Source organism: Nelumbo nucifera, chromosome 3, assembly GCF_055504915.1.
Source record: "Nelumbo nucifera cultivar China Antique chromosome 3, China Antique-T2T, whole genome shotgun sequence".
NCBI classification, from domain to species: domain Eukaryota; kingdom Viridiplantae; phylum Streptophyta; class Magnoliopsida; order Proteales; family Nelumbonaceae; genus Nelumbo; species Nelumbo nucifera.
Window position 1 is genome coordinate 25,185,421 of NC_142651.1, and position 58,829 is coordinate 25,244,249.

At 38.1% G+C, this 58,829-nt stretch overlaps 2 protein-coding genes across 3 annotated transcripts; one reads left to right on the plus strand and one right to left on the minus strand.

Annotated features, from left to right (window-relative positions):
- Nucleotides 1-314: 314 nt before the first annotated feature.
- Nucleotides 315-2,530, minus strand: LOC104592688 (T-complex protein 1 subunit delta). The gene has a single exon (XM_010252171.3). It carries the CDS (start codon nucleotides 2,167-2,169, stop codon nucleotides 562-564), a length of 1,608 nt encoding a protein of 535 aa, XP_010250473.1. The 5' UTR covers nucleotides 2,170-2,530; the 3' UTR covers nucleotides 315-561.
- Nucleotides 2,531-2,932: 402 nt separating this feature from the next.
- On the plus strand, nucleotides 2,933-56,128 carry LOC104592769 (DExH-box ATP-dependent RNA helicase DExH3-like). 2 transcript variants are annotated; one of them, XR_734484.3, is made up of 20 exons: nucleotides 2,934-3,570; nucleotides 11,465-11,616; nucleotides 11,705-11,792; nucleotides 19,048-19,293; nucleotides 23,884-23,979; nucleotides 31,635-31,823; nucleotides 31,942-32,101; nucleotides 32,180-32,310; nucleotides 34,751-34,918; nucleotides 35,020-35,292; nucleotides 40,983-41,177; nucleotides 43,102-43,305; nucleotides 43,480-43,549; nucleotides 43,683-43,831; nucleotides 45,904-46,212; nucleotides 53,508-53,567; nucleotides 53,835-53,987; nucleotides 54,134-54,244; nucleotides 54,571-55,322; nucleotides 55,668-56,128. XR_734484.3 is itself a non-coding variant. In XM_010252288.3 (19 exons), the coding sequence occupies exons 1-19, from the start codon at nucleotides 3,304-3,306 to the stop codon at nucleotides 55,039-55,041; spliced, it is 3,492 nt and encodes a 1,163-aa protein (XP_010250590.2). In that variant the 5' UTR covers nucleotides 2,933-3,303; the 3' UTR covers nucleotides 55,042-55,570. The 2 variants fall into 2 exon arrangements, 1 of the variants encoding a protein (XP_010250590.2); XM_010252288.3 differs by lacking the exon at nucleotides 55,668-56,128 and having other exon boundaries at nucleotides 2,933-3,570; nucleotides 54,571-55,570.
- The last annotated feature ends 2,701 nt before the right edge of the window (nucleotides 56,129-58,829 follow it).

A 58,829-nucleotide genomic window follows, 5' to 3' on the forward strand; every position in this document is an offset into this window, starting at 1 on the left:
GGTTCAAAATCCCAAAAGGGAAGGGAATACATAAAATGGAAAAACAACCCAACTAGGGATACCTTGTATCGTTTCTTAATCTAGCCTCTCTTCAGTCAAACAGTCATATTTACTGTAACTTTCTATCCAGTTGCTACTACCTAACAGTCATATGTAAAATGTTGCATTGAAAGTTAACAGAGGGCAAGATAATTCACAAGTCACATCAACAAAACAGTTAAACTCTTTCACAAATAAGTTAAGCTAAAATCTATGAAGCTAATTCTTAGTTAACATAAAGATAGCCTGATGCTGAATTAACAATAATGACATGATTAACCACATAGAAAAACATAGAAAATATTGATTAAATCACCAAGCACCAGGCAAAAAATTGAAGAACCCAGATAAAATGAGTGTGTGGTAACAAGTTAACAACAAGGGTAAAGCTGTTTTAGCATACTCGCTTTCAAAAGAGACACAAAAAGACCACTAAATTCTTAAGCACACAAACTAAAAGACAGCAAGATCAAAACATTTTTTGCTGTCTGTTGTCCTGTTGACCTCATATTGTAATCTTATCTACCTCACAGTGATTATGTCATCTATCTTCAAAATCATCCGCACACACTCTGTTGCCAATGTGATGGCACTAGTGCTGACAAGCAAAGGCTGTACCACATTCTCCTCCAATATGTTCGTGATCTGTCCCTTCCTCACATTGATACCCGCATTGATCTCTCCCTGGGCGTGGCGATTCCGGAGCTCGGTAACAATGGCTATCGGGTTCAAGCCTGCATTTTCTGCCAAAGTATATGGAATAACTTCCAGAGCCTCCGCAAACGAGCGGATACAGTGACTCTCCATCCCATGCAAGACCTTTGCCCATGCACCAAGCTGCCTCGACAGCTCTATCTCTGGTGCACCACCACCTGCAATCAAGAACCTCTTATTCACCAGACATCTGACAACACATAGGGCATCGTGTAAGCTCCGTTCAGCTTCATCAATAACCAGCAGATTTGAACCACGAACAAGCACTGTTGTCGTCCTCCCCATATCCTTAATACCTGTAATCTTCACAATTTTCCCATCCCCAAGTGAAACCTCCTCGACACAATCAGCATGCCCCAACTTCTCTTCACGGAAATGCTCTATATTGGCAATTGGTAGACAATTCAAAGTCTTCGTAATGAACTCAATCTCGTCACGCTCAACATCCTTAACCACCAAAATCTTCGCTTTAGCAAGATAATGCAACGAAAGATCTGTCACTGCATCCCTCAAAATACTCTTTTGAATCAGCAAAACATTACACCCAGTAGCTTTAATTTTCTTAATCATACCCAGGATATAATTACGCTCCTCCTTCAAAATCCTGTCCATCTGAGTGTAATCCGAAACAACGATACTCTGCTCGATGTCGGTCTTTGGTGGCGAAATCTGGAACTGGATAACAGCAATCTTTGCATTCTCGACACGCGTAGGACCACCAGCAGAATGACTAACCTTCTTATCGAACACCAGACCCTTAACAAGCTCAGTGTCATCGACAGTGCCGCCAAGCTTCTTAACAATCTTGACATCACGAAGATCGACAAGATCAGGCTTGGCGGGGTCTACAACAGAGAGAACAGCATCCACGGCGAGAGGTGCAAGAAGCGTGGAGTACTGACTGACTACTTTGCTGTTAAGCGAAGTGCTGGCAGACTTGATAAGCGACTCCCGATCAGAGAGCTCGACAGGAACGGCCATGGCCGTGAGCACATCAACGGCTTTCAGAGAGGCCTTGTGGAGAGCATCGGATATGACAGTGGGATGGATGCCATTGTTGAGGAGAGAAAGGCACTGCTTTAAGAGGGCACCGGCTATAACCACAACAGTAGTAGTTCCGTCACCAGCGACGACGTCCTGAGATTTGGAGAGCTCGACGAGCATTTTGGCAGCGGGCTGGAGGACTTCCATCTTATTGAGAATGGTGGCACCGTCATTGGTGATGATAACTTCGCCAGAGGCAGTGGAGATCATCTTGTCCATGCCTTTGGGGCCGAGACTGGTGCGGACGGCATCGGCGACTGCCCGGGCGGCGACGATGTTGGCTCGGCGGATGTCTTCTTTGCGCTTGTTGTCGACGTAGCTCTCAGTCTTGGATGAGGCAGAGCGAGGCTGTTGAACTGCAGGGGACGCCATTGGAAGCAAACTCTGAAGCTCGAAACCCTAACCCTAGACACAAAAATGCTGTTTCTGTGATCAAGGATGAAGAGAAGATGGTGGAATGTGGAAGTGTCTTAAGCTTAAAACCCTAGACCTCAAGCCCGTGCCTGAGGAAGCGTGGTCTGTGAGTCGGAACTGCTATTTGCTCAAATGAAAATGGAAACCTGAACTAACGTTGGAGCTTGAAGGGTGAGAGAGAGAGAGAGAGAGAGAGGATTCTGGAATGACTTAGGCTTGGCTTAACTCGATGGTCAGACCAGATGGACCGCAAGCAAGTTATACGGTTTGATCTGATACCGGACGACCAGAATGATCCCGAAGTAAGATCGATCGTCTGACTCTCAAAATCTCCGTGATAGACCATTAGCTGATTAGTATGAGTATCACGACTGAAAATGTAAATAGACGAAACGAGGGAAAAGTCGAAACAAAAATAAATCAGATTTTGCATTCAAATTTATTTGCATTTTTATACTTTTGCACCAGTACAAATAAAATTGTAGTGAGGACCTTTCAGGTAAATCCTAAGTTGGCAAACATAAGCCTAGCTTGAGGTAAACCCTAAAACAATTCAGCCCAAGCTCATGTTAGTTAGATTTTAGTTGGGCTTGGCGGGGTTTACGTACCCAACCGGTCACACTAGGCCTTTACCTGGGCTTTGTCAGGCCCGAATAATTAATTCGGCCCGTCAAAATAGCCCACCGTACAGCTCTCAAAAGATCCAACTTTCTTCCCACTACGGAGGAAGAAGCTCTCGTGCTTCTCCACCTCCGCCACCACCGCACCACCACCACCACCACCACCGCACCACCACCACAACAGAAGGACAACTTCTTTTCATTTCCCATCTCTCTCTTAACCCAATTCAAAATTCCTAAAAGAAAAACGAAAGAAGAGGGAAAGAAAAGCGGAAAATGTCGCTTGGAGAACTCTACGTTTTACCAAACATCTGAAATCACAGTCATAACATGCCCTGCTTCGCTTTTATGCGAGGCTGCCTCAGGAACGATCTTTACTTGACCATGCATACTGAGACCAACGGTTCTGTAATTCGCAGTCCGTTCATACCCCAGAAACCCTACAGCCTTCAGAACTATACTCTTTACCGCCATGAAAGACCGAGCCCTAGCTTTCGGTACTGTTTGCGCTCCCCAGCGCTTGAGGTCCGTGATAACTTCTTCGGCTTCTTCTGGAGTCTCCACTCATTCTCTGGACTTCGATTGGCGGGAGAATCAAGGTCTCCTTTTGAGCCCTAGGAGCACTAATTTTCCCTACTTGCAACCACAACGGCAGAATATGCAGTATGGCCGGTATGCATATGATGATTACTCGGAAGATGACTCTGATCAGGACTTCCAGTCAGCTTCTTCGCAAAAGGTAATTTATTTTTTTTTTGAGTAATTTAGGGTGCATTTTCGGTTGAATTTCCCTCATTTTTGTAGCGTTGTGGAACCTGGGTTGAGAACGCCGGAGATGAACCGCAACCAATAATTAGCATGAGTTGTGCAATAGCCTAAAATACAAAATTGCCAGCGCCAGGCAAATTGTTTTAATTCTTATTGTGGTCGTGACATACTTGGTTCATGTCAGAAGCCCCCTTCCCCCTCCAATTGGGGGTATACCATACTCACTTCCTGCTCATTGTTTCTTCTGGAGATTGGAAAGGGGTAATTCTGCGACGCCAAAATTTTCCAATGATGAGAAGGCAAGAGCTGAGGTCGAAAGGGCTTATATTTTGATTTTGCACAGCGTTGGCATAAGTGCTTCGTAAGAAGTTCATGATCTTATTGATTGGAGTGGAGGAGATGATGGCTTGTTATAATGATAGTACCAGAGGATTTTGATGGGTTTCTTGGGTTTCAATCTTTCCGTTTTTGTGCTCTCATATTTTGATGTGAGAGATGTTGGTTTGGATAAGGTCGGTTGAATAGAAATCCTGCAAGTTATATCGGGTGGGCTGGACTTTTTAGGGTTACAGCAGTTTGTGACCAAACTTAAGACAAGGCAACAGTAGATGTTCCACTTACTGTCCTTGTTTTTAACTGTAACAACAATTAATTCTCAAAGTGGCTTCAAAAAAAAAAAAAAAAAAGAAAAGAAAAAGGTCATTGTCAACACCTGAAACTTCCAATTGGCATAGAAATAGAACAGTGAAAATTTTCTAGAGAAAGCAGCTGGAATTGGGTCTGATCAAATGGTTAAGGGGAAATGGTAAGTAGTTAGAATATCAGTTCAATTCCGCATTATGAAAAGGGAGTTAGAATGATACAATCCAATGGCCATCTAGAAGGACTAAAGAGCGTTTCAGAATATTCAGTAGAAGAATCTAGCCTCTCTTTTTAAGCTTGGAAGCCTTGGATCAATTCTAACCAACTGCAGCACAAGGCTTTAATGACTTCTCAACATCAAGATTGTGCTTACACATGTAACCATACTACAAAAAATAGTATAAGCTTAACTTTAAACTAATGCGGAATTGAACTTCAGCAGCATCTGTAGGGAATATGAAGAACCATTTGTAGACAAAGAAAGTATGATCTGTAGAAGGAAGAAATAAGATGAAGTGGGGTATTGATTTAAGAATTTAAGAATCAAACAATTCTAAATTCTAAGAAGAAAATAAGATGAAGTAGGGTATTAGTTTAATAATTTAAGAACCAGATAATTCTAAATTCAAGAAAGAAAATGCATAATAGAGAAAGCAAGGAATCATTGGCTCAAGTTTTGCAGGCACCAACCTATGGAGGATCTTGTATGAATCAATGTCTACCAGAGTTTTGAAGGAATAAACCTTAAAGTATCTTGAAGGTTGAAACTATTGCCAAAGAGGGGAAAAGGACTGGAGTTGGGATGTGAAAAGCTAAGGAAATGGAATCACAAGGTTGATAATAAATAGAAGGGGACTTAAAAGTAGTCATTGGCTGGCTGAAAAAAAGAAAAGGGGTATTATGACACTTCAGAAATGAATTTAGGTGGTTCAAGATGCTGTCAAGACATGCAAATTCAGTTAAGATGGGTTAGGAGGTCTGCTAATAGTCTGGCGGATGGATTAGCTAAATAAGGAGTGAATAGACAACATTTGTTTTGGGCTTAATGTTAATTGGGTGGTGGGACTCTTTGTTGTAATGGGTATGAGTTACTGATCAAGAAAAAAAAAGGACCAGAGTTTATTACAAATTTGAGATGTTCTTTTATAACTGCCTCATGGTCATTAAAGACTCACCTTCCTAATTTATAATCTCGTTAACACTCTTAACATCATTTAGATATGTGGGAAGAATAAAGTGCTACCAAAAATATGCAAACCATTCAATAAGAAAGCTTCTTTTGCTTTACAGTTTTTAGTAAACCATTAAGTTGAAAATCTTGTCAAAGCAATTGCCAAAACTTGTAAGCTTTAGTTCAGAATCTCAAATAATTAACTTAAAAGTTCGAATTGGTTTTTGTCTTTGTTTGGGTGTAGGTGGACTCCCCCGGCTAATGTTCAGAGTCTGTTTATCTCTACTTTCTTTAGGTAGCCTAAGAAAAGAGGAAGAGTGTTGTGGAGATGTGTAAGAGCTGTTTCCAGAATTTTCTCAGAAAAGGAAAGAAGCAAAGAGGAAATTATTGAGACCATTCTGATTAGAGTGGTTCACTGGGTGAAGACTTTGGAGCTTTTTGCTGACTTCTCTTCGGTTGATATTATGATTAGCTGGAAGGAAGTGGCTAATTCCGATTGTCATAAGACTGATGTAAGCCCTCTTTGGACTCCACCAGATAATGATTTTATCAAGTTAAATGTTGATAGGAGTAGCACAGGTAACCCAGGTCCTTATGGTATTGGTGGTGTGTTTAGGAATAAGGATGGAAAGGTTATCAGGTTGTTCTCAGGTCCAATTGGTTTGGGAGACTGACTAAGGGCTGAGATTCTGGCTGTTATGGAAGGTGTGAAGAGGGCAAATGATATGAATGTGAGCAAGCTGATTATAGAAGGAGATTCAAAACTGGTAATAGATTGGTTGAAAAAGGGAGGAAATGACTTCTGGATGTTCAATAGTGAGAGGAAGAAATTCAAGTGGCTGACACAAAACATGGAAGTAGAATTAAGTTGGGTTAAAAGGACTGCTAATGCTTTTGCTGATGTACTAGAAAAACAAGGGAGGGGAAGAAATCAAATGTTTTATTTACAACTGTATTATGCTTATAATTCTGGTGAAAAGAGGTAAGAAAGGTTACCTCTCTTCTATTATATATTTTTCATCTTTTTTAATGAAATTCTGTTATTGTGTATGTTGTTTATGTATGTATGTTGTTTAACCAAAACTTATAACTAAGGAGAGAATGCAATGTTGTTTAAAATAATTAAATCTTTATTTTAATAATTTGCTACAAAAATGTTATACTAATTTTGTAATTTTGTAATTTGGATTAATTATATTAATACTTTTAACAAAAATAATAGATTATTGCTAATTACTTAATAAAATAATTATTTTTCCATATTATTTGTTAGTGTTCTATTTTATTTAATTTACTTTATTAATGATTAAATGTTTCAATTTTTTTGTAAATATCACTTAAATATTTAAAATGCTTAAAAGAGCAATAAATATATAAAATTAGGCTATAGTCATAATTAAATTAATCTAAGCCCAAACTTAAGGTTTAAGACTTTGGATTAGATTTGGATTGATCCTCATCCTGACCCAACCCACCCAAGTTGCACGCATCTTAACATTCGTAATAGGATTGGACCAAACCGAGTGCAACCCATGCATGCATTATTTTTGGGTTTTTTTAACCATGTTAGGTTGAAGCCAAAGGAGCTATGAAGGATGGGGCGATGGGCTACCCCGATTGGGTAGCCTTATGAAAGTTTTGATAGTGTATTAACAATTTTTAAGGTTGCCTAGCATAGCCCACTAACCCACACCTTAACTGTAATAATATTTGTCTGGGCCTACATATATTCTTGTTTTAGTTATAAAACTATTATTTTTTTACAAATTAAAATTTTTATTTAATTCTAGTCTGGTATAAAAAATATATAACATTTATATATATTTTGTTATCTAAATATTATATATCATATATGCTTATAACTTCCAAATTGAGCTTATTAGGGGTTGCTTAGCTTGGGCCCTATCCGCTAGGGTTGTCATTGGACTCCAAGAGTTCAATACCCAATTAGATTTCAAATCCGATTAATCCAAATCTAATTTGACAGATATATATTATGTGTATACATATATGCATTTATATTTTAAAATTCAAAATCCAACATAATAATAATTAAATGTGGATGCAGATCTAAAAATTTCATAATCAGATGTTGATGTGGATGTAGCTGAATTTGATTTGAACTTGATTCATTTACAACCATACTACCTACATTATGTGTGGGCTTGGTGCATCTTTGAGCTAGACCTAACTCAAAAGAAAATAATTGTTTGAGCATGAGAATTTGTAGATTTAATCAGGTTAGGCTAAGATATAAACAATTTGCTACATTTTATTATTATTACTAGATAAAAGCTGCTAAAATTTAATATTTTTTATTAACTTTGGTATTTTTTTATTAATTTTATAGCCCTACTGGTTGCATTATGTGTGGGCATGGTGTAGATCTGAGCTAGACCTAGCTTAGAAGAAAATATTTGCTTGAGCCCAAGGTTGGGGCCGTTGGGCTAAGTTATAAATGGTCATCCTCAAGTAGGAGTCTTATGACATTATTTTAGTTATTTTTTATAATTTTTATATGGAATGCAAATGTTTATTTTATTATTTTTCATAATTTTTACTTTTTATTATTAAGTTTAATTATCCTATTAATATTAATTATATTTAAATAGAATTAAATTATATTTTAATTTTTTAATTCATGTATTACTAATTTTTATTAATTTTTCATCTTTTAATAGTTGCTAGATAAAAAGTTGCTAAATTTTATTATTTTTTTTAACTTTAGTAATTTTTATTAATTATATAGTTATTAGGTTTCGAATTATATTGGTTATTATTATTATTATTATTATTATTATTATTTATTAGTTTTAAGTTGAAGTTTAATGGATGTTTAAATGGATCATATTTAAAATAATATTTTTATTTTTGTTGTTTTATGTTTGACTACTTAATTTCAATCTATTTATATTATTTGACTTATTAATATTTTACTTTATTCTGTTGTATTATTATTCCCTCTCTCTTTCTTAAATGTATTTTTTAAATGTAATAACAGCATGCATTAAAATAAGAGGCATTGGAAATCCCAAAGCTCTCTCTCTCTCTCTCTCTCTATTCAATAGTGTACAACTTTATTTATCTAATCAAAATAGACATGATTACTTTTTTATATTTAAAAAAATAGGAAAAATGCAAAAAATAGAGAAAATAGGTAAATAGCTTATCTCAAAGGAGAGACATGCTGACATGGACCGTCCAGTTTTATTATATTGGCCATAAATAGCTCATTTCATGTTGAAAATAGTTTGATGCTGGGCATAGGGGCAGTTTGATAGCTGCTTAAGAAGCTGAATTGAATGACTTATTGCTTTGTTTTTCTAGTAAATTATTAAGGATGTTGTGAGCTCTTAATGTCAGAGGCTGAAGTTGGGTTGATAACTATATTATTGTTTAATTATTATTTTTTGATAAATGATTGAATTTTATTCAATAAAATCAATAAGATATTACAATACAGCCTTCCCAAAGGAGGGGCACAAGCTGGTACCTCTCCACAATAGCAACAATGTACTACCTCAGACTAGTAACAAAAAATTTACAAAGCTGCCCAGAATAACTGTTCCCTTGATACCCCTTGTTTAGCTAACCCATCCGCTATGGTGTTAGCTGTTCTACCCACCCACTGAAAAATAACATTCATGTTCCTTGACAACCATTTAGCTTTCCTCATAATACCCCTGTAGAACCAGATCACTGAATCTGGAATTTTTAGCCAACCCACAACAACTTTGGAGTCTCTTTAATAATCAAATTTTGAACTCCTAACTGATCTGCAACCTGAATGCCTTGTACTGCCACTAGGAGATCAGCTCTGATAGAGTCTCCTATACCTGAGAACAAAGCTAAAATGTTATTATCTTTATCTCTCAGCACCCCACCAATCCCTGAAGGCCCGGGATTTCCTTGGCTGCTACCATCAAAATTCAGCTTTGTCCAGTCTTCTGAAGGGGGTACCCACACATCTGGTACCCTGTTCTTTCTGTTATTGCTACTAGCCACAGCCCTCCAGTTCCTCCACATGTTATCAAAGGAATATAATTTGAAGGAATCTAATGATCTCAGCCAGTGGATTGCCCTGGTCAAAATACAATCCTTTACATTCTGAACATTTCTCTCCTTCTCTTGGAATATCCTCGCATTTCTTTCTTCCCAAATTGTCCACAGAGCAGCAGCTCTAATGCTCCTCCACATTGTTTTACCAGTTTTTGTGGGCCACACAAAGAAGGAAGGATCAAAGATCTGATCTATGGCTGTGGTTATATTCCATCTGCAACCAAACAAAGCAAAGATCCAACCCCAAATAGCAACAGAAAAAGGACAGGTTAAAAGTAAGGAGAGCAATCCTCACCATTAGCCCTGCAAAGTACACACCATTTAGGAGACAAATACATAGATGGCCTTCTCTTCTGCAGTAAGTCTGAAGTGTTGATTTTCCTATAGAAAACCACCCAGCAGAACATAATAATTTTAGGAGGTACAGGTTTAACCAAATCTCCTTGGCTGGGAAGCCCACTTGTCCCGAGGGAGAGCAAAGGGACTTAAAAAAGGAAGCACATGTGAAGTAACCTTTTGGGTTTGGAGACCAAAGTCTCACATCAGAACTGGAAAGGTCCAAAAAAACACTTTCAAGCAGTGACAACAGGTCTGAAACATAAGAGAGTTCATGATCCCTCAAACTCCTACGAAACCCAAAGCCCCAACTCAAGGAAGATGGAGAATTAGATGTTGGAAGAAAATGAGAAATTGTTTTACCCTTGTAGCAAGAAATGGAATAGAGAGAAGGGAAACTGTGGTAAAATTGAATTTTGATGGTAGCTGCCAAGGTAACCCAGGGCCATTGGGAATTAGGTGGGATTCTGAGAGACAAAGACAGCAATATGTTGTCTCTATTTTCAGGACCAGTGGGTGAAGGTGATTCAGTAAGGGCAGAGCTACTAGCAGCGGTACAAGGTATATAGATGGCTAGTCAAATTGGAGTGACCAGTCTGCTAGTAGAAGGGGATTCCAAGGTAGTAGTAGGCTGTCTAATCAGTCCAGAAACAGCCTTTTGGGGCTACAGGGATCTGTTAAAGAAAGTTAAATGGATGACGAGGAATATGACTGTCAGGTTTCAGTGGGTCAGAAGATTAGCAAATGCAATGGCTGATTCTTTGGCCAAGCAAGGGGTGTCAAGGGGAGATCTATTTTGGGCTACTTTGTAATTGTGTCTCAGGCCTGGGCAGTTTTGGTTTATACAGTTCAGTCCTAGGGGGGGTAACATCTCGTGCCTCCTCCTAGGCTGATTGTATTATTGATATTTGATTTAATAAAACTACTTTCATTCATAAAAAAAGGGAAACTGTCCTTAAGGGCAGAATTGCCCACCCAGATGTCTTCCCAGAACAAAACAGATGTACCAGAGTTGACATCATACCTGATACAGTTGAGGAAAAGAGGAAGAATATTCTGAATTGCTTTCCAAGGAGTTGCCAGAGTGGCTTGACGCAATACACCAGCATCCCATTCATTGCTCAAACTACCATGTATGCTAGCTATCACCTCATACCATAGTCTCTCCTGTCCATCTCCACAACCATTTTAGATCAGGAGTGATAGAATTGAGACATTTTTTTTCTTATGCTTCAGTTGATATCTTGGTATTTACCTATGTTTTTTAGTGTTATTTACTTTGTATTCCATATCAAGGAATTATTCAAGTCAATAGTAATTCTGGATTGCATTATGCGTGTGAACTTGTATTTATAGGGAAATTGTTGATAAGGTTACTTTCTTTCCTTTTGTTCCTTTAATTGGTAGAAGTGTGATTCAATTAATATAAAAAAGTATTTGGAGGGGGGGGGGGTAAAAGGCGAGGTTGCTTTCTTTGGTTGCAATTGATCTTTTGCAAAAATAGAATTTACTAGGTATTTATTTCAACAACTCAAACTAGGATTGAATTCTTTTTACCTGCAATTTTCTCTTGTCCACCATTTCTTTTGGGGCATTGTTGTTTTATATAAAGATGTATTTGTTAAACCTCTCATTCATTCCCTTACTTTGGTTTCAGAGTTCTACTCTTGATAACATTGATGAGTGGAAGTGGAAGTTAACCATGCTTGTTCGCAATAAAGATGAGCAAGAATTGGTGTCAAGGGAGAAAAAGGACAGACGTGATTTTGAGCAACTTTCAGCATTGGCTACCAGAATGAGTTTGTATTGGTATGCCTTACTGTCTACTTCATGTTACATGTCTTATATTTTTGATGGTATACTGTGTTGGATTTTGAAATAGACGTGATTTTTGCAGTCGCCAGTATGAAAAGGTAGTTGTTTTTAGTAAGGTTCCACTGCCAAACTACAGATCTGATTTGGATGACAAGCGTCCACAGAGGGAGGTATTTTCTATTAACTTGGTTCTTTTAATGCGGGGACATGTTGCGTATTTGTCTGTCTATCTGTCTAGATGACTGTACCTCTTTGCAATATGTTCACAATCAAGTTTTCTAAGTTGGTGATGGTGGCCTTTTGTGGTATTGAATAACATAGTACTCCTTCTGTCTCACAATGACTTTTCTCTTTGAGGATTCTCTTTCCCATAGATTTTGTCCAATGCCAAAATATGATTTCTGACTTTCTTATTGTTACCCTTTGTCATAGATTTTCTTCAACTTTTCCATATTCTTAGGAGTTCCACCTACACTAGTGCCAATAAGAGGGCAAGGCAATAGTGGAAAATAAATTTAAATGAATTAGACAGCAAAGTGTTAATAACTGTCTCCTTAAAATGTTTTTCTTTTTTTTTTTTTTTTCTAGAAGGTTTAGAACTTTGGGGGAAAAAAGACTGATACTTAAGGAAAAAATGGAGTTCGTGTAGGCAGGTCAGTGGAGGAGACCCTTGAAGATAGAAGCAAAAAATTTCCTGTTCGAAGAGATGAGAATCAAGTGGAAGGTAAGCCTGAAGGTAAGGGAAGCGAAAAAGGGTACAGTATTGCTGGAAGGATTAGAAGTGATCGAGTGGCTAAGAGAGTTCATAGCTGGAGCCTGTTCAAAAGGTAAGCAGATAAACTGGCAGGATTTTAGTACATTAGAAGGGAGAAGATATGTTGCTGAATGCAAGAGGAATAGAAAAGGCTTCTTCATAGCTTTGGCTGAATTTTTTGGTAAGGGAGAGGGGCGAAGGCAACTGGTGTGTCTACCAGGAGGAAAACAGAACCAAGGATGGGGGGAAGTTGACTGGTTGTTCAAAGAGTTTTTAGCTCAAAAAGTAGCAAATGATAAAAAAGCCTCCATAAGGGAGGAGAAGGCATATCTCAGCAACAGCAGGGCCAGTGGTCATGGCAAAAACAAAAGGCCAGTGCAGAATGGTGGGAGGTCTAGAGAGAGAAGAGTGGGATAGCAAGTTTGTGATACAAGCCAAGGAAAAGGTTAATGATTGGAGGAGGGTAGCTGACTTACTGGTAACCAGGTTGAAGCTGAAGAGTGTCTTCATAGTAACCCCGTTCTAGATCCAATAGAGAATGAATTGGAAATATCAGCTATCAATGTTCAGGCTGATTTCGGATCATTCACAGTCTTTAAATGGAATCCAACATCCAACTCCAAGGATTTATTTGTCGAAGATGGTGTGGTGGTGCGTGTAATAGGCTTGCCATTTCATCTATGGAAACAAGAAGTAGCAGAGTCTATAGCAGTATTGTGTGGAGGAATCTTGAAAGGAGCTTTCTGGGGCGATCTTTATTCAGTAGCAATCCTGCTAAGTGGTGTGAAGCCAAAAGACATTCCACGAAAGGTAGAGGTACGAATAGAGGGGAGTTTTGTCTCTGTGTGGCTAGCATCCTCCATTGAAGCAGGGCTGTGGAAGGAGGCTCGTATGGTAGGAGGGGAGGAGGAAGAAGAAGCATTACGTGGACTTGTGAGATTGGTTAATTCAAATGGGAAGGAATGTTTCACTAAAAAGGGCCAACAAATTCTGGGAAGCCAAAAAGCTTTGGGGCAGATGGAAGGTCAAACCTGTAGAAAGCAAGAAAAGGCTATGACAAATGGCAGATCTTTTGCGTAGGTGGTGTCAGGGGAAATAGACAAAAATTTACTAGTGTCTAAAGGGAGAGGGCTGAACCAGCAACCTCAGGCAGGGAGTGTTGCTGGTTCGATCATTAAAATAGGGGGGTGTGATTTGTTAAGAGGTCACGTGGGAGGAAAAGACTCAGAAAATGGGTCCAGTCGAGTGGATCCCTTTTCTGGTGGGCCGGAGAAGGCAACTCAAGTAAAGGCTTCAAAGCTGGGTTCTTATATTACAAGTTTTGAGCCCAAGGCCCATTATAAGACAGATGGGCCAAGGGACCCTTTAAGTAAACACGTGACTGGGAGGAAGGATGAGCTAATAGACGAGATTAAGCGTCTATCTTCTTCTACCCCGAATCCCTCCTTTCGATCGAACAGTTCAGGCGCAAAATCTCAAGACTCTCAGTCTCGAGGCTCTCTACAGTGGGTCCCATCCAACCTGGCGAACCGTCTCTCACCAGATAGGCGCAACCCGAGATACTTGAAGCCTAGTATTTGAACAGAATAGGGTTTGAAGATTGGTTGAGTGAACAAAACAGTAGTGACGATTCTGATAGAGACGAAGCTTTAAGTTTGGGAAGTCTGTCTCCGAAAAGCAACAATGATTTACTTGAAATAGAAAGTTTGCATATAGAGCTGTTGTTTTTAGAGGAAGAGATTGAAGAGGCAGGTGGCGGGAAGACTAGAAATGGTGAAGAAAATGGTCCTAAAGCTGTGAAAACTTCTCTTCCCTTCGTCGAGGGAGTTGACTCTGAGTCTAATGAATTACAGGATGTTGGTGGAGAGGGACAAGAATCGGCCATGAGGATGGATGTGGGTATTCTAGTGTCGGAAACACAGAGAAAGGTTTTCCAAGTGGGTAGGTCGTCAGGAAGTGATTCTTTCACTATGTCTACTTCACAACTTTGTCCAAAAAGGGGAAAGGCCTTAAAACCATTTGTCGCCTGTCAGCAAATCAATTCCAGTGATTCTAGTCCTACCCCCGTCCTACCAGGTATGGGTGTCAATTCTTTTTTAGGTACTGACTTGTCTGCTATGCTTGTAACAGATATTCCAGCTTTCCATCCAGGAGGTTCTGATGCAAGAGAGAGGGTGATAGTGGAAGGAGGAGAGAGGGTAATGGAAGGAAGTAGTAAGGGGGAGGTAGACAGAATTTGGGAGTTGATCTGTACAATGATGGAGGAACTTAAAAAAAGGAAGGATTCTTAGAGAGATGTTGTAGCCAAAATAAGTGTGAGCAGGGTAAAATTCTTCCTCAGACATTGGTTGGAAAGGATGGAGAAAAGAAAAAGGATGATTGTTTTATTAGGAGGGGGGGAAGGAACAAAGAAGAAAAAAAGATCTGAAGTGGAAAGGCTAATCTCAGACATTGAGGGGGATTTAGAATTCAGTGGTAGAGGGGATAGGAGGAAGGGCCCTAAAATGAGGAGATTATGGCCTTTTCATGGGTTTTTTTTTGCTATTTTGTCTCGATGAAAATTATTAGCTGGAGTATAAGAGGGTTAGGGAGTGCAAGAAAGAGAAGGGTGATCAAAGACCTCCGAAGGGAAAAACTCGATATTGTGTTGTTACAAGAATCCAAAATGATGGAATTAGATGGGAGATGGGTGAGGAGTTTTTGGAGGTCTAGAGGTTTAGGTTGGAGCTCGTCTCCTTCTTGGAGAGCCTCGGGGGGGATCGTAACACTGTGAAGGGAGGATGTGGTGGAAGTAGTGGAAGAATTGATAGGTAGATTCTCAGTTTTCATTAAGTGTAAGAATGTAAAGAATGGGTGTGTATGGGTCTTAACCAATGTTTATGGCCCTAATTCCTATAGAGAGAGGAATGAGATGTGGGAGGAACTATATGCAATCAAGGGGCTATGGGATGACCCTTGGTGCCTGGGCGGGGATTTTAATGTCATTAGATTCTCTGATGAAACCAGTAATCCCCAACAGGTAATTACAACAAGCATGAGGAAATTTAATGGTTTTATTGAAGAATGTGAACTGAAGGAAATACCTCTGCTGCAAGCCAGTTACACATGGTCCAACCTTCAGGAAACCCCTTTGAGTTCGAAGTTGGACAGGTTCTTATTTAACCTTGCCTAGGAGAATAGTTTGGAAAACTTGGTTGCTAGAGCGTTACCCAGGGTCACCTCCGATCACTGTCCTATCCAGATAGGTACTGAGTTTTTTCCTATAGGACCCAAACCTTTTAGATTCGAAAATATGTGGCTTACCCATCCAGATTTTGTGAAAAAAGTGAAGGAATGGTGGGGTGAGGAGGAGAGGGGGGTAAGATGGAAGGGGATTAAGTTTCATAAGAAATTAAAAAGGTTGAGAGCCAAAATAAAAGAGTGGAATAGAGATCATTTTGGTAGAATTGAGGAGCAAAAATTGTGCCTAATCTCTCGAATAGAAAACTTGGATGTAAAGGAATCTCAAAATGGGTTGATCGAGGAGGACAAAGTGTTAAGGAGACAATTGAAAAAGGATTTGGAAGAGGTGTTACCGAGGGAAGAAATCAGTTGGAGACAAAAAGCTAGACACAAGTGGATTAAGGAAGGCAATGGGAACACTAGATTTTTCCATGATTTGGCAAATGGGAGACGAGGAAAGAATCTTGTGACCAAGCTAGAGATAGGAGAGGAGGTGATTACCAACCTTTGAGTGAGAGAGCAATCGTGGAAGGGGTGGAATGGCCAAGATTTGATGTCGGAGTGGCAAGGTGGCTGGAAAGGGATTTCGAGGAAGAAGAGATTAAGAAAGTTGTCTTTCTAATAGATAGATCCAAGGCTTCAGGTCCAGATGGCTTTACAATGGGTTTTTATCAAGATTGTTGGGAGGTGTTGAAAGAGGATTTAGTTGAAGTCTTTAAGGAATTTGCAAACAATCACATTATAAGCCCTGGAATTAATGCCACCTTTTTGGCCTTGATACCTAAGAAGAATGATGCCAACCACCCAAAAGATTATAGGCCTATTAGTCTGGTGACAAGCATCTATAAAATTCTGGCTAAAGTGCTTTTGTTAAGGCTCAAAACAGTCCTCCCTTCTATCATTAGTGAAACCCAGGGGGCTTTAATTCAAGGGCGACAAATAACATATCAGATCTTAATTGCGAATGAGTGTGTGGAGGAAATGAAAAGGTCTAGTAAGAGTGGTTTCATTTGTAAATTGGATCTTGAAAAGGCCTATGATTTGGTGGACTGGAAGTTTCTATTAGAGGTTATGCGAAACTGTGGATTTGGGGACAAGTGGTGTAGTTGGATTTTTGGGTGTATCAATACTTGTCACTACTCTATTCTGGCAAATGGTATGGTGAGGGACTTTTTTCTAGCTTGCAGGGGTGTTTGGCAAGGGGATCCACTCTCACCCTTCCTTTTTACCTTAGTAGCTGATGTGATTAGTAGGATCATTACTAAGGCTGACAGTGAAGATGCCTTTAGGGGTTGGAGAATAGGGAGACACCAAGTCCCCATCACCCACCTTCAGTTTGCAGATGACCTAATGATCTTTTGTGAAGGACGTTTTAGCGAAAAGGTAGCAAACCTAAAGGAGCTAATCAAAGGTTTTGAAAGTATTTCTAATTTGAGAATAAATTTGGAAAAGAGCTGCATAACGGGTATAAATTTGGAGGTAGGGGAGGTCGAGGCTATTGCGGAGTGTCTTGAGTGTTCCACTTCTGCTTGGCCTATGTCATATTTAGGGCTTCCTTTAGGGGCAAATCCTAGGGAGAGTAGATTTTGGACCCCGATGATAGAAAAGTTTGAGAAGAGATTAGCCTCATGGAAGAGGAATTAAATCTCTTTAGGAGGGAGAATTACCCTAATAAGAGCTACCTTGGCTAACTTACCTACCTATTTTTTGTCTGTTTTTAGGATACCAGTTAGGGAAGCTAGGAAACTGGAGAAGTTGATGAGAGATTTCTTATGGGAGCCGGGACAAGAAAAAAAGGATCACTTGGTTAATTGGGAAATTGTGTGCAGAAGTAAAGAAGAGGGGGGTTTGGGACTTGGGAGGGTAACTAGAAGTTTGTTCTGGCAACACTGTTCATTTTTGGGAGGATATTTGGGTAGGAGACACACCTTTAAAGGATCTGTTCCCTTCGCTATTTTCTGTTTCTTTGTACAAAAAAGAGGTGGTCTCAAAATTTGTCTCACCTTTGGGAACACCCTTAGATCCTACTTGGGATTTTGGGTTTCGTAGAGGACTTAGGGATGATGAAATTGAATCTCTTTCTGTTTTTCTTGGTTGTCTTAATCATGTTTGTTTGGATCCCTCCAAGCCAGATAAGAGGGTATGGACTCCTAGACCCGATGGAACCTTCACTTGTGCTTCTTTCTTCAAGTCCATCTCTCAACTTTCTACTCACCAACCCTTTCTGTCAAAAGAAATTTGGTGCAGGCTAGTTCCCCAAAAAATTATGGCGTTTTGTTGGGAAGTATTCCATGGGAAAGTAAACACTCTAGATAACCTACAAAAGAGAAGACCTTTCCTCTGTATTTCTCCTAATTGGTGTATCCTCTGTAGACCTCACGGTGAGGATTGTTACCACCTATTAATATCTTGTCCCTTTTCTGTAGACCTTTGGGCTTGGCTACTTTCGTTGTTTGGGAGTAGTTGGAGTCTACCAGCAGAAGTTCACATGCTCTTCAACCATTCTACCTTTTATTGGCCTACAACAATAGGGAGAATTATGTGGAGATGTGCTCGTGCTGCCTTGATTTGGACTCTTTGGGAAGAAAGGAATCTCAGAATTTTTCAAGACAAGGAAAGGAACAACCAAAATTTGAAAGACTGTGTGTTAAACAGGGCAATACATTGGCTGAAGACCTTGGAAATCTTCCGACAATTCTCCTTTAATGACCTTTGGAGAAATTGGTCAGCAGTAGCAAGGTGCTCATCTTTAAAGGACAAATCAATTACAAGCTGGTCTCCTCCACCCAAAGGCTCAATAAAGTTGAACTTTGATGGAAGAAGCATGGGTAATCCAGGATTATCCGGAGTGGGAGGTGCTTTGAGAAATGAGAAGGGAGAGATTTTGTTGCTCTACTCAGGTCCCTTGGGAATTGGGAACTCCATCAGGGCAGAACTTTTAGATGTTGTACAAGGGGTGCAATTTGCAAACCAGCTAGGGGTACAACACCTAACAATCGAGGGGGATTCCAAAGTGGTGGTGGGTTGGTTGAAAAATTCTGAAGAGGCTATTTGGCATTACAAGAATGAAATGAAGAAATTTAGTTGGTTGACAAGGAATATGTTGGTCACTGTACAGTGGGTGGGGAGATCAGCAAATACTTTGTCAGATGTGTTAGCTAAGCAAGGGGTAAATAGGGAAGACTTGTTTTGGGCTCAGTTGTGATTCTTGCTTTTCTTTCCTAGTTTACTTGTAAGATTCAAGGAGGGGCTGCAGCTCGCGCCTCTCCCTGGGATGTTGTATGAACTCACTCTAAATCTGCTTCTGAATTAATAAATTTATTATCATTCATAAAAAAAAAATGTTTTTCTTTTTCAAAGGTCATTGTGATTCAAAGTGAGTAAATTTTTCATTGTTCTTTGATTGCACACTGTTTCTATGTTTCTTTGACATTCTCAAGAATTGACAGGTGATCATACCACTTGGTTTGCAAAGAAGAGTGGATACTCATCTTAGAGAATACCTTTATCGGAAACCTATGAACAAAGGAACTTTTCCAGATGCTACATTTTCAAGATCTAGCAGCAGTGGCAGTATTGCTACCGATGAAGGGCTTTTTGAGCAACAGGAACCACTAATACCTACTAGTGTTGTAATGGAGAAAGTTCTTAGGCGGAGAAGTTTGCAACTGCGTAATCAGCAACAAGCTTGGCAGGTTTGCTTTTACCTTAACAAATTTCAAAGTGCATCATCTTGTCAATAAAATTAATGAATCCACAGTTGTCAAGGCGACGCCTAGGCGCCCACCTAGGCGACAAGGCATTCTTGGAGGGCCACCTTGCCCAAACGCCTACATAATATATGTAAGACACCACACTATTTTATATTTTTATTTTATGTTATTAATAGTAGTACGATATATATTATTAGACTAAATTATTCATATTGTGGGTTTATAGTATTAATGTTGTTATTCTTATACTAGTTTCTTTTTGTTATTTTCTTTTTTTTTTGATAAGTAAAGAGTCATATTCCATTAATTCAAAGATCGGTTACATGAAAATCCCCTTAGAGAGGCACGAGGTGCTGCCTCTCCATACAGAAAACACAAAAACTACATCAAAATGTGCATGACTGTTATTTTCTTATTTGTTTGGGTTCAATCAAGACACAAGTCAGTGACATAGTCTTGATCCCTTTAAGACTTAAAACCTGAATTGATAAGTAAAAAGTAACTTGAAAATTTTATCCAATTGACACATAAGAACAAGACACACAAGAACACAAGAACAATCAATAGGACTTCTTCTTCTTCTTCTTCCTAGAACCAAAACAAGGGTTTAACCCTTATGTTTTGTATGTTTCTTTCCTTTCTTATTTTCTACTCATAAATATGTTCACTTTCTATTTATTGCTATGGGGTTTATACTTGTTTCATGAGAACTATGGTGATTATTAGTTAAAGATCACTACTTATTTCTATAAAACCTAGGGATCTACCTAGGTATATATATACATATTTATTTATTTATTTATTTTAAAAAACTCATCTCCTAGGTGACACCTAGGCGCCTGCCTAGGTGACTAGCTTTGCCTTGGCTCTTTGAAAACTATGAATGAACCCTATCCTTACTTTTCTTTATAGTAAGAGAAAAAAATCATTAAAACAGAGAATGGAGGAGGCCTGAAAAATGGAGAGTTTCTTCTCACAAGTGAGGAAATGGAGGAAAAGCTTCATAATCAAGTTGAAAGAACTATTGTTGGAGGAGACTTCACAATAAAGGAAGCTTGTGGTGAAGATACGAGAGGGAAGAAGAGGAACAGTGTTCCTAGCAGATGAGGCAGTTCCATGGTTCCAAACTTTTCTTGAGAGAGCAATGAATGTGGGCTGGAGGTCAAACTGAAAGATGTCTACATGACAGAAGGAAGGAATACTGGGCTGAAACCAGATGCTAATAATTGAATCAAGGGTTGGAGGGTGGTAGTTTGAGGAAGGAGTTGAAGAAAATTTCAGGAACCTAAAGGGACTAATAAGTCAATTTTAGAAAATCTCTAGTTTGAAAGTAAATATGGGTAAAAGTTGTGTGACAGGGGTAAATATGTTAGAAAGAGAGCTATGGGCACTCCTAGGATTATTAGATTGTGAAACCAAGTAATGGCCTCTGGATTATCTTGGACTGCCATTGGGAGGTAATCTGAAAACAAAAGATTTTTGGAAGTGAGTGTTGGACTGACACTTTGGAAGAACTATATTTCAATTGGGTTGGGGGGGGGGGAGGATCACTTCACTCAAATGTACAATGGCAAACCTACCCATTTACTTTCTATCCACTTCATGTATCCCTATCAAGGTGATTAAGAAACTTGAAAAGTGTATGAGAGGTTTTCTCTAGGAACCTAGAGAGGATAAAAGGGATTATAGGGTGGGGTTAAGTGGGAGGTGGTTAGTTAAACCTAGAGATCAGGGTGGATTGGGTTTAGGGAATTTAATTCATAGAAACACTGCTTTACTTGGAAAATGATTGTGGTGATTACTTTTGGAGAGGGATAGGTTGTGGCACAAAGTTATTGTGAACATTCATGATGCTAAAAAATTTTATTAATGGAAGAAAGAAAGTATTACAACATCTTCCCTGTGCACCTCACCGGAAAGCAGGAAAAAACACATTACAAGTTCCACACAGACTGAGAATAGAGCATCTGAAACACATTTTGATGCTTAAACTCAGAAGATACAGAAATCCTAAGGCAAGTTTGTTCACAGACAGATGTATTAGATCTTCTGTGTTTCTCGCTTTGTTGCAGAAAACTCAATTATTTCTCTCAGTCCAAGTAGTCGCTAGAACAGGAATAGTTTTCCAGACCAGCTTCCCCTTTTCCTTCAGACCAGGCATCTTCCAACCTTATAACAATTCTTTGACCAAACTGGGCATGACCCAGTCAACGCCGGTGGCTTTAAGGAAATGTTCCCAAATCTTGGCAGAATTATGGCAGTGGATGCTGAGGTGGTCGGCTGTCTCTTGTACAAGTCCCCACACAGCTCACAGTTCTGATCAGAAATCTGCAGCCCTCTCCTATCCAAATTGACTTTTGAAAGACATTTATTTACAGTCAAAACCCAAACCAGAAAGTTTGCCTTGGAAGGGCTGATTGGGTTCACACCTGCTTTCCTGGAAAGCCGGCAATATCTGTCTTGCTGAGATTAGAAGCCAAAGATTTGACTGAAAAAAGATCTTACATACTCTCCATTTCCAACTTCATTCATCATCCATATTTACTGTAATGTTTTGCCTCTGTAAGAGCTGCAGGAGCTCCACTAATTGTTCCATCTCCCAGTCAAAAAGATTTCTCCTGAAGAGAGGGCCCCAGGAGATGGAACTTCCACCCATGTCATAAGAATCAGCAACTGAAATATCTGGGTTAGCAGCATACTGATAGAGAAGGGGAAAAGCCTCAGCAAGGGGAGTGTCCAGACACCAGGGATCTTTCCAAAATTTCAGGCCGTCTCCTCTATCAATCTTGAACCCTAGACCAGCTGAGAAAGCAGGAAAGGACTTTACAATTCCTTTCCATAGAGAACAACCCCAATTCTGCAGTGGGTCCAAGGATCTCCAATTACCCCATTCCACCCCAAACTTAGTTGCAATTAGATTCCTCCACCATTGCGTTGCTTTCAACTCCTCTTTTTGGGATGATCTCTGGTTGGGTGACTCTCCTTTAAATGTGAAATTTCCTTTCCTCTATTCCCTCTATAAGTATCAGAAGGAACCCATAACGAAATTTTATTTGGTCTCTTCTTGGGTTTAAATTGAGATTTTGGTTTTATAAGGCCTTTGGGAAAGAGAGTGTGACTATGTGGTTGAACTATTGTTGTTTCTTAATTCAGTCTTCTTGGATTGACAATCAGCAGACTATAGAATTTGGACTGCCTCCCTTGATGGTTATATCTCTTGTTCTTCTTTCTTTAATGTTCTATTCTCTCAAAACATTGTGGGTGGGCATTGTTTTTTGTGAACGAAATTTGGAGTAGACCAGTTCCATTTAAAGCAAAGGCCTTCTGTTGAGAAGTGTTTCTTGGTAAAATCTATAATTGTGATGTGCTCCAGAAAAAGGCCAAATAAATGCATTTCACCTCATATTTGTATTCTCTGTAAGGCCAGCAGTGAGACCCTTCCCCACTTACTAATCTCCCGTCCTTATGTAAAATGTGTTTGGAAGTATTTTTGCTCTTTTCTTTGGTCCTCAAGATGTGGCTTTTATTTTCAATCTCAACTATATTAGGCAGCCTAAGAAAAGAGGCAGGATACTATGGAGGGCAGCGAGAGCACTAGCAGCTGTGTTATGGTCAATTTGGGAAGAAAGGAATGAATGGATCTTCAAGGATAAGTACAACAGAAGAGACACAGTTTTGGTGGATTGGAAACCTCCCCCACATAACAGAATAAAGTTGAACTTTGATGGAGGCTCTTTGGGTAATCCGGGATCCTAAGGAATTGGAGGAGTTTTCAGAAATGAAAATGGTGTGGTTATGGCAATGTATTCAGGACTAATTGGGCATGAGGATCCTCTAAAATCTGAAATCCTATCTCTACTTCATGGACTGAAATTAGCTAAAACAGTTTGGACTGAAGCATTTAGAGGTTGAAGGGGTCAAGGGGATTCACAGTTGGCCATATCTTGGATGAGATGCAACAAAACAGGTGTTGGATACATAGGCAAACTCTAAGAGAAATGGTCAAGCTAGAAAATGAGTTGGAAGCTACCTTCATATGGGTGAAAAGATTTGCAAATGGACTGGCAGATGTCCTTGCTAAGCAAGGAGTTCATAGGGAACAATTGTTCTGGGAAAAACTGTAATTTGTGCTGGTAATTAGTGAATGGGCAAAACTGTAATATGGGATAGTGACAAGTGACTGGGTTGCTGGTCTTAACCGGCTCTGCTCTGCACTTTTTAACTTATTTAATGAAAGAAATTTCTCTTTGCTGATAAAAAAAAGTATTGGGGGAGTCACTCAGGGAAAAAAGAGTAACCCATTAATCTAAGTAAAGGGCATATGATGGGTTAGGTAGCTACGCTAACCTGAATGATACTGTGGGGTGCTTGGCACAAATTGCATTCTACATATTTCCTATTTTTTTCCACATATTAATAAAATTTCCACCGAGTTGCCAACAAAAAAAGTCATGTCCAACATCCAATGCATGTTTTTTCAAACCTTTTTGCCCCTTTTGGCATTCTTCTTGTTTATAACTATGTAGCCACTGTTTCTTTTTGATCAGTAACTGAAACTACAATTTTGTACAGGAATCCCCTGAAGGTCAAAAGATACAAGAGTTTCGCAGAAGCCTCCCTGCTTACAAAGAAAGAGATGCACTATTAAATGCCATTTCACAAAATCAGGTTTTTCATTGATTTTGTTGCATTGTTTTATTGTTTTTGATTTCCTAGCCCTTCTTTGTTGAAGAAATTGCAGGAAGTGATGCATGTGCAACCCTTTCAACATTGAACTGTTGCTTTTCCTCGTAACATTTGTACAAGGAACTGGCAAGCAAGGATTTTTTTGGTCTGGAGTTTTAACTTACTTTGTTTAACATTAACAATTAATAGAAGGAAAGTCAGTTCATCCATCTCCGCAACAACTTCCACATAAACAGTGGTCATCTCAACCCCTGCCCCTCATAATTCAGTTTTTCCGCCTACCACCTTTCCTATGCGCCCTAGTGATCTTGACACATCTTTCTTGAGCTTCTTTCTACCCCTATCTCTCTTCCCTAGGTTCAGCCACATCCCATGCAAAAACCAATTATTGCAACAACAGAGTTATGACAGTCCAAAGGTTTCAGCAAAGGCTGGGGGGACATCTTTTGGAACCTAACACTTTTTGCAATTTGCTTGAGTGTTTGGAGAAAGGAGCCATAGAATATTTGATGGGAAGGGGTGTGTCGGCTAGGTGGTTATATGCTGAATCGAAAGGTTGACTGTGTTATGGATCTCTTTATTGAAGAAATTTGAAGGTCTTCAGTTTCCTCATCTTGTATTGAATGAGGAACCCTAAATTTTGATTGGGAAAGGGCCTTTTGAGCTTTGTAGTTACACCGGTGATATTGAGTAACCTGTACAAGTAGGAGGCTCCAAAAGAGCAACGAAAGACCTAAGGAAGCACAGGCTGAAGTGGTAAGAGATGATCAGGACTCACAATACAGAAAATGTGGCTCTTGATAAAGTGCACTGGTGGGATAGGATTTGTGCTGCCCATCTTGCTGGTTTATTATGCCCGGCCACCTTCTTGTTGCCAAGAAGAGGGGAATCATGTGGCAATGTACAAGGGCAGCAATCATTTGGGTGATTTGGGAAGAGAGGAATGCAATCATCTTTAATGGAAGGAGTTACAATAAGAGTGGTACATTGGATAGAAATCAGGGACTTATTTGCCCCATTTTCAATGGATAATATTATTAGAGGTTGGGTGGGGGCAGTTGCTAGCTCATCTTCTAGGAGATTGGCATGTCACATTGGCTACCTCCAAGTAGTGACTAAATAAAGCTCAGTTTTGATGGAAGTTGGTTCAGCAACCAGGACCCTGTGAAATTGGTGTGGTCTTTAGAGATGGTAATGACATGATTCAGGTCCAATTTTTTGAGAAAAGGTAAAATATACTTGTATTAATCAAAAGGTCCTTTGTACAATGAGAAGCTGTACAAGGCCTGAGGCTGGCAAAATCAATGAATTTCAGCAAAATAATGGTTGAAGGGAACTTCAAAGTAGTGGTCAGCTGGCTAAGGAGCCATAGCCAAGTGGTTTGGCAATTGGTAACAAACTGTAAGGATACAATGATTGGTGAGGGAATTGGAGGTAATAGGGGTCAACTGATTTTGATGTACAATAGTATGGGTTAGGTGGAGAAATTCCAGCCTATATATTTGGGTGCTCAAATCAGTGTAATGTATTATCCTTGCTAACAATCAGCAATAAAGAGATTTGTTACCTATCAAAATAAACAGGAAAAAAAAAACAAAGGATTTGTGTAGGTGATGTCAAAATTTTGGGACTTAGGCTGAGTTGAGTTGATTCCTATCCCATGCAAGAAGATTATAGACTTCCATTTGCATTCCCAGACTCTCTATTGGATTTCAAGTCTACTACTATCCACTTCTTCCTGCCTTACTAAACCCTCTTCATGAAAGCCTTTTCATTTCTCGCCACGAAGAATAGGCTCGAAGAATCTGCCATCTCAACTCTATAGCATACCATCTGATTCAGGGATAACAGTTTGTTGAGAAAAGTAATTTCATCCAATTGCACACTATTCTCACTTGTTTGTCACACCCTCACCTTCCACACCATTACTCATATTTGACATTTGGTTATCCCCATCCAAATCAGAACTCATCCCAGTCTCCTCATTGTTGTTGTGTCTTGTAACTTTTTAGAGTTAGGCTTTACTGAGAACCCATCTCTTGAAGGCTGATCAAGAAGCACCAAGACCATATGAGTGGAAATGCTGTCATGCGCAATTGTTGCAAGGTCACAGTCATCTTTTCAAACCCCAAATTGCCCATTGCCAAGATCTGACCTGATCATGAAAACAGGTCCCCACCCACTTCATCTTCCTTCCCTGACAGATTTAGGCTTTCGCAAATTCTGGACAATCCTAAGTGCATCTTTATCCATTGTCGCTGCGCCATCCATTGACAATATATGGGCGAAAAGACTATACCCAAAAATAACTGTCACTACAGGCAGATATCACCTTATTGTCTTGAGGAAAGACACTAGTGGAGACACTACATCACCACCTCTTGGTTGTACTTGGGAAAATTGATCTTCCATTATGTCTCCTCTAAAATTGGGCTAGATTGAGATTTGGGCCTTAGGAGAGGTTTGGTAAAGCATGAATTTCATGGAGCTCTCTCACTTATGAAATCCTTGGAGAAGGGGTGATCATGGACCATGCTGGTCGGGCTTAGCACCTATGATAAGGGCTATAGCCTGGGTCCAAACCACCCTGGGCCTGAAATACCAGGCCAGGATTGGACTGGGTTTTGGGACTATTATGTAATACATCTATAAAATTTATGTTATACATTATATAATATAAAATATTATATGTAATATGTATTCTATGTCTTGTATTATAAGATTTATATAAAAATTATAAAATAGCATACGCACACACATAGACGTGTATAAATATTTGCAAGCTGGGCTGGGTTCAAAAGTACTGGTACTTCCGGGGGGGGGGGTCACTGAAACACTTAATATTAAGAGTTTTAAAATTTTGATGTTTTTTAATCTTTATATAGGATGTTGTAGACCCCCTGTAAAAATATGAAACAAAAAAAAAAGTGTATAAGTCATCCCAAATGCACGATACAAACATTCATGCGTACCGGGTGTATCGGTACTTTGAACCTTGTGATCACCCCTACCTTGGAAATTGTTTACCTTCATTGTTCTTCTTTGGATTCTAGGATTTGGTTTGCTTTTTCATTGGGATGCTTCTCTTGTGCTTCATTCTTCAAAACTTTATGATGGTCCAGCTGCGGGGCTCCCCTGTTGTGTTGTGTTGTATTGTATTGTAGTATTTTCAGCATCTTAATACAATTTTACTTTTTTTCCAAAAAAAAAACGATAATCAGTTGTCCTTTCCTGTAAAAGTAGTTTGGGGAGGACTGCTACCATTAAAGAGACGGCTTTCTGCTGGACTGGAAGGTAGTTGATATGAAAAATGAATGCTTGTGAAAATATTAAAAGAAGAAAGCCTTTTTGTGTGTATCACCTCACATGTGCTTTTGTTGTAGAAGAAGCTCTGAATTTACCTTCACCTACTAATATTTTGTCCTTTTGTGTTCAGCATTTTTGAGATTCTTCTTTTCTCTTTTTTGATGTAGATACAATAATCCTCTAGTGGATGTGGAAAATTCATTCAGTAATGCTTTCTTCTTTTCACACAAGAAGTGGTGTAAGATGATGTGCAGATGCACAAGAGCATCCTTATTGTGAACGGTATGGCTGGTGAGGGATGCTAGAATCTTTAAAGATAAATGAGAGAAGCTCTAATTGAGAGATGTCCCCTTTGCTTAAGAACATTTTCCCATCAAAACCCCCTTGAGATTATATCAATTGACTGGGCAAAAGTAAATTATACCTCGGAAACGAAGCTCCCACAAGTGTAAAGCCCTCTATGGTTTTCACATCCAATATCCAGCACTATCCATCTATTAGCCCAAGCTGTAGGTGGTACAACTCCTCTTGGGTTCTAGAATGATCACCTCCTTATTCCAATGGTTTCCAAAGTTCCAAGAACAAAAATAAGGTTTCTATAGGTTAGGAACTAGGGTTTTAGACTTGATTCTTTGTGCTTGGGTTTAGGATTCACAAAATTGATCTTATCAATCAATCCATTGGCAAGGGCAAGGTTCAAAGTATCGATACGATACACCCCATATCTGGCGTATCGTATTGTATCTTTTGGTCTCGATACACCTATTTACAGGTGTTTTGGGATCCCCATTTATTTCAATAAAAAAAGACTTAAAAATTATTTCCAGAAATCAAGTTTTGAAAAAAAACTAAAAAAAACATTAAGCGGTTAGTTTTTAGTACCGATATGCCCCTGCCGATACACAGGGGTGTATCGATACTTTGAACCTTGAGCAAGGGACAAACCAAAACCGTAGTTCCTAAATCTCAGCTCAATCCCAAATAGGAAACAAATCCAAAACAAACTGGATGTAAATCCAATCAAAATAGGCAAGGGATAGGGGGAATCTTAGTTCGTGTGGGTTCTGTGGGACCCATAGGGTTCCTAGATCAAACCAACTAGCAACCTAAGTGAGACCAATTCATGATAGACTCCTAATTGTAGCAAGAAACCCCATGATGCCGTATGATCGCATGGTTATCAAGGATAAGTTGCTTGGCTTCGTGGACTACTGGGTGGCAATTTTACCTCAACTCAGCCCAAATCCACTCCAGCGTTGGGTTGTGTTAGGCCCAGCCATCTGCAAGGTCCAACATAGTTCGAGCTAGCTTGTATACAATGAGTGTTACAACCAATCGAATGATTGCAATGTGATCCTTCCACTCACAATACACAACATTGGGAATGATGGGAAGGACTTGTTCCCTCAAGACTTCCAGTGTTGTCCTCTACCATGATGAATTCCCATGAAAACGTGTTGTAAACAAGTTGAAAACTAATTCATATAATATAGTATACATTTTGCAAACCAGATGTCAAAGCCATTTTGAAATCACCTGTCGACATGATTTATTGGGAATCCATCAGAGAAGACAACAGAGTATTTTCTCCAATAACGAAGCAGCATATACTGTCACAATGAATCATTTGTCTCAATTCTTTTCTCGAACGCACCAACACACCCAGGTGTGTCTCTCAACTGAGCCCCATTGGTTGGTGATGTCAATACAACCAAGTCCAGAACATGGTTTAAGATGTCATGAAATGTCGGAAATGTCGCTCGACATATGTCGGTGTCGAGACCTAGCGACATAAACTTTACATGAATTAAAAAAATACAATATATCAGTCGATATTTCGACCATTTCGGTAAATGCTGACCATATCGTTCCAAAATACAAAAAATATATAATATTTCAAAATATTTCCAAGTATATGTCGACAACTCAGCATACTACAAACATCTCATATCAAACAAAAAGAGATGTTAAAGGGGAAAAAGAAGAGGTTTTTTTTTATTATAAAAAGGGGTTTTATGTTGTGTACCTAGAGCTGGAATACAACTTCAGGATCTAACCAAGCACAAGAGTGGTCATGCACTGAAATATCTTTTTCTTGGAAGCAGGACGTTCAGCTTATGAAACTTTGAAGAAATTGTTATCATCTTTATTCAGATATGCAATAACCCTATTTCTCTCTCACGGTGAATAACCATGAAAAACCTAGGAAAAAAGAAGAGAGAGAAAGAGGGCAGGGGAAGGTGTGAACTCAAGGTCAAGAAGGAGGAGAATTTTCTTCGTCTTCTTCTATTTTTTTCTTGAAGGGCTTCATTGAGTGCTGGTTTGCTGCTCACTGGTTGCAGACACACTTTGAGTAGGCTGAAGTTCATTCGAATGAAATTGAAACCTTTGCCTTAACTTGAGTTTATTTAAACTTTAAAGACTTGCTATAGTCCATGATGGTCTATGGAAGCCTATAGACCATCACAATAGCAAGCCCTAAAATGGAATCTTTAAAACACCTTTATATAAACATGTTACAATGCAAGAGGGTCTATTGTAATATTATAGACCTCATAAATGAAAACTTATAAATAGAATATTTATTTCACTCTTATTACAGTACATGAAGGTCTACAACAATAATATAGACCCTCACTACAAAAGCCACTAAAATGAATAAATAATAAGAAAATTAATATTTGAGACAAATTACAATATTCATTAGAAAACAAAAATAAAAATCAGAAAATGTTAACTAGTTAATTTTTTTATAAAATATTTATAAAAAATAATTAACAAAAAATAAAAACAAAAGAATAAATTAATTACTTTATAATATAAAACATAAAATATTTTTTCAAGTAATAAAATATTAACTAGTTAGTATTTTTAAAATATTTATTCAAATCAGAAAATGTTTATTAAATTTTATAATAAATCATATTCTACATTTAATATAAAAAATCAGAATAAATTTATTAAATTTTATACTAAATCATAATTTATTATAAATTTAGTATTAAAAATCATAATAAATTCATTAAGTTTTATAAGAAATTGGAATTTATCATGATCTTAATACTACAAAAAGGAGAATCAGTTTATTAAATTTATAATAAAACATAATGTATTATAACTTTAATATTTAAAAATCAGAATAAATGTATTTCTATTTACTAGTGTGAAATAAATGTATTAGAATTTATAATAAATCAGAATTAAAAATAAGAAAAGAAAATATCAGATAACCTTGTAAAAACATCAAAATGCATAATAAATCAGTAAATCATCATTTACTAATTTGTTATTGATCTTGGTTTCTTAGCTTTATATAATGGTTGGGAATAAGATAATAGTCTAGAAATATGTATTAATGCTTTTTTTATCATTTTACAAAATATCATTGCATATTTCCACATATTTCATAATATTTCCACAATGTCTCTAATTTTTACAATATTTCCCCTCGACATTTCCGACATATGCCCTATATTTTGGTAAGCGACATTTCCATCAACATCGACATTTTAAACCTTGGTCCAGAATAAGGCAAATGCTATTATCAAGTTTGAGGATCACAAGCAACAATCTAGATATTCCACCAATCATAAAGTCCAGGAGTCATCTAGAAGGGTCTAGTTCAATGTTTCATAATGATCCATGCTCATACCTTAAGTGACAACTCTGGCAATAGAGACTTATTGTCCCTTCTCATAAGGCGGCAGTTGCATGTCAACCTTGTCAGGCTAAACTGTCATGAGTTTAGTAACTGGTTGAGAACCTTTTAGTCTACATTCTGATTATGTCATGTCTGTAAGTGGTTCAAAGTTCAAACCAGTAATTGATCACAATCCTTAAATGCCAGAGCAAGGGGATTGATAGAAACAAGTATCCACGACATATGATTGTACAAATAAACGCTTATTCACGATAAAAGTGGTTTGCAGCATTTATTGGATTTCTAGGGCATACACTGTCCAACATTTCATTCCATGGTATGCTTGGCATTTGAGTCTAACAAGAACTACTTGCAAGAATAAATTTTGGTCTAAAGTTCTTTTCAAAACTGCCAAGTTCCATTTATCAGTTTCAACTTTCCAAAATTGCATGTTGTTTCTCAACTTCAGAATATCAACTAAGGTAAATGATATTTTTCCTTCTAGCATTTTTCTTGATTGCATATAACTTGTAGTTCATGTGTGAGTTGTTAAAAATGATTATGCAGGTTTAGTTAAGTCATTGGTTTTTTGTTACTTTTTCTGCTTACTTCTGTTAGTTTTCTTTTTTTTTTTTTCTTTTGATAATTTTGTACATTTAATGATGACAAATTTTTTATGATGGTTTTACAGGTTGTTGTCATCTCGGGTGAAACTGGTTGTGGAAAGACCACACAACTTCCTCAATATATTTTAGAATCTGAAATAGATGCTTCCCGTGGAGCTTTCTGTAGTATTATTTGCACCCAGCCTAGACGAATATCTGCTATGTCTGTTTCTGAAAGAGTTGCTGCAGAGAGAGGGGAGAAATTGGGTGAATCTGTGAGTTTCTTCTTTTAGTGATTGATTGTTAGAGTACTTATTCCTAAACAACATAAACATTTTCATCCTTGATGCAAATTGAAGAATGAACTTATTTTTTCATTTTCATTTTTGAAAGGTTGGATATAAAGTGCGACTAGAGGGTATGAAAGGAAGGGATACGCGCCTCCTATTTTGTACTACAGGCATCTTGTTGAGGAGGTTATTGGTTGATAGAAATTTGAAAGGTGTAACTCATGTCATTGTGGATGAGATTCACGAACGTGGAATTAATGAAGGTATTCATAGCCTTAATTCATGCTATGCTGTTGGATATGTGTTATTTGAATTCTTACCATGGCCTGGGTCAATGCCAGATTTTCTGCTTATTGTCCTAAAAGACCTCCTTCCTCATCGGCCAGAACTGAGATTGGTTTTGATGAGTGCAACCTTAAATGCAGAAATTTTCTCATCCTACTTCGGTGGGGCTCCAATGATACATATTCCAGTAAGTTTGAGATGCTAAGAAGCAATGCCATTTATTTGTCAGAAGCAACATATCACATTGTCATAGTAAAGTTTGCTAAAATGATTATATAGTTTTTGGTTTTCTGAATAGTTAAGAGTTTTAATACATGCATACATGTATGTATATGTGCGCATTTTTGTGTCATGGTTCTTTTTTATCTTTTAGAGCTTGTCATTGAGAATTCCAGATTCTCCTAATAATCACAAGCTCCTTATCTTCCTAATGCTCCTACCTTTCGTATTCCCAAATTCATTATCTTCTTTGAGCTCCCAACTCTTCATTTTCCCCTTCTAACCTGCATTCATTGAATGCTAAGCCAGCATTATTCCTCTTGCTACTATTGTTCTGCTCTCTAACAAAGATATGCCTGATCTTCCCTATCAATGGACACTTGGATCTCATAAACTCCACCTGCATAAAACAGCTGAAGAATATGTAGCACCCTTGCTCATAGTTTTCAAGGCGCCAAGGTGAGGCTAGGCAACAAGGGGGCGCCCGCCTAGGCATTGCCTAGGCGATGGATTTTTTTAAGTAAAAACATGTATCCTAGAGTAGTTTCCTAGGTTCCATAATCATATTTCCTTAAAAAAATATAGGGGCTGAACCCCTATTTCCGTTATAGGAAAAGAAGAAAAGAAAAGGTGGAAGAAGAATAAGTCACTATATACAGCATTTAGCAATCTTTGTGTTGATTAAACCCTAACAAATAAGAAAATAATAAAAAGAAATTAGTATATAAACACACAAAATGAACATTTTAGTTTAAAAATGTCTATTTTATAATTATAACCTCACAAAATTAAGAATATAGAGGTTTTTTATAGCATGCTATAGAAAACTTGGCGATTAGGTGAGGCGCCTCCAAGGGCGCCTTGCCACTTAGGCATCGCCTTGACAACTATGCCCTTTCTGATATTTAGTTATAAACAAGGTTCAAAGTATCGGCCCGTATCGGCCGATACGTATCCTTCCGGGACCCCTCGGATACACCCCTACAATGGGTGTATCGGGGGTCTGACCAGTTCAGGGGGTGGAGGAGCTCTAAACTGGCCCCCCTGAACCGGTTTTGAAAAAAAAAAAGCCAAAAAAAAAGGTATCGATTCACCCGATATGCCCCTACCGGCGTATCAGGCATATCGATATTTTGAACCTTGGTTATAAATATTATTTTATGATGGTTTGTTTAATATTAAGGTAATAATTTACAATTTAAAAGATTTTGGAGGACTGAGGAATATGTAGAGATATATCCCAGTTATATTTTGTGCCAATACCTGGAAATGTTGGCAAATATTTAGAAAAAAAATAATCTTATAAAAATTATTTAGAAAATTTACTAGAGCTCTAAAAAAAAATAAAATAAACCAAAAAAAAACAAGAAAAAGCAGAAGAAAATAAGAGTTGAATAATGGCTCAAGGGATTGAGTAGGAAGTGCTGGTGGTTATTGATTATGATTTTGACCAATTTGTCTATCTTTTCAATTTGGAAAGATTACGATTTGAAAGTTGTGGATGGAACTTTGCCAATGATTCATGTCTCTTGCAAGGGCATGAATGTTCCTGTATACCTTTAAGAAGGCTTCCAGTATGGGGATTAAGGTTTTGAAAACATCATTGATCCAGGCAATCAAACTGTTTTGACCCAGGAACCAGTCACACTACCGGTTCTGTTTATCACCAGTCTTTTTTCAAAAAAAAAATGTTGATTTGGTTAAAAAACCGCTAACCCGATGGTCGAACAATTGAACCATTTGGCCCGGGGCAGCAGTTTGTGGGTTGACTTATTAACTTTAATAATTTTTTATTTATTTGAAAAACTGGAATTATTGTCATATCTCATCAAATCATTTATATATAATTTTGTTTTGTTCAAAATTATAAATGATGACAATATTGTCATATCTCATCAAATCATTTATATATAATTTTGTTTTGTTCAAAATTATAAATGATGACAATATTGTCATATCTCAACAAACCTCTATTATTTTGTAATATTTTTTGTTTTGATATTTCAAAATTAAGCTGTTACACCTCTCTCTCTCTCTCAATCCTAACCCTTTTGTTTTCAAACATTTTATATTTCATTTATTTATTTATGATGCAATGGGTCGATCCATTTGATCTGATGGTTGAACCACTGACCTGGAAACCGGAGGCAAAAACGGTTCGATTTTCAGGTTGGATTTTAAAACATTGATGGGGATAAAGAGAAATCTCTGCTTTTGATTTTCTTTTATCTGATAGTGATGAGCTGCTCGGATATAGCACATGCTTTTGTGGTAACTTTTTCATGTAACATTTTCTGATCATCATAAACTGTTTGCTTAAATTGTTTTCCCATTGGAGAACTTTGTTTGCTTGAATTTGATAACTGAATGTGTCTTAACCATTTTGGCTTTTTGGTACCTCTTTACAGGGTTTTACATACCCAGTACGGACTCATTTTCTAGAGAATGTTCTAGAAACGACTGGGTACAGATTAACTCAGTACAACCAAATTGATGATTACGGTCAAGAAAAGGCATGGAAAATGCAGAAACAGGCTCTCAGAAAGAGGAAGAGCCCAATTGCTTCTGTTGTTGAGGTATACAGATTGAAGCCTCCTACCAATTTCTTTGTTGTATTTTCTTTGCACTTTTTCTTTCTTCCTGTTCCTTCTGTTGATTAATTTTAAACTTGGAACAGGATGCCCTTGAAGCTGCTGATTTTAGGGAATATAGCTTACGGACTCGGGAATCTTTGCGCTGTTGGAATCCTGATTCTCTAGGTTTTAACCTCATAGAAAATGTTCTTTGCCATATATGTACAAAAGAAAGGCCTGGTGCTGTTTTGGTATTTATGACTGGTTGGGATGACATAAATGCTCTGAGAGAACAACTCCAAGCTCATCCTCTTTTGGGAGACCCGAGCAGAGTTCTGGTGCTTGCATGCCATGGTTCAATGGCCAGCTCAGAGCAGGTAACTTAATATTGTTATTTGATTTTGACTTAATATTCTAATATCAACTTAATACCATATTTTTTTGTATTGTTTAAGTAGGTTTTAAAGGAAACACCAAACCATCTATTCTATGAGAAGTTCCAAAAGGCACATACTAATCATGATTCCTCTTTGGAGGGCATCGTAACTAAGTTCAACTGAGAAAAGCCTTAGCCCTACTATATGGTATCAGCTACTTGGAGGGGATATTTTCTACCCATTACTTTTGCTTTGGCATCTACCGAGGCAATATAGTCTCTAATCTATGCACTATTTAGCTGTGCATTATATTTTATCTTATGTATGTGCATGACAAGTATTGAGTGGTTTTTGCTAGAGGCATCAACTGGTTGGGTCCTTGTCAAGGCTGTGCTGTGCTATGGCTCCTGGACCCTATTATTATATACAGTGGACTGGGTCTAGAGCTAATACCAATTTGTTCTGGACCACAACCTGCTCTGACATTTACCATATATTGGGAATCCCAATACATAACATTGTTCTTAAATTGTTCAAATTTTACTGTACAATCCTAAGTTTGTAGTTGGCATATGGTTTTATAGGTGAAGTAATAAAATAAGGTGCATATTTGCCAATATACATGGTTTTGTTGTATAAAACAAAATCAAACCTGGTAACTGTTTTCGAAACCCTCAGTGAATTCTAAGAAGATGAAGAGTACCAATATTGGGCATCTAATTCACATTACCAAAGTCTTCTCCAGGTTGAAAGACAGGCTCATAAGTGCAGGCCCCAGTAACAAATTCAAGAGAGTGGACAGAAGGAAAAAATTGAAAGGCAAAGCTTGCTTGCTTAGAGACACTATTGCTGAGAATCTGTCGGACTTTTTTTCCAGTTTGTGGTGACAAGGGATATAAATCAGCAGAAATCACTGAAGAAGTTATGACAAAAGAAGGGGTTTCGTTGGGGGTAGAGGATGTTTCAGAAGGAGAAGATGATGAAGCTGAAGTGGAAGGAGTGGAGATAGAGTTCGAAAAAATGAGAAAAAGGTGGTGGAAACTGAACTCAAGTTGTTAAGAAGTTGGGCTTATTGGTTTTAGGAGGGGAAGCTGGAAGATTACACTAGAAGAGCTTTTCGGGAATTAGAGTTACAGCACCTGTTGAATGCTGAATGTCCTAACTCAGATTGATTGATAGTTTTGAGGTGTTTGTTTAGGGTTATGTTCCGTCGGTTGGGCTTTTTTGTTTTGGTTTGATGAGGGTTGCGTGCATTGGATGCAAGTCTTGGGTTGATATTTGAGGGTTAAAAGTTAAAAAGTTGTTATTTCCTTGGTTTGGGCTTTGGGAGCTTGTGGTTTCCTTGGGTGCTTTTGTCTTTCTTAGTGGGTGATACCTTATCACCTCTTTCGTACCTTTTTCTTTTTCTTAATAACGTTACTTTTTGTTTATTACCAACAAAAGAAAAAAACATGCATATTGGCAATCACCCCCTAAATCATTTGTTCTGGGAGGTGATTGACCTAATTTTAGCTGTCATGTGCAAGCTCTTAAGCAAACAATTGATACAAAAGCTGTTAGTTATAGTCTTTGCATATACATCTATCCAGAGCTGAAACCAAATGGTACTTTAACACTTGACCCAATGAACCTTATTCTTCATAAGGTTCTCCCAAATGGTACTTTAACATTATTCCCTTAAAGTTCTCCCAAATAAGAATAGAAGAAACTAGAAAGAGGGCAAGATAATGGAAATAAGATGCTGAAAAAAAGAAACAGCAAACTAGACAAATTACATACCTGGGAACTCCATGAATATTTAATTCAATGGTTCATCTGATTGAGACCTTATAATGGGCCATTATTTTAGCTCATATAGGTTTCATCCAGCCCTTGAAAGCTCCATAAGTTTTCCTTTAATGTTCTCCTAAATATTCTCTAGAATCTCTACAAGTAAAAGTACTTTTATTTAGAACACGGGTTCAAGTCTGAGGGCAGGCACTTTGTACAAAGAAAAATGCTGATGGTTTGGTCCATACCCAATCTACCCGTCCTAAAACCCCAGGTAGCTAGGATCAACATTGGGTAATGACCTTTCTTTATTCCCAAATACCCATCAAAAAAGAAAGAATATATTTGTCCCAAACTCAAGACAAAGTTAACCTCTAACTCTCCCAAAAATATGACTTCTTAAAAACTACCAACACTATTAATGTTGCTTAAAAGATTCTACCAACACTATCAATGTTGCTTAAAAACTTAAGACACATCTTGGCTCATTTTAAAGATCTCGATTTCTCTAACTTTTATAACAGTTGCTTATAACAGAAAAAAAAAGAAAAAAATGGATAGGAAAACAATTATTGTTTGAAGTGAAGGGGACATATATATAATCTTTTTTGACAGGTAAGTAACTAACATTTGTTAATAGAAAAAGAGAAAAATACTAGTATATTGGCATCGATGTTTTAAAATGAGGAGGCATGACACAAGGAGTTATGCTACCTGGAGGCGTGAGGCATAGTTTAGAATGTTTTTTGTTTGGAAAAAAGGTAAAGTAATTTTATTCAATGAGAAAGCCAAATACAACAAGACTCAGGCCAACTAGGCCTTCCTGAGCCCAAGACATATTACACGAACATCCATGATTTAGTACAAAGGAGGAGAGAAACATTCTGACTTTTAAACTCCTCATTCACCGACACCCAGGAGCAAATCTTCCCCACCACTTTCTGCACAATCTCATCTAGACTTTTAGATTGATTACAGAAAATTCTATTGTTTCTTTCCATCCAAATGGACCAAAGAACAGCCTGCGGAATAGTATTCCAAACATGCCTGCGGAATAGTTTAGAATGTTAAGTGGCGTGAGCTTCCTTAAGATAAGGGGGATGAAGAGGAAGAATAAGGAGGGGGAGAAGGAAGAAGAAGAGGAAGGAGGATTTCATCTTTTTTTTTTTTTTTTAATGAAAGATGTAGAAGAATGAAGATGTATCTAAGTGCAACCAATTGTTGGCCTTCTTCATCCACAGAGTTTATTTGGGCTTGTTCATCCACAGGGTATATTTGGGCTTGTTCAGAGGTGCATCTAAGTGCAACCAGTTGTTGGTTGGTTTAGGTTGACTTGGATTTACTTTGGTGTCTGGAAATTGAAGAACAAGAGGCAATTGGGAGAGGGACTAGTCTTAAATCTGCATCTTCTTACTAAACAATTCTGTCTTTTAGTATGAAGATATGGGCTTAGGTCCAACTTAACAATTAACGGGGATGTGGCTTTCTAATCATAATCCAATAAATTGAGGTCTAAAAGTGTCCAAGCCAATGCATATTAGGGTTTAGGTTCTAACTTCTAAGTATATTGTATATTTGTACATATGCATGAGATCTTGCAGCCAAGGTTTAAAATGTTGGTGTCTGTGGAAATGCTAATAGTCATCCAAATATAAGAAACATGTTGAAAATATTGTAAAAAGTATAGGCATAGTGGAAACATTGTAAATATGCAAAATATAGAATGATATTTTATTAAATGATAAAAGAAGCATAGGCACACCCTTTTGAATTATTATCTTATTCCAAATCACTAATCAAAGCTAAGAACTAAGGTTATAAACAACAGAATACGTTCAAAAGTTGCCCAGCTTCATGATAGAATGAGGAGTTAAAGCAAAATTTAAACTCACAGGAAATGTAAATGGTTGTAATAGATCAACCAAATAACTTATTACACAAAGAAAAACTAATATTTAATTTAGCTAGCTCAAAGTGGTAACCATGTAAGTTAGACAGGCAATAACATTGTTACTCCACATATCTACAATATTATCACCAACTTATGTTATAATATATCTCTTGTACTCCACATAGTGCTGGTAGTTCTCATTGGGGAATATGTCGATTCCAGTAAAATTTTGTGTTGCTACCCATGGAAATGAAAATATGTTTTCGATGAATAATAATAAGTTTATTGATTCAGAAGCAACTTTAGAGTGAGTTCATACATCATCCCAACGAGAATCACGAGCTGCAGCCCCTCCTTGTATCTTACAAGTAAACTAGGAAAGAAAAACAAGAATCACAACTGAGCCCAAAATAATTTTCCCTATTTACCCCTTGCTTAGCTAACACATCTGACAAGGTATTTACTGATCTGCCCACCCACTGTACAGTGACCAACATATTCCTTGTCAACCAACTAAATTTCTTCATTTCATTCTTGTATCGCCACATAGCCTCTTCAGAATTTTTCAACCAACCCACCACCACTTTGGAATCCCCCTCGATTATTAGGTGTTGTACCCCCAGCTGGTTTGCAAATTGCACCCCTTGTACAACATCTAAAAGTTCTGCCCTGATGGAGTTCCCAATTCCCAAGGGACCTGAGTAGAGCAACAAAATCTCTCCCTTCTCATTTCTCAAAGCACCTCCCACTCCGGATAATCCTGGATTACCCATGCTTCTTCCATCAAAGTTCAACTTTATTGAGCCTTTGGGTGGAGGAGACCAGCTTGTAATTGATTTGTCCTTTAAAGATGAGCACCTTGCTACTGCTGACCAATTTCTCCAAAGGTCATTAAAGGAGAATTGTCGGAAGATTTCCAAGGTCTTCAGCCAATGTATTGCCCTGTTTAACACACAGTCTTTCAAATTTTGGTTGTTCCTTTCCTTGTCTTGAAAAATTCTGAGATTCCTTTCTTCCCAAAGAGTCCAAGTCAAAGCAGCACGAGCACATCTCCACATAATTCTCCCTATTTTTGTAGGCCAATAAAAGGTAGAATGGTTGGAGAGCATGTGAACTTCTACTGGTAGACTCCAACTACCCCCAAACAACGAAAGTAGCCAAGCCCAAAGGTCTGCAGAAAAGGGACAAGATACTAGTAGATGGTAACAGTCCTCACCGTGAGCTCTACAGAGGATACACCAATTAGGAGAAATACAAAGAAAAGGTCTTCTCTTTTGTAGATTGTCTAAAGTGTTTACTTTCCCATGGAATACTTCCCAACAAAAAGCCATAATTTTTGGGGGGACTGGCCTACACCAAATTTCTTTTGACGGAAAGGGTTGGTGAGTAGAAAGTTGAGAGATGGACTTGAAGAAAGAAGCACAAGAGAAGGTTCCATTGGGTCTAGGAGTCCAAACTCTCTTATCTGGCTTGGAGGGATCCAAACAAACCTGATTAAGACAACCAAGCAAAATAGAAAGAGACTCAATTTCAGCATCCCTAAGTCCTCTACGAAACCCAAAATCCCAAGTAGGAGAAATATGTTGTGGAAATATTAGGGAAATCAGGGACATTTTAAACCTTGTGTTGCAGCACATGGATATTATATGTAGGGTAGTTGGGTTTTAAAGTCATTTTTCACCAGCTAAACTTAATTCTTTTTTTAATTGTTTAATCTGAAAGTCTAATCATAGTCTTTTGGCAGAATAATGGGCTGGGATGCAGCATATTTTCCAAATTCTGTAGGCTTAGGCTTTCTATTCACCTCTTCACATTCTACTTTTTATATTATCACACTCAAATAGTCACTTTTGTAGTCTTAGATACTATTCCACTTTATCTTAATTTTTCAGCAGTCTGTATCCTTCGTGTTATGATCTGTAGTATCACTGGAAGTGTGATCAATTGTTCCTTTTTTTTTTTTTTTGCATATATGCTCTTTGATGTTCTTTAACAATTTGGATCATTTTCTTTTTTGGTTTGCATTCAGAGGTTAATATTTGAAAAGCCTGAGGATGGCATAAGAAAAATAGTTCTTGCAACCAACATAGCTGAGACAAGTATCACCATTGATGATGTAGTTTTTGTTGTCGACTGTGGAAAGGTAAAAGAGACATCATATGATGCATTGAATAACACTCCTTGCCTGCTTCCTTCCTGGATTTCAAAGGCTGCTGCTCAGCAAGTAAGATTACATTCTTCCACCCACCCACCCTCTTTTGTTGTCTAAAATCTGTGTGATTAATTTTGCTAGGCCCTTCTGGAGTTACAATTTGTAAACCTGTGAAACTGTATCTAAATTTTGTTCTTTTAGAGATTTTGGTGTTGAGAAGTGTCACTTGATGTTGTATCTACCAGACAAGGCCATTCCTTAATGTTCTAATATCTATTAGGACCATTAATTTACTTGAAGCTAATTTTCTCATAATAATTGTCTTCAATAATTTGGATTCATAATCATCTATTCTTGATTTCAACTATATCTTGGTGGGTTGCATGAGTCTGCTTGCTGATTGGAAAATTTCATGAATCCTTTCACATCATTTTGGAATTTTTTGGGGAAAACTTTGGCATTCAGATATTATAGGTTGTTGACAGATTGAAAGATATGTTCTGTACAACGAGTTTCAATATCTTACCCAAACACATAAAAACGATGCCAAATCTAGCCATGTTTGAATCATCTAATTTTACAAGTATTATGAATGTCAGTAGCTTTTATGGGGCCCTTTGAGTTAAGGCTCTGAAGTGATGCTAGTCATGTTTTAATGGCCAAAATTCTTTTAGACTCCTTTTGGTTGAAGTTGATAAAGGATATTTTTCTTGCTGGTTGCCTGGATACTTTTTACCATATGGTCATTTCACTGGATATATTTGGGTACATATAGCCTTAGAGTGAAATGAAGGACCAGGATTTTGTGTTTCTGACCATTTAGGTGGGGATAAGGTGGGGATGATGATGAAGAATCTTTTGGGTATAGATCCAGTTGATTTTTAATCTAATATGCTGAGATGGTAAAGGTCTGAAAGCATATTTCTATAACAAGATTCTTGTTAGCTTGATGAATGTAGAGAAGATGGGCCAAATGTCCCATAGCCCACAGTTGTGCTTTACTACAAACATGTATCTTTACTGATTATGACCATGCTAGATAGTTAGTCCCATCAAGCTCGACTGTGGTCACAGCCAATAAAGAGTCTACAGGTGCTCCTAGAACCTGTTCGGACTCTGAGCTCATCTTATTTTCAATTCCAGAAGCATTCATCTTCCTCAAACAACTCCTAAAACAGTTTCAGATGACAAATAAAGAAGACAGGAAATAATAGACACCAAGTACCAACCTTCACAGATCCCTAACAGCCAACTACATCTCACCCGGAACCCGGGAGAAATAGAAAAAAGGCAGCCGCTCCCTGTAGGCTTTGCAAAGCTTGGATCGATCTTTAAGGTAATAAAAAAGATCTCCTTCAGCCACTGAGCACCAAGGTGAAGCTTCCTGTGGGACCCGCAATCAGAACTCTCAAGTTGATTAGGCTTATTGGGCAAAACCAAAAACTGTTAAAAAGATGAGAAGAATATCTTCCTTTTTCTCCAAGAAACCACTACCAACTGGGCTGAATGTCTTCTTCAATCAATCATTTGATTCAGCTCTCCATACACAGTGTATTGGGAAAAAAAGAAGAAAAAAAAAAGAGGGAAAGAAAAAGGGACCCACTCTGATACCAAGAAGAAAAACAGTCTCAAAAGAATAAGAAAACTGATTAAAAGGAAGGGGAAAACAAAGGAGATAGCAGCAGCAAGAAGAAGAAGAGATTGATTGTGAGAAGGGTGAAAAGAAGGGTTGTTCGTACCTGTCTTCTTCCCCTAGTCCTTTCATTAAAAATGATTAATCAGTAATTATCAGAAAATTACAAGTAAGCCCTTAGTGGGGTGGCCAGTTAATTAGAACAAGAGAAAACTAATGCTAACAGGCCCATTAACAGAACAGAACATAAAAAATATAAAGCACAACTGTGGGCTATGGGTTATTCAGCCCATCTTCTTTACAATGAATTTTGGGTTTCATAACATACATTGCTAATGTGGGCTTTTTGTGTCCTTATTTCAGAGAAGAGGAAGAGCTGGCCGCATTCAACCTGGTGACTGTTACCATCTCTATCCCAGATGTGTATATGATTCTTTTGCAGATTATCAGATGCCAGAAATCTTAAGAACACCCTTACAATCTCTTTGTCTGCAAATTAAAAGCCTACAGCTTGGAAGCATTTCAGAGTTCCTATCTAGGGCCTTGCAGTCACCTGAACCATTGTCGGTAAGCTTATGTTGGAGTCTAGTTCTCTTTCTCTAGAACGTATTCATAGAAATTACATATGACACAATTTTATAGTCTTTCTTTCTTTACATTTTTAGTCTTTTCTTAATTGTTGATCATATCCTTTTCTTAATTTTGAAGTTATCTAATTTTGGCTGCTTTTCTTTCTTGTAGGTTCAAAATGCCATTGAATATCTTAAAATCATTGGAGCGTTGGCTGAAAATGAGAACCTGACTGTTCTAGGTAGGCAAAGTTCATCTAAGCTTGTGGCTGCTGATACAGTTTGTTGCTTTAATAATACTAGATACATTTGCATTACTCTCCTTATGTGTTACCCTAGAAGAATGCACCTCAATTGATGCAAGTCACTTGACAGGACGACACTTGTCAATGCTTCCAGTGGAGCCCAAACTCGGAAAGATGCTCATATTAGGGGCCATTTTCAACTGTTTAGAACCAATATTGACCGTTGTTTCTGGTTTAAGTGTCAGGGATCCATTTTTAATGCCATTTGACAAGAAGGAGGTATGCTAACTTACATTTTATCCTTATAGTATAGTGTTATAGATGGACATTGATAAACTGTGAACTGTGAATCTCTTTTCTACTGTAGCAGTCCTTGTAAGGATCTGCATTTGTGTTTTAATCATGGTGTGCTGAAACCAAATCCAAGATAGGAAGTGTGGAAAGGAAACTGACTTTCATATTCTATAAACCCTGAGAGGCCAAATCTGAGATATAATCAGGGAAAGGAAGTAGACAAAGACTTTGATTCAGATTGTATCAACCTAGGTGAGGAGAATACGGACACTGAAGATTCTTCTGAGTCCAGAATGGGAATTGTGGAAAGCAAATTCAGAGCTAAGTTTAGGGTTGAAAATAAAGCTGATCTGACACTACTATTTGAAGAAACTTGTGAGACATAAAAAGGGACTTTTGGCCTAGTCGAAACAGAACTTGGGAAGAGAGAATGCTCTTTCAGGTGAATAGAAAACTGGAATGGAAAGGAGGGGAGAATCAATTTCTAGGTGATAGTGGGTGGTGTAATTTCAACCCACAGTTATTTGGCAAGGCTACAATGCAGTGTTTTAAAAGTTCAAGGCGCAAAAAAGGTGCAAGGCTACAACGCAATGTTTGGTTTGTGGATAGTTTCCATCTATTTATAGTAATGAGAATTCTTGGCATTTGGGTTGAAAAGAGGGTTAAGGAAGTTTGAAATGGGGTTGGTGGATGACCTTATATCTCTTCTTAGTTCAGTGTTTTTATATTATTCTTGCTTGGATGGTAGAATTTGGTTGTGCCCCCTTCTGGTTCTTTTACTTGTTCCCCCTTCACTGCTCTTCTTCAGTCTTCTAACTTGGCAAGTTCCTTTCCAATGAAGTGTCACCTCATGTTTGTAGCTTATGCTTGGGTTGTGGTGAGACAATTACCTAAACCTATTATAATCTTGTCCTTTTGGTTCTTTTGTTTAGAATTGGTTCTCGTTTCTCTTTGGTTGTAGGTATGTCTCTTCCTCAGATGTGGTAGGCCTTTTTTACCCAAGTTTCTTTAGACTACCGAAAAGAAGGGGAAGAGTAATGTGGAGAACCATAAGAGCAGCCATCCTCTGGTCAATTTGGGAAGAAAGGAATAATAGAATTTTTCTAGGGATTGAAAGAACTAAGGAGCAAGTAATTGATTGCATAACTATTAAAGTCATACATTTGCAGATTCCTTAGCCAAATAGGGGGTAGGGAGGACTCAATCTATGTGGGCTTGCTTTTAACTCTTTATGTTAGTGTTGATCTTGGGGAGGGCTAAGAGAGTTTACCCCTCCTCTTCGTTGTTGTACTTGATGCTTTTTTATTTTTAATAAAATTTCTGTTACTGATCAAAAAAGAAGTCATGCATTGGTTGAAATCAATTGAGCTTTTCAAAGACTACCCAGTTGAGGACATTTCTAGAGGATGGTTTGTGGTGGCAAATTCTTCAATTATAAAGAATGTAATTCAGGAATAATGGATCCCTTAAGCACAACAAAGGGTGAAGTTGAATTTTGATGGAAGCTGGTTGGGTAACCTGGGTCCCTTGAGAGTTGGGGGAGCATACAGAGATGGGGAGGGTAGACTGATCGCAATCTATTCTGGATCAATAGTCATGGGTGATTCACCAAGAACTGAGATTTCAGCCTTACTCCAAGGGTTGAGGTTGGCTAATCAATGGGGACTTCACAATTTTGAGGTTGAAGGAGACTCTAAATTACTAATAGGTGGCTGCAAATAGAAAGTTTGGGGGTTTGGACATATGGACAGCAAATGAGGGAAAAAGTAGGGAAATGAAGGGAAAGGTAGGGAAACCTATACAAACCTTGTAAAGGTTTCCCTACCTTTTCCTTCAAACCAAACGTAGCATTAGGGACAATCTTTCTTGGGCTGCGTTTTAATCTTTGAGATAAACTTGGGGTCAACACTCGTTGTGGGTGGTTGACAGTTGTACTCCTTAAGTCCTTATAACTAACAAATTAATGAATGTTACCATTTATAAATTACTTGCAGCACATTACAGAAAATCCTTGTAACTGTGAAATATGTATGTAAATCTCTAGCTTCCTTTTGCAGCTTGCTGAGTCTGCAAAAGCCCAATTCTCTGCTCAGGACTACAGCGATCATCTTGCACTTGTCCGAGCCTACCAAGGCTGGAAAGATGCTGAAAGAGAGCAAGATGGATATAGGTACTGCTGGGAAAATTTTCTTTCAGCACAGACCCTGAAAGCTATTGATTCTCTTCGGAAACAGTTCTTTACTTTGCTCAAGGATACTGGCCTGGTTGATGAGAAGACAGCCACATACAATGCATGGAACCATGATGAGCACCTCATTCGAGCCATCATATGTGCTGGCCTCTACCCTGGAATTTGTTCGGTTCTGGTGAGTAATCAATTATTTTCCTTCATTCCTTTTGGTTTTACTTCATCAATCATCTTTACTAGTAGTAGGCCCTGTTGTTATATTTAGTTCCCTAATAAAGAGGAAGCTGAATTGGTTGTGGGTGAGTTTAAATAGCCCCCTGTTTGTTTTGTTTTTTAATTCAAAAAACGACAAAATTTAGAGTCAGAGAGCATAGAGGAGTTGTGACATCCACCAAAATCTGAGTCTAAATCTAATAAGCTTTAAGCCTTATTGACTTACCAATTACCATATTTGGATTCAGATCTGAATGAATCCATAAGCAAGATTTGTACTGAGTCCATTTTAATATGGCTGAAACCAGACCCAACCCTTTATCCCACAAATTCCTCTATTGGTTGGAATATAAACTGACCAACTTTTACTTAATTGACTTTAAATATGGCTTAAATCTTAGTGTTTTCAACCCATTGTTGACCCCACCAGTGAGACCAATGTCTTGGTGACCCAGTCACAATCCCATTTCAGGTCAACATCTAACCTGCTATATTCAAAAAAAAAAATCATTCAGTCAATGATCAGTCAACTAGACAGTTGAACCATTAACCTGTCTAACCTATTCAATGGGTTACTTCTTTGCATTTTTTTAATTTTTTTTGTGAAAACTTCTTTAATGATGGCATGATGCCTTGGCTGGTTGATCCAGATGGTTTAGCTGCTGATTCATTGACCTAGAATGAAAAGCGGTTCAGCCTCTATATTGGGTTTTAAAACACTTATGTAGGGGTGGGGTGCTCAAGGTTTGGTTAACTGAACCCTGGGCTATTTTTTGAAACTGAACTGGTACTACCAGTTTTTGCAATTCCCTGAACCAAAACCGAACCGGTACCACCAATTAACTGATTGATTGATTTCAGGTTGGTTGGTTCAGTTCTTTGGCTTTTCGGTTTCTTATATTATAACATATATTATAAATAAATATAAATGTATATAATATTATTTATAATATATTATATATTATAAATAAATAATTATAAATGTGATATATAATGCATATATTTATATATAATATATATAAATATATATACCGTGGTTTGGTTAACTGTCGGGGTTTTCTAGGTTAATGAAAAACTGAATCGGTCCTTCGGTTTTTTCAAAAATACAGAACTGAAACTGAATCGATCAGTTCGGTTAACTACATTTTTTTGGTTCAGTTTTCTTGGCTGGGTTTGATTTTTTGGTTTTCTATGAGTACCCCTACTTTTACAAAGTATTTGAGAAAATAGATAAATATGATATGATTTAAAAGGCACACCTAGGTGCACATCCAGGGCACATTTTAATATATATGCCTCACCAGGTCCCAAGCGCACCACTTTCAAAAGGCGTGTGCCTTGTGCACCTTGCCCCTCTGCCCAAGTGTGCACCTTTTTTTATTTTTTGCACTTTTTGGTATTTTTTAAGCATGGTGGTTGGGCTGGGGGCTTTATCCCCAGACCCCAACCACAAGCCCCTTGAGGCAAGCCCAATGTTAGGGTCTTAAATTCTTAATCTTTAATAAAATGATTTTATAATTTTAATTATCTTCTAAAAATACCTTCCCCTTATTTGCTAATGTTATTCATTCATTCATCCTAATAAAAGATAGTTTAAAAGATAATTAAAATTACAAAATCATTTTTTAGGGATTAAGAATTTAGGATCCTAACATGGACTTGTTTGGGCTTGCCTCAAGGGGCTTGGTATAAATGTGGCTTGTAGAATTAGGAATGAAAGATGGAACATCACATTAACCATGTGAAATAATGCAGTTGATAAAGAAATAAGGAAATTAAAAGTTTGACATGCTTGAATATGTTTTGTATGCTATTTTTTAATTAATACTATTTTTTATATTTCTTAATTTATTTTCAATTTTTACATTTTTTGCTTTTTTATTTTTTTTTTTTAAATTACACCTTGCTTCAAAAAAGCATGCACCTCACCTTGCGCCTTGGATGCAAAATGGCCTTTGCACTTTTTTTGCCCTTGCGCTTTTGAAACACTAATTATTATAGATATTTGGATCCTAACAAGATCCATGGAAGAGAACCCATGTCCAACCATTTTTTTTAGTTAGTCATTTTATCAACCCAAACCAACAAAATATGGATATGGTATAGGTTTGAATCTTGGATTGACCTATTACATTCAATACCCCAGTTAAAATGCCCTATCTGTAATTTTTTTTTTTTTTTGATCAATAACACTTTCATTAACTCATCAAAAGAAGATTTACAATAGGAAGACAAACACGCTTATCTTCCAAGAGCAACAAAGAACCTCAAGAAAAGAAAAAAAGAAAGAAAACACACTATAGTTACAGCTTAGCCCAAAAAAGTGAATCCCTTTCTGCCCCTTGTTTAGCTAAACCGTCAACTAGGAAATTAGCCGATCTTTTAACCCAAAGTATCTGAACTTCCATCTCCCGCACCAGCCACTTGAATTTCCTCCTCTCATTATTGTACTTCCATAAGCCATTGTGATCTTTAATCAGCCACCCTATCACCACCTCTGAATCCCCTTCAATTAAGAGTTTCCTGATGTTCAACTCCTTAGCTTTCTGTACCCCTTCCATAACTGCAAAGATCTCAGCTCTAAGGGAGTCACCCACTCCAATTGGGCCTGAGAACATAGCAGAAATGACCCCATTTTCATCCCTAAAAACACCCCCAATCCCCGGTTGTCCCGGATTTCCCCTGCTACACCCATCAAAGTTTAGTTTCACGAATCCACTAGGTGGAGGGGTCCAAGCCACACTCATTACTTAGTCTGTGTGCAATTTGCAATTTCACCCCACTTCCTCAACATGTCATCCACAGTGTAATCTGTGAAAAGCTCCAAAGATTTCAGCCATTGTACCTGCCCTAATATGAATGATAGCCCTCAGATCTGCTGCTCCTCTCTGAGCTTCTGAGAATATCCTTGAGTTTCTTTCTTCCCAAAGTGTCCAACATACTACAGCCCTTAGTCCTCTCCACATTGTCCTTCCCCTTTTTATCCGCCACCTGAAAAGAGAAGGGGAAAAAAGGCCTTGCAAGTCTGATGGGGTATTCCAACTACATTCAAATAGGGACAAAGCCCATTCCCAAATTGACCTCGCAAAATGGCAAGACACCAGTAGGTGAAAACCAGTCTCCCCATCCGCTTTACAAAGAACACACCACTGAGGTGACAAACAAGTATTGGGTCTCTTCTTTTGGAGTAGATCACCAGTGTTGATTCTTTCCAGATAGGCTTCCCAACAAAAACTACCAACCCTAGGAGGTATTGCTCTGCACCAAACCTCATCAACAGGAAAAGGGGGGAAGGTAGGACTGGTGGACTGACTTAAGACTTTGAAGAAAGAAGCACAAGAAAAAATGCCGTTGGGAGGTGTCCAAATTCTAGAATCCGCCCTAGTGGGGTCTAAGACAACGTTATCAAGAATTGCAATAAGGCTCAAAATATTGTCAAAGTCTAAGTCCCTCAAATCCCTTCTTAGACCCAAGTTCCACCCAACCCCAGAAGTGGAAGAGGACGGGGTGGTAAAAGACGAGATTGGCTCATTTTTCAGATCAGAAAGAGCAAACAAAGAAGGAAACTGATCCTTTAGAGGGGCACTCCCCACCCTGGTTTGTTCCCAGAATTTTATGGAGTTACCGGAATTCAAATCATACCTAATATTAGGGGAGAAAACTGGTAGCAGGTCATGAATGGCTTTCCAAGGAGAATTGCTTGTGGTCCTAGCTTTGATTCCAGCGTCCCATCCATTATGCTCCAGCCCATGAATACTTGCCACTATTCTAGCCCATAGCTTCTCCTTCTCTAAGGGGAATCTCCACAACCACTTTCCCAACAGAGTCATATTCCTTCTCCTAATATTCCCAAGCCCCAAACCACCACATGTCTTACTCCTACAAACTATCTCCCAGCTAACCCTATGATCCCTCTTTTCCTCTCCCGGTTCCCACAGGAAATCTCTCATTAACTTCTCTGATCTATTAGCAACCTTCACTGGGATTTTAAACACCGACAGGAAAAAGATAGGTAAATTAGCAAGTGTGGCCTTAATAAGAGTAATTCTCCCACCAAGAGAGATGTAGTTCTTTTTCCAAGACACCAGTCTTTTTTCAAACCTTTCCACCACAGGGTTCCAAAAGCTCCCTCTCATAGGATTATCACCTAAAGGCAACCCTAAGTAGTTCAAAGGCCACCCTGAGACTTCACACCCCAGCACTTCAGCACTCTCCCTGATCTCTCCCTCCTCCAAATTCACCCCCACAACACAGCTTTTCCCAAGGTTAACCTTCAAGTTGGATATTTGCTCAAACAGTTGTATCACCGACTTTAAATTCCTGATAAAGCTCACATTACTGCCTTCACAAAACAGAATCGTGTCGTCAGCAAACTGCAAGTAAGGGGGGTTTCCACCCTCCCAAATCTCCAACCTCTAATAAGCCCCCTAGAATCTACTCTGTGAATCAGTTTCCCCAAAACCTCCACAATTAGAATGAACAAGAAAGGAGAAAGGGGGTCTCCTTGTCTTATAACCCTACTGGTTGGAAAGAAATCTACTACTGTCCCATTCACTAGCACTGAATAATGACAATTCCGAACACAACCCATAATCCACCTACACCACCTATCCCCGAACCCAAATTTAGTCAAAACTTTCCTCAAAAATTCCCAGTCCACCAAGTCATAAGCCTTTTCCAAGTCCAACTTACAGACCACTCCCTTCTTCTTATCCCTCTTTAAGTTCTCCACACTCTCATTAGCAATTAAAATTTGATCAGTAATTTGTCTTCCATTCACAAAAGCTCCTTTGTAGTGTGCAATGATATCTGGCAAAACCTTCTTCAGCTTCAAAGACAACACTCTTGCAATGATCTTATACAAGCTATTAACCAAGCTAATTGGCCGAGAATCCTTCGGGTGGGAAGCATCTTTCTTTTTTGGAATTAAGGCTATAAATGTAGAGTTCACACCCGGATTGATAACTCCTCTCCTGAAAAACTCCTCAAACACCCGCAAAAGATCATCTTTCAAAATATCCCAACAGTCCTGATAAAAAGCCATTGTGAACCCATCCGGCCCTGGGGCTTTTGTTCTATCCATAGAGAATACAGCCTCCTTGATCTCTTCTAAACTAAAGCTTCTCTCCAACCTTCTCTTGTCCTCCACCCCTACATCTGGCCAATCCAATCCTTCTACCCACACCCGTGTACACACAGGCCTTCTTAGAATAGATTTGAAGTGCTCCACACAAGCCCCAGCAATCTCCTCTTGATGTACTAGCTCAACTCCATCTACTACCAGTTTGGAGATCAGGTTCTTCCTTCTCCTGCCATCTGCTAGAGAGTGGAAAAACCTAGTGTTTCTGTCCCCCTCTTGCACCCATTTACACCGAGATTTTTGCCTCCAGCTAACTTCCTCCTTGTGTAGGCAGTTCTCTAACTGTCTTCTTAAATCTCTCCTGAGCTCATTGTCTTCCTCTCCAAGTTCTCCCCTTTCTTCTTTAGAGTCAAGGCTTTCAATCTTATCCAACAGATCTCCCTTTCTTTTATCTATCCTCCCAAACTTCATCAGATTCCACTCCTTGATTTTTGCTTTCAAAAATTGAAGTTTCTTATGGAATTTCATCCCCTCCCATTCCACCAATGGGTTACACTCATACCACCACTCCCTCACTTTATTAGTAAACCCTGGGTGGAGTAACCACATATTTTCAAATCTAAAGGGGGTAGGACCTCCACGCCTTCTTTCCTCCTTACATAACACTATGGGCCAATGATTGGAGGTCACCCTTGGAAGAGCTCTAGAAGCCAAGGTTCCCCAATGATCTTCCCAATCCAGAGAGAACAGGAATCTATCCAGTTTAGAGCAAATGGGTCTAGATTGGAGATTTGACCAAGTAAATGTCTTATGGGCTAGGGGGATCTCTTTAAGCTCAAAGTCATCCACAAAGCTGTTAAACTTCCTCATGCTTTTTGTCACCCTCTGGTTAACCTTATTGGATTCCTCCGAGAATCTAATCACATTGAAGCCCCCACCCATGCACCAGGGCCCATCCCACAACCCTCTAACATCCGCCAGTTCCTCCCACAATTCCTTTCTCTTTCTGTAGTCATTCGGTCCATAAACATTTGTGAGAACCCATGTAAAATCACCCTCATGCTGCTTAAACTTCACGGAAACCGAGTACTTTCCGATCAACTCCTCCAGGCCTTCAACCACATCCCTCTTCCACTATCTGTAATTAACGGAGTAGTACACCAAGATTCAAGAGATTGAGTAAAGATTTAAGGAGGTAGTGGGACTTGGTACTTCAAAATTAACAACATTTTATAGGCACTCCATGTTTTACTTTCCAAGGTAAATGTGTCACTCAATGCTAATATCATTGTATTAATGTCATGGGTTTTTTATTTTTTTTAAACACCAAAATTCTGACAAAATTTTAGAGGGTCTTGAAGCACAATGGTGAGGAGAGAGGAGAGGAACTGATGACATGAACCCAATCCTTTTCCATATTTTATTATGATCCAGAAGTCAATATCAGGTAAGCTTAAATAGTTTATAGAGAATATATATATATAAAGACCTCTAGAGTTCAATTCTTCATTGATGGGTCATTTCCCATTTGTTGTAATGGAAGACTGCACCTTTCTAGACTGATACCCTGCTATAATCTGAAGAGACATGCAGATTGGGTTGCACGCACCTTAATCAGGAAGATGTGCAGCCTAGGCAATCCAGGGAAGCTGAAATTGGAGGGGTTGTAAGAAATAGCAAGAGCAATATTTGTCTCAGTTTTTCAGGCGCAATTTTGCTGGGCATCTCCCATAAAGTAGAAATCCTAGCTCTGGTTCAAGGTCTGAGTTAATCTCTTTGCAAGGGTGGAAGGATATAGATGTGGAGGGGGGTTGTCAAACAATTTTGTTTGGATGCATGCTGTTGAGAATATTTCTTGGGTCTAAAGGCCTTTGGTTGGACAAACCCAAGCTTTGGGCAATCAATTGAACAGATTGTTCAAGTGGGTGCCATGGTCTGCTAATGCTATGGCTGACACTTTAGCTAAAGCAGGGGTTAATCAGGATTGTCTTTATTGGGGAAAGCCTGGGTCGGGTTTGGATGTGTAATTTTCTCTCTTTAAATTGTTGTAACTGCCTGTGCCTTTTTCTTTCATGTAAACCTATTATTATCTGTTTGTTCCCTTTTACCATTTCCTGGTAGATAATCTAGTAGTTTGTTTTTCACTCTTCACTGAACAATGACATAAATTGATTTTACAGAACAAGGAGAAGTCGGTATCACTGAAGACAATGGAGGATGGTCAAGTCCTTTTATACTCTGTAAGTTTCTTGTTTTTTTAGCTGCTCTTGGGTTCTCTGTGGTTTTTTTCTACATGCTATGTTGCATGGATGCTTCAAAAGAGATTCTGTGTCCATGCTGGACACTTCAATTTTTAATGTAGGTACTATGTTGGACACCTTGTCCAAGCCATGTCCACCTAATATAGGCTACATATACCTCCATATGGAGTATGCAGATAGGATCCATATTATCGTCTTTGTTTTTCTTATTCAATTTGCTCTGTATATTTTCTTTGTCTTGCCCAGAACTCGGTCAATGCTCGGGAACTCAAAATTTCATACCCATGGCTAGTTTTCAATGAAAAAGTGAAAGTGAACTCAGTGTTCCTTAGAGATTCTACTGGTATATCTGATTCTGTGCTTCTCCTATTTGGAGGAGATATTTGCAGAGAGGGGCTTGTAAGTTTTTCATGCACCTTCTTTCTATGCTTAGTTGCTAAACATTCAAACTGCTTTCAGTTCCGATCCAGTTGGATGTTTCCATGCTCATTTGCTTTTTCCAGTCATGCAAAATTTGATCTGGATTACTCCCTTTCTCTTGACAGGATGGGCACCTAAAAATGTTGGGAGGATATCTAGAGTTCTTCATGAAACCTGCTTTGGCAGAAACTTACACCAATCTAAAGAGAGAGCTTGATGAACTAATCCAAAACAAAGTAGGTGACACATTGCATGAAAACTGGGTAACAAACATGTATTGAATTTGAACAACTATTTATTCACCATGTTCTGTAGCCAAGCCCGACTATCGTTTTTCCTTGGATATTTTCCCATTATGTTCCTTTCTCTAAGATTGGCTTCCTCCTCGCTTTCTTTTAGTAGATTTTTATTTCCAATGTGTTGCAGATCCCAGATTTCTGTTTTCCTTGGATGTTTTTCCATGTCCCTTTCCCAAGATTAGCTTGCTCCCCTTTCTTTATTTTTGAAGATTTTAGATTTTCACTGCATGTATCTTGATCTTTATTTGAATCTTGATGGACAGATTTTGAATCCCAAGATGGACTTAAATGTCCACAGCGATCTCCTATCAGCAGTAAGGTTGCTGGTGTCAGAGGACCGATGTGAGGGTAGGTTTGTCTTTGGCCGTCAGGTCCTAAAACCATCAGAAACTCTAGCAGCATCGATTCCGCCCTGCGTGTTTTCAAGAAGTGGTGGAAGTGGGCCTGGGGGTGATAATTCTAAGAGTCAATTGCAAACATTAGTCACCAGAGCAGGACATGAGGCACCCACTTACAAGACAAAACAAATGAAGAACAACCAGTTCCGAGCCATTGTGGAATTCAATGGTACGCAATTCATGGGACAACCTTGCAACAACAAGAAGCAAGCAGAAAAAGATGCAGCAGCTGAGGCTTTGCAGTGGCTCACTGGCGGAGCTCAGACAGCTCCTGGAGATATAGATCATATGTCTATGTTGCTGAAGAAAAGCAAGAAGAAACATCAGAGAACTTGATATGTGGTACAGAGGTAGAACTGCACTGGAAAGACACGATGAGGTTATCAGAAATATTGCCATTAATTTCACCAGAGTTGCAGAATTGGTGGTTCAGTTATATGGTGGATTTGACTAGTGACCCAGCCACTTCGGATAAGACAACCTGCGATTTTTCAATGTGCAGGTTCTGTGATAGTCAATCATGGCCCTTTCGGGGCTTAATTCTTTATCAATGCGGTAAACATTGGCCATGGAATGTTCTTCACTGGTTAATGAGCCTGGAACGACTATACAGACAAGTAAGCATACAGAACCAGATTATAGATAAACAAAATTTAGCAGTTTGACCTAGAGATCACATTGGTCTGAATTTTTTGCTGCATCTTGTAGTTACTAATTCATTTTTTTCCTGCTTCTGGTTACTCCTTACGAGGAAAATACCTAATTCACTATTACTTGTGTATATTACCAATGTAGTTAGAATTTAAGTATTCCAAGACAAAAACATATTTACAATATTAATGTGAATTGTGGCGTTCTTTCCTTCCATGTCTTCCTTTTTAACTTATTTTTTTTATTGGAAGAATCTATTTACCAGAAAACTGGATCAGTCAAATATGTTAAATTCTAAATTGATCCTGCAGTATATGTGCTGTGTATATTCCATATATGGATGGATCAAGTATCTGGCGTGAAGGATCTTTCTTTCCATTCCTGATTCAACTTCTGTACTGGATGGATGACAGAACAATCTCTGCTAGGCATTCAAGTGGGAATTTGTGAAAAACAGTCTATCTAGTCTGATAGTAAAGCTAGCTTTTTATCCAACTTGTTGATTTTCATTATGATTTATTATCTATTTGCCTGCTACCTTGCAAATTATCCTGGACTGGGGGGTGGGGAGTGGATATTTTTCTCTTTTGGATGTATTTGTTCTTGCGTAACGAATCTCGGGTGTACTTGTTGCAGAGAACAAAATCATTGCACTTGCATTGACTGTATCTGGTCATGGTTTTACATGTTAAATGTGCATGAATTTTCACAAAAATTTGTATTTGGATTTTGTACACTGGCAGAAAGTGATTCACTGAATGGAGTTTGGATATGCTTCCAACAAGCCACTTCAATCAATGTGGGTCAGGTCCATAGCCTGTTGAATTGCTTTTTGGTGAATTGATTAGACACTCGATACTCAATTTTTGAGTATTGAACCTTTATTATTATTATTATTATTATTATTATTATTATTATTATTATTATTATTTTGGGAGAGGAGCTCTCTGAACAAGGCAGTGGGTAGAGCAGCCCCACAGATCAGGATCATGCACCCTGATTCTTTCAATGGACTCGGGAATGAGATCTGAGTTCATGTGATCCAGGCTAGACATGAAATCCGTAAGGCAATTGGCTTTCCGAAATCGACTGTATCTTGGATGATTGAATCCACGGTCCAAGGGGGTTTTACTTGACATTGATGCAATCTAAAACCTGTTTGGCATCACCCTCAATCAAGATGTCATCACAATTCACGACTGACAGATTTGGCCAACTTCAGAGCATTCTTAATCGCAATAGTCTTAGCTGTAAGGACGGAGATTTGCCCAAGGATTGAGTGGTTATATGCAATAGTGCTGCCCTCATAACAGCCCAGCCAGAAGAGGCAATTCCGTTCTCTAAAATAGAAGCATCAAATTTTTGGATTTTCTTTTATACAATACTTTCGTCCTTTACACTCAAAACCCTACAAAACATGGTTGCCCCCTACATCCAACATTATAAACCTGTTTACAGATTTCTTTGAAGAATCCCAATTGTAAACCTATTTTCTTGAGTTTGGAATTTCTCATAGTTTTGGGGTCAAATGGAATGAAGATGAAGAAACGATCTCACGGGAGAGAGAGAGAGAGAGAGAGAGAGAGGAGGGCTGAAAATGTTGCAACTAGAAAATGTTGATGCGAGGGGCAAGGAGAGTGAGCAAGTGAGGAGGAGAAAATGTTGCAACTAGAACACATGTTATAACTTAGAAGAGGAACTGAAAAGAGAGAAAACAAGTAGTATATGGTCTTATGGGCGGGATTTTAAAAAACTAGTTTGGTAATAAAAAATCTTTTTTTATTCCACTCACTATTTTTGCTACTATTTTCAAAACGTGACCAAGATTGTTAAATGACCAAACTTGGTCATTTTTTATGCAAAAAGCCCTATTATATATTCATTATTACATTAAACAATAATTATTTTCATTAATGATAAAAATTTATGACTTGTTAGAAGTAAGACCTTTTTTTTTGTATTCAATCATTTGGATTAAATGGGTTGGTCCATAATGTAATGATTGTAAAAATGATAATCTCAATAAGCATATACCAGTACAAATAACAGTTATAGAGAAATGTAAAAACTTCATAGAAAAAATTAAGTGCATCTCTAATATTATCTATTCATCATATTAAAACATGTGTAACAGATGAAAATTGTTATTATTAATGACTGAAATGACTAAAAATGCAAAAAATAAAAAATAAAAAGATAATCAATGCTTACCAATGACTCATTGACTGAATCAAATAGGTCAATAATTCAACTAATCAGACCATCCTGTTGTTGACCAAGTCAATAATTTTTTATTTGCAACAGTGGCTTGGATTTAAGCAAGCTCAAAAATCTGTATGTAAAATAATTCAAACAATATGATTGTTAAGTTCAATCACAAGTTGTAAATAATGATATAAAATATAAATAAGAAGATTTGAAGTTAGGCCTATATATTGAAAGGCAACAAATCCACCAATATACATGTTGCCTTTATTTGTCTTTGTTATATGGGTTTTGATAAGGGTGCTAAAACCGTCGTGTGCAAGGCACATGAAAATTTTACTAGGTATAATATATTATATATGATATAGGCTCCTTTTTGCATTATTAATAAAATTTATTGGTGACACTCCTCCACTATGAATGTTTGGGGCCGAAAAAACTATATGATATTTTGCGTTATATAATATAAAATATATTGTACATATCAAATATAATGTATTAATGGGCCTAATGCCTAGTTTGGCCTAAACCAGGCCCAAAGCTCATATTTCAGGCCTAGTACTCAGACCAAGCTTGAGGTATAGCTATAGTTGTAAAGTGGGCAGGGCCGCCCATGGGTCAGCACGACCCAACATGACACGGGCCATGACAGGCCTGATTCAATCCCTCGTGAGGTTGGGGCTTGGGTTTTGAGGCCTATGCATCAACATGGCACAACACAAAGAAGTGAATCGTGCCAACACATCCCAAGGCCCAAGCATGGCACCGCCTAAATGGATATAGTCGTTGGGACCCCCCCTCCCCCCAATTGGAGTGCATCTTAGTAAAGTGATAAATACTTATGAAAAAGGCCAAAATACCCCTCCTAACAACTATAAAACAATTAGTTTCAACTTTCAAGTTATTTTAGTCAATTGAATTATTTCCAACTCCTAAAGTATCCTTACCCTCTCTCATTCTCATGACATTAATTCTCATACTCTCATATATTTGCATGATCCCTTATATTTTATTAGTCTCTTACTCCCTAGTCCCTAATTCTCAATTTTATTCAAGTTTCAACAATGAGAAGGCTTACTCAAGTGTCTCAAATTAACAATTTTGGAGGTTTAGAAGATGCATCAATTGAAATCAAGTTGAGACATCATACCAGTGGATTAGTGAGTGGTAGTTAATTTTCATTCTTTTAGGGTTTTAATATTACAATTTTTTTAAAATGGTTGGTTCCTCTCAAAATCCCTTTCCTTGTAATTTGGATGATGTCTAAT

What these genes read in the sequence shown, in the direction of transcription:
- LOC104592688 (XM_010252171.3), bottom strand. Translation starts at nt 2,169, where the DNA reads ATGGCGTCCCCTGCAGTTCAACAGCCTCGCTCTGCCTCATCCAAGACT.
- LOC104592769 (XM_010252288.3), top strand. Translation starts at nt 3,304, where the DNA reads ATGAAAGACCGAGCCCTAGCTTTCGGTACTGTTTGCGCTCCCCAGCGC. An exon ending in CTGGAATTTGTTCGGTTCTG is followed by an intron (nt 46,213 to 53,507) that starts GTGAGTAATCAA and finishes TTGATTTTACAG; the next exon opens with AACAAGGAGAAGTCGGTATC. An exon ending in ATATTTGCAGAGAGGGGCTT is followed by an intron (nt 53,988 to 54,133) that starts GTAAGTTTTTCA and finishes TTCTCTTGACAG; the next exon opens with GATGGGCACCTAAAAATGTT.